The sequence below is a fragment of the Mizuhopecten yessoensis genome, unplaced genomic scaffold (assembly GCF_002113885.1).
Source record: "Mizuhopecten yessoensis strain PY_sf001 unplaced genomic scaffold, ASM211388v2 scaffold716269, whole genome shotgun sequence".
Lineage (NCBI taxonomy): Eukaryota > Metazoa > Mollusca > Bivalvia > Pectinida > Pectinidae > Mizuhopecten > Mizuhopecten yessoensis.
Window position 1 is genome coordinate 199255 of NW_018480032.1, and position 72089 is coordinate 271343.

General features: G+C 35.7%; 2 protein-coding genes across 8 annotated transcripts in view; one reads left to right on the forward strand and one right to left on the reverse strand.

The window, feature by feature from the left end:
- Positions 1 to 1362: 1362 nt before the first annotated feature.
- Positions 1363 to 29154, reverse strand: LOC110442462 (MFS-type efflux pump MSMEG_3705-like). Of its 2 annotated transcripts, XM_021486088.1 has the most exons (12): positions 29035 to 29154; positions 27223 to 27361; positions 26569 to 26664; positions 14225 to 14290; positions 12998 to 13220; positions 11796 to 12062; positions 11142 to 11304; positions 10364 to 10589; positions 7355 to 7551; positions 5668 to 5752; positions 3938 to 4123; positions 1363 to 2811 (listed from the first exon to the last, which is right to left on the reverse strand). In XM_021486088.1, the coding sequence occupies exons 3-12, from the start codon at positions 26630 to 26632 to the stop codon at positions 2669 to 2671; spliced, it is 1620 nt and encodes a 539-aa protein (XP_021341763.1). In that variant the 5' UTR covers positions 26633 to 26664; positions 27223 to 27361; positions 29035 to 29154; the 3' UTR covers positions 1363 to 2668. The 2 variants fall into 2 exon arrangements, with proteins under 2 accessions (XP_021341763.1, XP_021341761.1); XM_021486086.1 differs by lacking the exons at positions 26569 to 26664; positions 27223 to 27361; positions 29035 to 29154 and adding an exon at positions 22333 to 22475.
- Positions 29155 to 34404: 5250 nt separating this feature from the next.
- The window catches only part of LOC110442460 (pre-B-cell leukemia transcription factor 1-like), a 70586-nt gene continuing 32901 nt past the window's right edge, over positions 34405 to 72089 (forward strand). For 3 of the 6 annotated variants that reach the window (XM_021486080.1, XM_021486084.1, XM_021486085.1), the window contains exons 1-7: positions 34405 to 34838; positions 34994 to 35067; positions 42081 to 42325; positions 46244 to 46336; positions 50137 to 50327; positions 50592 to 50727; positions 66312 to 66438. In XM_021486080.1, coding sequence (XP_021341755.1) covers positions 34633 to 34838; positions 34994 to 35067; positions 42081 to 42325; positions 46244 to 46336; positions 50137 to 50327; positions 50592 to 50727; positions 66312 to 66438 — 1072 coding nt within the window. In that variant the 5' untranslated portion in view covers positions 34405 to 34632. The remainder of the gene's footprint in view (positions 34839 to 34993; positions 35068 to 42080; positions 42326 to 46243; positions 46337 to 50136; positions 50328 to 50591; positions 50728 to 66311; positions 66439 to 72089) is intronic. The other 3 variants (XM_021486081.1, XM_021486082.1, XM_021486083.1) reach the window with 3 other exon arrangements.

Consider the following 72089-nt stretch of genomic DNA (forward strand, 5'->3'; position numbering starts at 1 on the left):
CTCTATTCCCCTGGAGTAAACTTCGCCTTCACATGTACCCGGTACTTTATTTCTATGTGGAGTAAACTGTGTACAAATATTCGTTACAATAAATTTGCCCTTTATAGCAAAGGGCAAAAAATAAACTGCAGCGAAAATTTTCCGGTATACAGCTTACAAGTTTAACAACTAACATGATGTTCTCCAATCTAATTTATATATATGGGACATTCAATTCTAAAAACATTGAAATCTGATATAGAAATATAACAATAGACCAATATACTGTACTAATTTATTCACTATACACTAGGCAAAGCAGTGTCTGGTAAAACAAAATTATACTGGGTTGAAACAAAATATCACAGGCAAATATTTCTATAAGGCCTTTCACCACTGTAGACCATAATAGACTCATCTGGATCATTGCACGGTAGAGTCTACTAAAGTTACGTAGGGGTGAAAGGGTTAAAGTTTTAAATAAAGTGGAGGTAAAGGATTTACCATATCCTAAGGGTTGAGATTTCTAGCTCTGTATCATATGGAATTTATGTCAGTTGTCGATTTCAATCAAATTCCAAGGAAGAGGCTAGAGAAAATGAGTCAATCATTATATAGAGTGTAGCTACGGAGGATGGGAAAGTTCTATCCTCAGGTGTAGAGTTAGGACTCAATCTCAGCACAGCCTTGGCTCTGACCCAAACTCAATCTCAGCACAGCCTTGGCTCTGACCCTTATTCTACATCCTTGAGAGCAGAATTTCCCTATCCTTTATGCCAGCATAAACATGATAGATTTAATCAGGAATACAAAGGGTAAGGTTAAAACTCCTATATCTAGGCCTGTATTCAGAAAACCACATACATGCTTCAGCATGAATTTTGTTCTTCAGCCAACTTTCTTGTAACTCATTGAAATCATGTACATTTATATAGAAATTGATTCTGGTCTCGGTTCACGTAAATCATTGAAAAAGTGATAGTTTAATTAAGTATTCGGCTTGAGCATGATTTTCATGTACACAGCAGGCCCAGATATCTCCATCAATGACATAAGAAAATACCAGTTTCAGTGATTACACAGACTTTTTGATTTCAAAGCATTACACGAGTATCTCCCACACACCTTCAGGTTCTCCAACACGAGTACCTCCCACACACCTTCAGATTCTCCGACACGAGTATCTCCCACACACCTCAGGTTCTCCAACAAGAGTATCTCCCACACACCTTCAGATTCTCCAACACGAGTATCTCCAACACACCTTCAGATTCTCCAACACGAGTATCTCCCGCACACCTTCAGGTTCTCCAACACGATTATCTCCCACACACCTTCAGGTTCGCCAACACGAGTATCTCCCACACACCTCATGCTCCTCCAACACGAGTATCTCCCACACGCCTTCAGGTTCTCCAACAAGAGTATCGCCCACACACCTTCAGGTTCTCCAACACGAGAATCTCCCACACACCTTCAGATTCTCCAACACGAGTATCTCCCACACACCTTCAGATTCTCCAACATATTTACAGCTACAACTCTTACTTCAATGTATTAATTAACTCAGAAACATTCACTGCTACAATTCATACACTCCTTTCTATAAAACATTAACTGTTTAACAATTTTAAATTCCTTGTCATAAGAAAAACACAATTCACTCTAAAAAGTCTTGACTTTCCTGTCTAAAATTATGAAAAATTCACTCTTACAAATCTTACTTCCTTGTCTTAATCATAAAACAGTCACTCATTTATTAAAACAAGGTTGATTCACATGTATATTTTCAGGAATGTAATGAAATACCTTGCATGTATGACAGAAGCACATATTAGTTTTGATATGTTATTATTTATTTGTCATGAAATTAAAAACTGTGCAGGTTTTAGCTCAGTCCTGTATATGTTCAGCACAGACCTAGTCTAAGTGAGTTAGCTTACTGCAGATTATTTCTGTGCCACCTGAACTGTTTCAACCAGAATAAATGAAAGCAACCTTAATTATAACACAATCACTCTTACAATGTTTACTCCCATGTCTATAAAAAATTCACTCTTACAATTCCAATTTCCATGTCTTACCTATTACAAAATGGTACCCTTTTTTTCAGATTCTTGTACCTTTTAAACATTTTGAAATATAATGATATTTTCATAGATTTTGGAAACTACCACCAATATTTGGTAGGGAAACCACACATATTTGACAGTAGAATAGCAATTCTCTAAATACAATTTGCTGTCTGAATGTAAGATGTAACCCTGTCTAACTATATAAATGGCAGCCATCTAGACCCACCTTGTTTCACCAGACAACAGATTTTTAACTTGAGTACCGGGGTATGTACCATCTACAGTCTATGTATTTTGATACAGCCTATAACTGAGCCTCACTCTGGGACCAGATGTACTACTCAGATGTGTTTGTTGCCTCCCATCTGTCCAAAAGTCAGACCAAAATCCACAGGAAATACTGATCTTTATAAATTGACAGGGTTCTGCAGATAATTTATACAATAATAATTATTGTTCTAATTTTGTATAAACATTCTGCTGCCAAAGTCGACCATGAGACTTATGTAGAAGTATTCCTACATCATGTTGATAAGTCTACTTAGGAATGATATGGCATACTGAAATCTGTTGGAATGATTCCAGTTTGGACTCTATACAAAGACTATCGTGTCCTATTTGCCTTCTCCACTTGGTCCCATCTCATGATAGTTGCTGCTTTGTGCACGTTTCAGGTCACGCTTGATGACAAAGAAGACCAGGATGTAGACAAGAGCTCCGTAAATGTAAGGTCCAGGGTACAGGATGTAGAGTGTGGCTGGAATAGAATAGAGGGTCAAAGGTCACATAAACAATGGAAGAGGTTAATATCACAAACCATACCTCAAGGTCACCAAAACCATGAGGTCACATTGACAATTTACAATGAAAAGGTCATCTTTTTTTTACTGTTGTACCTACTATATTTATACCAACAACCCATAATGAAAAGAAGGTCATGGGCTGAAACAGTCAAATATGTTGTACTACAGTAATTTTATGTTGTTGAGATGTGAACTGAAATAGTGATGGAGGAAAAGCAAGAAAATTTGTTACCAATCTTGCAAACAACAAAAACACACTAATTCAAATAATTACACTGTTAATAAGAATAATAGTTTTTTTTATGGCATTTTTCTCTATATAGTTTTGTTTGTTTAGTAAATTAGGATTCATTCTGAAAGCCAAAATAAAGGTGAAATCAATGGGCAGGAGGTTCACAAGTTTTGTGATAGTTCATTACCTATAGACTTCAATAATCATGCTTCATATTTGTTTCCTATTCCTTTCCATATAGATACCCCAAAGCATTATTTCCATGTAAACCATCTGATCCATGGCCTCCACTGGGGCCCAGGAACCTTGGATCAAGGTTTCAAATTTGCAGCCATGTGAATATGGCTGCAACAGCTGTCATATTGGGTTTTTTTACGAACCAAAACGACACTAGCATTTTGTCAGGACCTTCATTAGATCATTCCATGCAAGTCTGGTTTGATCCACAATTTAATTTAAAAGTTGAGAAAAACTAGTTCAAAGTAGTTCTCCAAAATAGCAGCTTTGGCAGACATATTGGATTTCTGATTTTGACTGAAAAGTAAACAATTGTTGTAATTCTTGGTAGATCATTCCTACCAAGGTTAAGTTAAATTAGCCCATTAGAATTTGAGTTTAATTTTGAAATAGTTTGTTCAAAATGACAGCTGTTGCAGCCATATTGGATTTCTGATTGGCCCGAAAATAACATTTCCTCACGATGATGGCAGAAAATAAATAAGTAACCTTCTAAGTAAATATCAATAAAATCTCTTCTGTAGTAAATTGATTACAGCTATAATGTAAAACATTCACAGAGGAAAGACAAAGAATGACGAAGGACAAGAAAGGATTGCAATAGGGCTTACCTCTCCACGCCTCAGACTTGCTGTATTCGGCAGATTCAAATGCGTCCCGTATACTGGGTATGAGGAGCTGAACATTGCCGCCAATGTTTGTGATAATAAACAGGTAGAGGGCGATACCTGTCGTCCTGATATCAACAGGCATCAGCTCCACGATGACAGCTAACGTGATACCAATCCACATCTCACCTGTGAAGGTCAAAAGTCACATCTAGGTCAAAAATCGAAATCTAGTGGGAAAGATGATGGTACAGTAATATCATTGAAAAAGGTAGATAATCAGTAAGTATCATGCAAGATTAAACAAACATATCTAGAACAAAAGTATTTAAATAGGTAATCTTTAGTTAACTAACACAAGAGGCCTTAACAGCTCACCTGCTATAGTTTTTATATGAAACAGACAAATGGGGCCACAACCTTCATTTAAACACAAGAGGCCCAATGGGTCTGCATCGCTCACCTGGTATAAATCTTACACTTGTAACCTTAAAAGTGATCTAAAATAAAGCTACAGGCAAAATATCAGTATTTATGATTAAAAGTAATTCAAAAGAACCTGTTTAAAGATTAAAAAACATTTCACCCCTGTGACCTTGAAAGGTCATTATGTTGAACAAATTTTATAGCCCTTCATCTCAGGATGCAACTTGCAAAATAACACCACCCTATCCTTTTTGTTTATTGAAATTAGGTCATTTAAATGTTTATACATATTTGACCAAATGTGAACTTGAAAGTGGGTCAAGGTCATTCATTTGAAAAAGCTTGGTAGTCCTTCATCCTAGCATGCTACTGGCTAAATATCATTCTGGGCCTCATGGTTAATCAGAAGAAGTTGTTTAAAGATTTTAACATATTTGACCCCTGTGACCTAAAATATGGGTGAAGGTCATTTATTTGAACAAACTTGATAGCCTTTCATCCCAGCAATCTACTGAACAATGTCGCCATACTTGTCCTTTTGGTTATTCAGAAGAAGTTGCTTAAAGTTTTTAACATATTTGACCCCTGTGACTTTGAAAATAGGTGAAGGTCATTTATTTGAACAAATTTGGTAGCCCTTTATCCCAGTTTGCTTCTGGCTAAATATCAATACCCTAGGCCTTTTGGTTATTAAGAAGAAGAGGCCTTTTGGTTATTTAATAAGAAGAAGTTGTTTAAAGTAAAATATTGACAATGGACGTCGCACCACGGCATAAGCTCCCCGGCCGCAAAAATTGATTTCCCTAAGCCTAGCAATGCTCCCAGCCAAGTTTTGTTAAAATTCATTTAGCCATTCAGGACTAGTTAAGCATTTTAGTGAAATGTTGACAGATGGACGACAGTGAGCATCACAGCATAATCTCACTTGCCCTTTGGGCAGGTGAGCTAATAATATAATAGAGTCAAACCAGTATTAGCAGACCATCCTTGAGAAGTCTAAAAGGTGGCCTCTTATACAGGTTCAGAGCACAATTAAATTACTACAATGTGGGAAAATTTCAAGTGGTCTCTTTATCACAGGTGGTCTTTTAATAGAGGTGGTCTTGTGAGCAGGCTTGACTGTATAGTGACCTTAGTAGGTTTACAATGTACAGAGAGAACACACATACAGTATCTGATAGCATTCCTAATCCTTTGTGTCACAAATTCGACTGAAAGCCTTGTCTCACAATGTTAAGTAGTCAAGGCCAAAGTGATATTTATGATTAATGTATTTCTGAACTCTAACTAGATGAAGTGAGAGTTACCAAATAAGTAAGTAGGTATCTGGAAGGCAAAGGCAGCAGGTGGGTCAAAGTAGAGGGTGCCAGCTGCAAAAGGTGACGCTATGATCTACAATAAAACACAAAACTTTTACAGATTTACGAAAAGCTACGATTAGCCTCTCAGCACCACTACGATCCCCAATGGATTCAGAGCTCCTATAAATGTTGGATTAATACTCTACATGGGGAACATTTTGCCATTTACTGATAAAATCCATGTTCACCTTGTGTTAATTTTGCCCTTTACTGATAAAATCCACGTTTGTCTTGTGTTGATTTTGCCCTTTACTGATAAAATCCATGTTCGTCTTGTGTTGATTTTGCCCTTTACTGATAAAATCCATGTTCACCTTGTGTTAATTTTGCCCTTTACTGTTAAAATCCATATTGGCCTTGTGTTAATTTCGCCCTTTACTGATAAAATCCATGTTCACCTTGTGTTCATTTTGCCCTTTACTGATAAAATCCATGGTCGCCCTGTGTTAATTTTCCCCTTTACTGATAAAATCCATGTTTGCCTTGTGTTAATTTTGCCCTTTAATGATATAATCCATGTTCGCCTTGTGTTAATTTTGCCCTTTACTGATAAAATCCATGTTCGTCTTGTGTTGATTTTGCCCTTTACTGATAAAATCCATGTTCGCCTTGTGTTAATTTCGCTCTTTACTGATAAAATCCATGTTCGCCTTGTGTTAATTTCGCTCTTAACTGATAAAATCCATGGTCGCCCTGTGTTAATTTCGCTCTTTACTGATAAAATCCATGGTCGCCCTGTGTTAATTTCGCCCTTTACTGATAAAATCCATGTTCGCCCTGTGTTAATTTTGCCCTTTACTGATAAATTCCACATTCGCCTTGTGTTAATTTCGCCCTCTATGTTTCACTCCTATATATGGTATGTTTGTACTGATATTTCCTGTCATGGTAAATTCTAAACAGGTAAAACTTTAACCGCATTGAAAATTTCCCAGCAGAATTTTTCCTTGGTGTGAGTTATAAATAAAGCGATTCAATACGGAGGGATAGAAATAACGAACAAAAACCTGCTACTCACAAGTAACTAATGAGCTAAACCAAAATTTGAAGAACTACATTTATCACTTGAAGTAGAACTCAAGGAAAGATTTTCTATCAATATATTAACTGTCATTTTCTTTTGAGTCCAGGACAAGTCCTGTAAACGAAGCTGATTTTATATTTATAGTAACACTGACCTTATATATTTATAGAAACACTGACCTTTAACCCTTGGACTTTTCAACGAATTCCTATTATGTATATAGCAACGTATATACATTTGGCAAGGAAATTGTTTGTGAAGTTTCATTTTGGTTGACCTAGTATAACTTTAAATGTTGTCCTATGAAAACTGACAGATAGATGGACAGACGGACAGACTTCCTTACAAATTATCTCCAATCTTCTATACCAGGATCAGTAAGTGTATGGCATCTTTCAATATGTGATGAAAAGTTTGCATTTTATGTAAAAAAAAAAACAACTTTTTTTGCTATTTCACTATCTTACTAATAAAGCAAAGATTAAATACTCATGATATTAACTTATGTAAGCAATACATAAAACTCCAAGAATGTGAAAACTAGCCTCTGCTACTTCCGTATAAATCTACATAAACAATAATATCCTGTATTTCAAGAAAAACACCTACCAGGCTTATAAATATAATAGATATTCTGCCATACAATCCTCGTTTCTTGACGACTCGGTCGGCAATAAAACCTCCGACCAGTACGCTAAGACTACCGCCTACGAGCGGTATCCATGACATCCAGGTACCAATCTGTTCCTTCGTCTGACCAATCAGAGTGAAGTATGGCTGTGTACTGTAGGCAAACACATATCCCGCTGAAATATAATACAGGATTAATCATTACAGGAACATTATAAAGACATTTCATGTGATATTTTGGCAGTATGATTCAAACAGATTATATACAGTAAAACCTCGATTTAATGCCCCTTGTTTCATTTTTGCACCTTGCTTACTGTCAATATTTTTCACAGTCCATATTTCTTGTAAGTATAGTTTTCTTGAAATTCCTTAATATACTATAAAACTCCAATCAGATCAAGCAAATATAAATAAATATTGTCAATCCTGTTCGAAACATGAAATTAAAGCTGCTAAAATAAAGAGTAGTTCAACATAAGCAAAAATCTCGAGTATTGATGGAAGTATATGTTTCGCTCCTTAATACAGCCAAATTTGTTCTGGACAAATGGTAACAGTCATAATAATGAGGTTACACTGCATACAGTTGTGTATTACTAACTCAAGCTACTTATAATTGGATTGCTCTGCCCTCCATTTGGTGTGTTTTAGGATGAGTTATTCTTTCAGATTTCTCCATGATAATTCAGCTGTTTTACCATGTAGATTATTAACTAGGCACCATTGTGTGGTATTGTAGACTATAACATTACATACCTACATTATAACATCATATTACTGTGGTATTGTAGGCTATAACATTACATACCTACATTATAACATCATATTACTGTGGGATTGAAGACTATAACACTTCATATCTACAGTATAACATCATATTACTGTGGGATTGAAGACTATAACACTTCATATCTACAGTATAACATCATATTACCGTTGTATTGAAGACTATAACATTAATAACACTTCATACCTACAGTATAATATCATATTACCGTGGTATTGTAGACCATAACATTACATACCTACAGTGTAACATCATATTACTGTGGTATTGAAGACTATAACACTTCATACCTACAGTATAACATCATATTACTGTGGTATTGAAGAAAATAACATTACATACCTACAGTATAACATCATATAACTGTGGTGTTGAAGACTATAACATTACGTACCTACAGTATAACATCATCTTACTGTGGTATTGAAGACTATGACACTTCATACCTACAGTATAACATAATATTACTGTGGTATTGAAGACTATGACACTTCATACCTACAGTATAACATCGTATTACTGTGGTATTGAAGTCTATAACATTACATACCTACAGTTTAACATCATATTACTGTGGGATTGAAGACTATAACATTACGTACCTACAGTATAACATCATGTTACCGTGGTATTGAAGACCATAACATTACATACCTACATTATAACATCATATTACTGTGGGATTGAAGACTATAACATTAATAACACTTCATACCTACAGTATAACATCGTATTACTGTGGTATTGAAGGCTATAACATTTCAATTTACATACCTACAGTATAACATCACATTACCGTGGTATTGAAGACAATTACATTACATACCTACAGTATGACATCATATTACCGTGGTATCGAAGACTATAACATTACATCCCTACAGTATAACATCATATAAGCGTGGAATTGTAGGCTATAACATTAAATACCTTCAGCATAACATCATATTACTGAGGTATTGAAGACTATAACACTATATACCTACAGTATAACATCGTATTACTGTGGTATTGAAGACTATGACACTTCATACCTACAGTATAACATCGTATTACTGTGGTATTGAAGAAAATAACATTACATGCCTACAGTATAACATCATATAACTGTGGTGTTGAAGACTATAACATTACATCCCTACAGTATAACATCATATCACCGTGGTATTGTAGACTATTACACTACATACCTACAGTATAACACCATATTACTGTGGTATTGAAGTCTATAACATTACATACCTACAATATAACATCATATTACCGTGGCATTGAAGACTATAACATTAATAACACTTCATACCTACAGTATAACATCACATTACCGTGGTATTGAAGACTATTACACTACATACCTACAGTATAACACCATATTACTGTGGTATTGAAGTCTATAACAATACATACCTACAGTATAACACCATATTACTGTGGTATTGAAGAAAATAACATTACATTCCTACAGTATAACATCATAGTACCGTGGTATTGAAGACTATTACACTACATACCTACAGTATAACATCGTATTACTGTGGTATTGAAGGCTATAACATTTCAATTTACATACCTACAGTATACCATCATATTACCGTGGTATTGTGGACTATAACATTAAATACCTACAGTATAACATCGTATTACTGTGGTATTGAAGACAATACTTCATACCTACAGTATAACATCGTATTACTGTGGTATTGAAGTCTATAACATTACATACCTACAGCATAACATCATATTACTGTGTTATTGAAGACTATAACATTACATACCTGCAGTATAACATCATATTACCATAGAGCTACACAATACAGACTATTTCCTCCCACGCATTCCTGATAGATCCTGCCAGGCAGATCAGAAGCACTGCAGGTCTGATAAAATACCTGGCGAGTTTTTTAATTTTTTCCCCAGCTCTATAACATTACATACCTACTGTATAACATCATATTACCGTGGGATTGAAGACTATAACATTACATCCCTACAGTATAACATCATATAAGCGTGGAATTGTAGGCTATAACATTAAATACCTTCAGCATAACATCATATTACTGAGGTATTGAAGACAATAACATTACATCCCTACAGTATAACATCATAGTACCGTGGTATTGAAGACTATTACACTACATACCTACAGTATAACATCATATTACCATAGAGCTACACAATACAGACTATTTACTCACATGCATTCCTGATAGATCCTGCCAGGCAGATCAGAAGCACTGAAGGTCTGATAAAATACCTGGCGAGTTTTTTAATTTTTTCCCCAGCTGTTAACTCTATTACAGGAGTTTTATCATCTCCTTTGCTGGTGTCTCTTTGCCTTTCTGGCTCTTTCAGAGCTATGAATATAACAACTCCAAGGATAATTCCTGGAGCTCCAGACAGGAAAAAGGACCATCTCCATCCCTTTGAGGAAAAAATGAAAGACAAATATTAACTTACACTTTCCTCTGAGGAGGGGCATCCTCGATATCCAGGGGTTACGCTCACTTTCACTCTCTGCACCCCTGGAATATGTCATAGCAAAATTGAAGGCACGAAGATAGTTGTTTGATTGGTCTCAGGTAAAAAAAACTGACCAATCGCTAGACTGATACCTGTCCTTTGAAGATTACAAAGGAGAGACGCCCGACTTCAAAGCCTGTCAATTTTTACCATTACGTGACCGCGAGATTCTTTTGATGTACATCAAAGGATCGAACTAGTCTTCTCTTCTGGTCCATAAGGTGCTGCACATTTAGCCTTCAATTTTGCTACGACATATTGCAGGGGTGCAGAGAGCTAAAGTGAGCGTAACCCCTGGATATCGAGGATGTCTAGGGGGTGACAGAAATAACTTAAACAGGAAACCGGGAGACAACTCTTGAGACAATAAGGAGAGAATTTTTATTCCCAATCAATAAATGTGGTGACTTCTTTTGCATGTTTTGTTTTAGAAGTCGCACTTGTCACACTCACCTGGCCGTTGATGTTGGCCAGTGTAACAAAGTTACCAAAGGCGTAGGCTAGGCTGTACCCCATATAGATACCCCAGTTGTAGATTCCTATAGCCAGTCCTCGTGTCTCTGGCGTGAAGTAGTCGGCTATAATGGAGGCAGCAAACGGAGTACATCCAGCTTCCCTGAAAAAGTCACGACCAAATTTTTGTGGTTTCAACTTAATGAGTAATATTTTATACTTCTTTCTAAAACAGCAGCCGAAACTCTTTTCCTGTGTCTCATAAATGATTTTCAAAGTTTCGTGATTAGAATTTGAATGAACAATAATGAATTACCTATACAAATGCATTACATTTCCTAACAAATGTTAAGAAAAGGTCACCCCAAAAAAACTTCCTCAGTCCTTGTTCCATTTCAAAATCAAGGGCCAGGGTCTCAAGATCCATATTTTCTATACCCGCTTGGAATATTTAAATGGTGTGTTACTGCCCCATTCCTTTCATCTTCACCATAGACATCAGACTAGTGAACTCGTACCATCTGCAAGGTGGCGCACATGGAGCCTTCAGTTTTTTGTCATGACATATTTCAAGGGTGTAGAAAAGATATGTATATCAAGGCCGGAACCGTTGAATTTTGAAGATGTCCCTGTTCATCCCATTATACAACTCACCCCAGGCCCTGGCCGAAGCGGAGAAGTGCCAACTGCCAGTAGTCCTGGACAAATCCCATAAGTAGCGTCATCACCGACCAAAATATACAACAAACGGCCAGTAGATTCTTTCGGTTATACTTGTCAGCCATGAATCCGACAAATATTCCCGAGAATGTAAAGATGACGATGAACACGGGGCCAGCGATGATCTGGTACAGCAGGCCCTGGCCGTTGTAATCCCACTTACACACCAGACTGGTCTCGTTGTTCAAGGTTGATGTACAGCTACAACACAACAAACAACACAATATAAACAACACTACTTGTTGACTGTAGCCACTGGTTCCAAATTGTACAACACAACACAAGAAGCTACCTGTTATCAAATAACAAGTACGGGCAATATGGTAATTAGTCATTGGAATTTCGTAAATATTTGAAGGAATCTAGTTAATCAAATTACAGCCTAAAAAACAAAAAGTAAGCGTGGGCTAGCATAGATATAGTCCCACCTTCCCTACCTTACAATACCTCCCATCACCCGTCCCTCCTTCACCCACACCCACAACTTCGTTTCCACCCCCACCTCCTTGTACACAAGCATTTTATTTCAAAATTGGTCAAGTGTAACCTTTACCTAAATAATTTCTAATCCTTCATTACTATTCAGAAGACAAATTCATGGAGACATGCTAAACAAGAGGTCTAGAGGGCCTGTAAAATTCACCTGGATTTTTAAGCAATCATGGCAAAATATATCATTAACTCATTCACCCCTGAAATTTCATGATGAACTATTCCAACCATTGAATTGGAAGAGTTTAAATGTGTCTTCAGGGGTGAATGAGTTAATACTATCATGGTACAAACCTTTCCCATTTTAGGATCTGTCTTTCAGTACCAAGTGGCATAACACCCTTCCTTTGTATACTATTTTAAAATCTGCTTATCAAAAGGATACTTCCTAGCAAACAAGGTTAAAATACAATCAACTGGTCTTAGGGAGAAGCTTTTTAAAGATTTAACGACCAATTTTGATCTTTAACACACTGCCAATCAACCTCAAAGAAGCTACACTCTTCCTCAGTACAAGGTTTCAGGACCCAGGTGTGCTTCTAAAGCAATTTATACCCCATAAACCTCAACAAAACAGGATTCAATCCTTAAATGATTCTACCTGCAGTTTTGGTCTATAATAGAATTATCTCGCAAAAGCTTACTTGGACTGTGATATGATGTTCTCACATTTGATGCCTTCAAGTTCAGCTTTGGTAAAGGTGGTATTAGCCATGCAGCCCTTGTCACCATAATGGATTTCCTGAGCAATAGATCTGTTGGTGATGGCGAGCATGAAGCGGTCCAGCTGGTTTAACAGGAAGGCCAGCAACAGAAGTACCAGCACAAATACCTTATATGGTGTTATGGTCGTCCACCACCCCGCACCTACACAAACAATACAATGGCTTATTTACATGGTATTTACTGTAAACATATCACGAAAGCATCTCAATACAATATTATAAAATACATATGTGCAGGTTAGTCGAGTGGTTAACACTCCGGCCTTCCACGCAGGCGGCCAGGGTTCGATCCCTGAAGTCATCGTATGCATGGAATATTCAGAGAAAGTGTTTTTCTCCTGGAAGTATTTCTATTCAGGACAAAGTCATACATGAACTCAGTAAGATAGATATTTTACATAGAAATAAAAAGTTTCCTTCTGTTGTAAAAGTGGTACACACCACTGGCTTTTTAAGTTTGTTGAATCTCTTAATTTTTCATAATTTCTATAAAAAAAACGTGTGTCACTATCTTTAGAAGTATACACCCAAGTTGAGGATGGCTGAACTTAAATAATCTCTTGACGGCCTATTAATGCCATGATAAGAACTGCTTTCAGTTGGCATTCATATGCAATATGAATGCCAACTAGACAATGGTAAACCCTACATGAAGTACAGGTGCACTTAATTGAATTTGCAAGTTGACATTCATTGAATTTGCCACTTGTTATTCTAAAAACTTTGTCACAATCCATAGCAGTATCTAAATCCAAGCTGAGGATGAGTTTAACTTAAATCTACTCTTAACGGACTATTTGTGTTGGCTCTTCCTTTTCCTGGATATTATACAATAAGTAACTCATACACTAGCTATACCAACAGCAGGTGCGTATAAATATATCAGATGCACAAATCTTGGTTAGTTAAACCAGTGCTTAGGGAAAACTTTGAATATAAATATATGTACAACAGAATCAAGAACATCCAATATATTTTCACATCTACAGATTTGCCGAGACAGACCAGACTGATGAGTTTTAAGAATATATTTTCCTTTTTTCTTTTTGGCAACAATTGAAACTTTTCACTAACCACTGGTTAAAGTTTTCAGCAACCAGGGCCAGGTAAATAAATACTGACACTGATGTAAATATGGCTGCTTACCTTGCTCCTCGTCATTTTTAGTCACTGCAGCCATATCCCGGTTGCTCTGGTCCTCCGCCTCCTCGTCTGAAAAATTGACATATCCTTTTTTTTTCATCATCTCAAATGGCATTACTTTTCTTGGTGGAACAGCTAGTTATAAGTATCACTGGTTGTTGTAATAACAGACCTGTGAGTGACTAAGTACTGTCTGTCGTGGTAACAGTTCTGTCAGTGAGAACGTATGTACCGCCTGTCATAGTAACAGGCCATAAGTAACACTCCCAACACATGACCAGCTCTGACGGTAGGTCAGTATCACTGACGACACATGATCAGTGTCGATTGACCAGCAGTACAGCGACAAATGAAGATTTTATCAAGTACACACACTATGACATTGATATCTAAACCTTTGTGACCTAATTCTACTAGACACATATATCATCAGCAAATGTTTCAAACAATTATCTTGTGATAGTGATGAACTCTCTTTGTTGAAACTTGTAGAACAACACCTTATGTAACAACACTAAAGAGGCCATCTTTATTAGGAGACAAAATTAAATATAAGGTTCAAATTGATCAGTGCGTAATATTTAATATTTGTATGTGTGTATCTGTAATACAATTGTTTGGTGTTAGAAATCAGCTGCGATAAAAAGCAAACAAAACTGCGAGGGTAAGCTATAAGGAAACAGGTGTTTGGGATCACCCTAAAGTGAGAACCCTAAAGTGAGATATATGTATTTTGACCTAAATTCCGGCTAGACTATTAAATAAAATCATAAAATATTGAATGCTGATTTAATAACTTCTTTCGCGTTGTAAGAACACAGTGTCCCCAACAAGAGGCACTAGTAGTTAAAAAGACTGGCTCATTTGTCCCCTTATTTAGGGATGAGGAATACACTTGTTCCCTATTTCGATGTCCTGTTGTTTAGGGGCTAGAGACAGGAAAGATCTCCTAGTCCCTTTTCCTGCTATCTAGGACTTAGAAACTGAAAGGTTACCTAGTCACAAGTCCTATATTGTCACACACTGAGTACACCTGTTGCCATCACACTTATCGGAAAAAGATAAATTTTGTTTGCGATTTTTGTATCGTTGATGTACATAGATATGAGAACTGTAGGTATTATTCAGGTAACATGTGCAATATCAGGTGTACTTTCCATCTCATTGACTAGGGACACATAAATGGAGTGGCGTTAGGTATGTATTAAAACCTACACCAGCTGACGTGTTTTTTTACTGTAACTGTAATTGTGTATAAAGTATTTGTACTGTCATTGGCAATAATTCTTTATACAATATTTGTACTGTATTTTCAATTCTTAATACAATATATGTATTTATTATAGTCACGGTATACCTTAATGTATGTAGTGCAGGTAGTACAGGTGTACTAGTGTCTGGATATGAGACCAAGGTGACACAGGTAGCCGTGTGAGGCGGGACGGGTAACAGGTAACCGCACGTGTTACAGGTGTGACATGGGTGTCTATAGAGTCATAAATGTAGTTTGAGGGTAACAGTCATTCGAGTCTTGACGGTTCATCGATTCACTTCAAGAAATTATATTTCCTTTTGTTAAATCATAGAATTATGAAATTTCCCCGTTTTCCTTGAGACAGGCACGAACTCCAGGGATGATTCTGGAAAGGGAATCTGGATTCAGGACGAAGAGAAGGGAGAAGGGGAGAAGGATCGGGCAGGTGCCCTTGTATTTCATGTACCTGTTCCTTAAATAAAATGGTTGACCGTCGAAGGCCACTCCCATACATAGGTGTTGAGTTTTATATGATAAATGCTTTATGTTAGGTTGAACGTAGTGAATTAGAATCATGATTGTACTGTATTTGAATTATTTACACAATATTTGCAATGTATTTTCGATTCTTTATGCATAATTGGTACTGTACTTTTAATTCTTTGTACAATATTTTCATAATATAAATATAAACTTTATTTATTTTACAACAATTATGAAACAAGTTATTTCAACTTCTATTAATCCCTCTTGATGTTAGCGCACACAGAGATCTTAATGTGGGGGGAAACCGGAGTACCCGGAGAAAACCAACGGGTTAGGCAGGTGACCCCATACCTTTTCACGTCTGATAGGGGAATCGAACCCCGGTCACCTAGGTGAAAGGCATGTGGCTATCCACTACGCCACCCGACCACCACAATATTGTTACTGTTGTTGTACATTATTTTGTAAACTATCTTTACCATTGTATGGCATTGCCACTGTATAACCTTACCATCTTCAAATGGCATGCATAGCCTAATGAATGCCATGAGCAGAATATTAATGTCATTGTTATGATGTCATAATTGTTACGTTGGATACCACTGACCCTCCATGGACAGATGGCTGTTCTATTCATTTAACAGGCATAGGTATACATAAATGATAAATGCAATATTCAAACTAAATGCTGAATAATAACAAGGCATCACAAGTGTAACAAATCCCCTCGCATTCCCACATTGTGACATATGTGAGAGGAAATGAAGTAGGTAGAGCGATGACAAAGTTTATTTCTAAAAATAGTAACAGTGACCTTGACCTTCAGCGAAGAAACCCAAAAGGAGAAATTGTTCAAAGCATTGCCATACCAAACTCTTTTATGAAGTTCCATGAAACTCCATCGTCAGGAATGAAGTCAATAGAGCGATGACAAAGTTTTTTTGTAAAAATAGTGAGCTTGACCTTAAACGCAGTAACCTAAAATGCGAACTTGTTCAAGATATTGCCATTCCAAAAAAACGTAGAAACCCGAAATACAAACTTGTTCAAAGCTTTGTCATAATTACCTTGAGGAATGAAGTTGGTAGAGCGATGACAATGTTTATTCTACAAATAGTAACAGTGACCTTGACCTTCAATATAGAAACCTGAAATGTGAACCTTTTCAAGGTATTGTCATACTAAACACTTGTATGAAGTTTCATGAAATTCTGGGCAGAATCCTATATCCCCTCAACTTTCTTTGCGAGAGGATAATAAGTGTTACATAATTGTTACGGAGATTCAAAAACTCGTAAATTACAGTACTGAACTGCTTTCAGTCGGCATTCAAAGGCAATATGAATTCCAACTGGACAAAGGTAAACCCAAATTAAAGAGGGGGGGTCAGCCCCTTCTTGAGCAGAAATTCTGATCCTTATCATCTAAGGATCATTTTATAGAACATTTGAGATAATCCACTCGTATGATTCAGAGAAGGTGTTATTTAAAGGTTTTGTGCTCTGTGATCTCTTACATCCACGCCTGTCAGCCCCTGCAGCGGTCATCCCCTTTATATGTACAGAATCTGATCTTCATCCTCTAAGGGCCATTTTATAAAATGTTGGTGAAATTCACTAGTAAAGTTCAGAGATGCCAGAGATATAAAAAAAATACCGATGACCAACAATGCACGCCAACACCTACAGGTAACAACTATCAGAAGACAATCACAATAGATCACCTCAACGCCTCAGCTGACTTGACGAGGGTAAACAGGGGAATGTTTACAAGGAAACCTTTTTTGACCATCACTTTTGTTAATTTTCATTAACGGAGTTCCAACTTCCAAAATGTTGCCCACTTTAAACAGTTTATATATTTGACATATAACAATGAAATAAACGTTGTAGATTTACATAATGTTATTAATAAGTTGTAGGTGTTCAATGATTTTACCTTACCTTGGTATGGTTTTAAGTCCCTTCGCCTCTTACTGACCACTTGCTATCTCTGTGGGTAACAAAGTACTGTCCAAAGGTTGGGTGCTTCTACCCTTATCTCCTACCCACCTCAGGCATTTACACTATCGTAAGGTCAATTCAAGTAGATATACCCCTCCACTGTAGCACATATACATGTAATAACTATATACACACTTCTTAACAGTGCATCTCGTGCTTTGGGGTCATTTCGTCCAAGTGTCATTATTTGGACATTTTGATTGTTACGTTATGAGAGAAGAGTAATAGAATCTATCACTCCTGTGTGATGTAGACAGAGATAAGCCGAGTGCTAAACCTAACAAATATCTCATCCCACATTTTCATACCGTAAAAAATGCCTTCACTGCAAAGTTGTATTTTTGACCCCAATGCACTGAACTATCATCAACAATTCTTCCCTTTTCACCATTTTTTCCTACAGCAACACATTCGCCTATTTTGAACTATTGGAATGCTGAGCTTGCCATGTATTGCTTACATGTGTATTATACATGTGTGTTAAAAGTGATGATATAATCGGTTTACTGAAAAAAGTGCACAGGGTCACAGATCATGTTGAAAGAAGTGCGCTGTCTGTGACGTAATAGCGCGTGTCAGCTGTCTTGATCGTGGTAGATCAAGACAGGTTTAACATTTCCCTACCAAAAGCGGGAATGTACCTGTGAAGTGTGGGAGAAATATTTGTCTGCTACCTTAGACAGGTATATCCACACTTTTCCACGAGCGAGATATCTAATGTTAAGACGAGTTTATTCACAAGTGGTTACAATATTGTATGATGCTATGTCAACAATACAATGACATAACGTCAACAATTCACCCATGTAATGTCAACTTTACCAATATAGAACAGAGTCAATAGGGTAAGAGAAAAAGAAAAGAAAGTTTTACACTGCGATGTATTCATTCACACATTGACGGCTTGAAATTGACATCCTGCATCATTAATATTCTGTTTTGTCGTTATATATATTGTTTTGATCTTGTTAGATATTTGATGTAGATGAAATATAATCTACACTGTGTTATACCAACAGAAAATTCTTTCAAAAACAGATTAGATAAGTATTGGGAAAATCAAGTATTTTTATATAATTTTAAGTCGGAAATTCTATAGAAATTGCATGGAACTGTTAACATAATTTATTAATTTAATGTATTGTAATTATTGTATATTTGAGTCTGGTGTAGAGGATCTTAAATGATAAACCGGTAATAAGCTTAACTTAACTTAACTTATATGTTGTCTTTCTGGTAAGGTCGGACTACATTTTTACGCGGAAGCATTCAAATGTAGATTTAGTAGTAAAGAGGCCATTTTGTTAGGCCCCAGACGGGATACTTGTAGTCTTAAGCAAAATCAAATAGTTTTTTGTAAACTAAAAAGTGTGAGAAAATCAATTAACTGTAAGTGAGCGAGATCGAGTTATCTCAGTCGAGGGCTAAGATTCTGTAACATAATCCCAACCGAGGTGTAAGCCGAGGTTGGGATGTTACAGAATCTTAGCCCTCTACTGAGATAACCCGATGTCGCTCACTTACATGTAATAGATTTCATTAGTCTTTCCCTAGGTATGTAAATACGTAACGTTAACAATGCATCAACGTCACATCAACCAGGCATTTAGCCTGTAACTTTAACAATGCATCAACGTCACATCAACCAGGTATTTAGCCTGTAACGTTAACAATGCATCAACGTCACATCAACCAGGCATTTAGCCTGTAACGTTAACAATGCATCAATGTCACATCAACCAGGCATTGAGCCTGTAACGTTAACAATGCATCAACGTCACATCAACCAGGCATTTAGCCTGTAATGTTAACAATGCATCAACGTCACATCATCAAGGCATTTAGCCTGTAACGTTAACAATGCATCATCGTCACATCAACCAGGCTTTTAGCCTGTAACGTTAACAATGCATCAACGTCACATCAACCAAGCATTTAGCCTGTAACGTTAACAATGCATCAACGTCACATCAACCAGGCATTTAGCCTGTAACGTTAACAATGCATCAACGTCACATCAACCAGGCATTTAGCCTGTAACGTTAACAATGCATCAACGTCACATCAACCAGGCATTTAGCCTGTAACGTTAACAATGCATCAACGTCACATCAACCAGGCATTTAGCCTGTAACGTTAACAATGCATCAACGTCACATCAACCAGGCATTTAGCCTGTAACGTTAACAATGCATCAACGTCACATCAACCAGGCATTTAGCCTGTAACGTTAACAATGCATCAACGTCACATCAACCAGGCATTTAGCCTGTAACGTTAACAATGCATCAACGTCACATCAACCAGGCATTTAGCCTGTAACGTTAACAATGCATCAACGTCACATCAACCAGGCATTTAGCCTGTAACGTTAACAATGCATCAACGTCACATCAACCAGGCATTTAGCCTGTAACGTTAACAATGCATCAACGTCACATCAACCAGGCATTTAGCCTGTAACGTTAACAATGCATCAACGTCACATCAACCAGGCATTTAGCCTGTAACGTTAACAATGCATCAACGTCACATCAACCAGGCATTTAGCCTGTAACGTTAACAATGCATCAACGTCACATCAACCAGGCATTTAGCCTGTAACGTTAACAATGCATCAACGTCACATCAACCAGGCATTTAGCCTGTAACGTTAACAATGCATCAACGTCACATCAACCAGGCATTTAGCCTGTAACGTTAACAATGCATCAACGTCACATCAACCAGGCATTTAGCCTGTAACGTTAACAATGCATCAACGTCACATCAACCAGGCATTTAGCCTGTAACGTTAACAATGCATCAACGTCACATCAACCAGGCATTTAGCCTGTAACGTTAACAATGCATCAACGTCACATCAACCAGGCATTTAGCCTGTAACGTTAACAATGCATCAACGTCACATCAACCAGGCATTTAGCCTGTAACGTTAACAATGCATCAACGTCACATCAACCAGGCATTTAGCCTGTAACGTTAACAATGCATCAACGTCACATCAACCAGGCATTTAGCCTGTAACGTAAATGCTACATTATGCATATATTATGCAATGGGTGGACATGGTAAGAGAAAAAGATTCATTCAAAGCCTCCTGTTTGGCAACCTAAGAATCTTCTCCCTCAGGTTGATATTCCCCTATCTCTACCCCTCGGGTTGATGTTCCCCTATATTCCCCTATCTCTACCCCTCGGGTTGATGTTCCCCTATATTCCCCTATCTCTACCCCTCGGGTTGATGTTCCCCTATCTCTACCCCTCAGGTTGATGTTTCCCTATCTCTACCCCTCGGGCTGATGTTCCCCTATATTCCCCTATCTCTACCCCTCGGGTTGATATTCCCCTATCTCTACCCCTCGGTTTGATATTCACCTATATCTACACCTCGGGTTGATATTCACCTATCTCTACCCCTCGGGGGCGAGAGATTCTATTCATCTTTCCCTGGGCAAAACTGGGAATGCAGCTATAAAGTGTGGCTGAAATGCAAAGTCACATCCATCTTCTGGTGTTCAAAGTAATACACAATTACAGGGACATGATGTACAATATATTAACCTATATGTACATTGTATACAAAAAAACAACACATCCTTCGTTGTAGTACCTATACTCTGTTATCAAATGGACCATTGTGTAACTGCGAATAATACTTGGATCTTGGCCAATTTTGGAGGAATTACACCTCTTTTCTTTTATTCTCATGTGAACTATGACCAAAGTAATGCTTCTTCCCTTCTTGACTGATATTTAAGAAAACTATTGTACATATAATCAATACCCAAGGAATAGCTATCTGTATGTGCTTGATATTATTTTTTTAATCTTGAACTATCCCTAAATGAAAATGTATACTTGTATAACAGTTTTTCTTAACAGGGTACAGGGGGAATAATTTATACAGCGTTACAAGTGGTTACAATTCTAGTCAAAATAAATCTTACTGAATTATACGTGTAACAATCAAATCAGTCACATCCTCCCCCTCTCCCCCCCTTAAAAACAAATAAATAAACATTTTGGTAATAATCATATTTTACAATATCAAGTTACATGGACATCAGTATGATTGAGTAGTTAAATGTGAAATTCAATAAAACTAATTGGCATAATACTGAACTACACAGAAGCTAATCTAACTTAAGGTAGAAAGACCTCAGTGTTGTATCTCCTATAAGAGTTCCAATTATAGTTCAGCATAGAGACATATAAGTTAAAGATAGAGTTATTTTGTTATTTCCTTTTTAACAAAAACACGGAAATATTGCTGCAAGAACTATCTAACTTAAGAAGTAAGAAACTTTTAAAAGATAAGTGATGACTTGATTTCAGTAAGAAAACAGAAGTTGGGACCTGCCCTACCTGGACATGGCGCAATGTAAGTATTGAAGTGCAGTTCATGGTTCTTCTTAGGTGTGTCAACAACAGTTGTCATAGCAAATTTAGCTGCTGAAATGTCTGATCGTACTCGAAACATGAACCGGCAGGTCCACCAAAACTTTATATGGGACAGATCAACTGCTTGATTATGTAAACATCTTTCTCATTGGTCAACTCATTGTTTATTACCTGCACATCAATCCTAAATGTAGTGTTAAAATTCAGTGTTTGCTTCATAACTTTATAATGCTTTTAAATAATAATACAGAAATAGAAAGCCTTGTTCATGTTAATAGGTAAATAACCATAATGGATTTCCTACTAGTTATAGGACACTGCTTTTAATTTGTAAGTAACACATTCAAGCTGACAACTCCGTCTGGACCTTTGTAAACAGGATATGTGTCGGAATAATCTAACTTCAAATTAGTACACTGTAGGATCGCTATTCACCATCATACATTGCACTGTTTGATAAAACCAACACGAATCTTGTGAAGCTTCCGTAAAAATTGGAAGTTATATATCTATTAATGCTCAACCAGATGTACAAAAACACTATATTTTATAAATCCTGTGCTGCCAATACCACAGAAACTCTTTATTTTATAAATCCCATACTGCAAACACCACAGAAACTCGTTATTTTATAAATCCCATACTGCAAATACCACAGAAACTCTATATTTTATAAATCCCATACTGCCAATACCACAGAAACTCTTTATTTTATAAATCCCATACTGCCAACACCACAAAAACACTATATTTTACAAATCCCATACTACCAACACCACAGAAACTCTATATTTTATAAATCCCATACTGCAAATACCACAGAAACTCCATATTTTATAAATCCCATACTGCAAATACCACAGAAACTTCATATTTTATAAATCCCATACTGCAAATACCACAGAAACTCAATATTTTTTAAATCCCATACTACCAATACCACAGAAACTCCATATTTTTTAAATCCCATACTACCAATACCACAAAAACTCTTTATTTTACAAATCCCATACTATCAATACCACAAAAACTCTATTTTTTACAAATCCCATACTACCAACACCACAGAACCTCTTTATTTTATAAATCCCATACTGCCAACACCACAGAAACTCTATATTTTATAAATCCCATACTGCCAACACCACAAAAACTCTTTATTTTACAAATCCCATACTACCAACACCACAAAAACTCTATATTTTATAAATCCCATACTGCCAACACCACAAAAACTCTATATTTTATAAATCCTGTACTGCCAACACCACAGAAACTCTTTATTTTATAGATCCTGTACTGCCAACACCACAGAAACTCTATATTTTACAAATCCCATACTACCAACACCACAGAAACTCTATATTTTATAGATCCTGTACTACCAACACCACAGAAACTCTATATTTTATAAATCCCACACTACCAACACCACAGTAACTCTATATTTTACAAATCCCACACTGCCAACACCACAAAAACTCTATATTTTACAAATCCCATACTACCAACACCACAGAAACTCTTTATTTTATAAATCCTATACTGCCAACACCACAGAAACTCTATATTTTATAAATCCTGTACCGCCAACACCACAGAAACTCTTTATTTTATAGATCCTATACTGCCAACACCACAGAAACTCTTTATTTTATAGATCCTGTACTGCCAACACCACAGAAACTCTATATTTTATAAATCCTGTACCGCCAACACCACAGAAACTCTTTATTTTATAGATCCTATACNGCCAACACCACGGAAACTCTTTATTTTATAAATCCCATACTGCCAACACCACAGAAACTCTTTATTTTATAAATCCCATACCCCAATACCACAGAAAATTTATATTTTATAAATCTCATACTGCCATTACCACAGAAACTCTTTATTTTATAAATCCTGTACTGCCAACACCACAGAAACTCTATATTTTATATATCCATTATAACTGATGCCACAGAAACTGTTAATTATACAAATGTTTGATTGGATAGTATGATTGCAAGAGCATGAAATAGAGGTTGGGTGGTGCAGTGGATAGCCCATTTGCCTTTCACCAAGGTGGCCGGGGTATGATCAGACGTATGGGGTCACCTGCCCGACGACGTGGGTTTTCTCCGGGTTCTAAGGTATCCTCCTACAATAAGACCCCCTCGCGTGCCCTAACATCCGGGCCAAAAAGAGTGATTAATTTAAGTTGAAGTAACTTGTTTCATAATTGTTGTAAAATAAATAGAGTTTATTTTAAATAGATATGTTTTCTACATGATGTTGTGGTGTATCAATGTAAGGCATGTGGAAATAAAATATGTCTTGAAACACTGTTTAATATAATTATCCAAAATAAGACACTGAAATGTTCAACATTCACCTATCAAACACATGTAGATTTGGAGCAGGAACGTTTATGTAACTATATATTTTTAGAGATTTCCTTGCTTTACAGAGAGTCATTCAATTTTGGAGGCAAAAATAAGTCCCCACTGGCATTATTTGGCTAATATCATCTGTTATTTAATAGGATTTAATAGGATATTAGAGGATGTAGGCATTGCTGCCTCTATTCCGTCTTTGCGTATTGCAGAGTTATCTTCTCTTGTGAGCAGGTATTGATTGTTACGTCATTGGTTTGTGCGAGAAAGTTACGTCGTTTTCTCAAAAATTGATGACGTTATTCTCACAAACCAATGACGTAACAATCAATACCTGCTCACAAGAGAAGATAACTCTGCAATACGCAAAGACGGAATAGAGGCNAATAAAGTTTGAAATTCATTGTGGTAAAAATAAAATTCATCGTGGTAAAAATAAAATTCATTGTGGTAAAAATAAAATAAGCCTATATATAAGGCGCTGTATGATCGTACTCCAACTCAAGATCTTACCAGAATTCGTCCAAGTTTTTCTCAACATCAAATACGTTATATGGTGTATCCGAATATTTCAATGGTATTTAGGTAACTACCTGCTATCAGAATTTTACAAATGTCAACATTACCCAAGTTCCTAATATTACCTTATATTCAACATACATTAATGTTAAAAGAAAAAGATGTTAGATTCATGCAATAATAACGTTAGAATTTACTTTTTAATTAACAAAGCTGAATTCTGGTTGTGTTTGAATTGTTAATCTGATATGTTTTCAATAAAGACTACCTTAATTCAAGTCTGATAATGATTATCTGACCTAAAGTTTGATAAAGATTATTTGAACTCTCATTTGATAGAAATTATTTGAACTCTCATTTGATAGAATTATTTGAACTCTAATTTGATAGAGATTATTTGAACTCTATTTTGATAGATATTATTTGAACTCTCATTTGATAGATATTATTTGAACTTTAATTTGATAGAAATTATTTGAACTCTAATTTGATAAGAGATTATTTGAACTCTAATTTGATAGATATTATTTGAACTCTAATTTGATAGATATTAATTGAACTCTAATTTGATAGAAATTATTTAAACTCCAGTTTGATTTAGATTATTCGATTCCATTCTGGTAAAGATGAAATGTAAACTTCATGCAAAGCATGCAGAAAAGCAGCGGTGAACTGAATATAAATAGATATTCCCAATTCTTAAGCAATGGTAATATAAAAGGCATGCACAGCAAAACCAACAAGAGGTTTTGGAAAAATTGTCGAAGCAAAATTCTTTTTCAAGGAAACACAACAACATATCATGATTATTTAGCCTACTAAGTTTCAAAGAGATCGGTTGAAAAATATAGGAGGAGATTGCCGGACAAAAATCAAATACTAAAATGAACAAAATGCAATAAAATTTGGAAAAATTGTCGAATCAAAATTCTTTTAAGGGAGACACAACTTCATATCATGATTATAATGTATACCAAGTTTCAAAGAGATCGTTCGAAAAATGTAGGAGGAGATTGCTGGACAAACAAAAGTTTACATCGGACGGATGGACGGACGGACAATGCCATACCATAATACTCCCGTCAATTTGACAGGCGTATAAAAACAGAATAAGGAAAAAAACAGTCAACAGGAAAATAACAGGTTTTATTTCTATTACAAAGAAACATGAGCAATGTTAGTACAGAAATATTGCTAAACAAATAGAAAGAAAGGTTGCACAACAAAAAGCTATCGGTTTTAGGTAATGTTAGGTGTTAGTCATATCGGGTGTTAGCTAAGCACGACATCAATGACAAACCTTGGTGGAGGATTTCATATTTAATATGACTTCCATCTCCATCTCTGCGTGCCGATGATGTCATGGTTTTAGTTGACGGTTCCTTCCTTCTGCCAACTGTGATAATAATGATGTTATACTTCATCATTATAAATCATTAAACATTCTCAGTAAGTTCTGTTCATACATAAAACACCAGATCACATCTAAAATGTTCTAAATGATCAGAATACACATACTGTCGCCATTCTTTACGCCACTCATCTAAAATTCAAACACAGATTAAAACATGGACTTGTTCATAATATAAATAGCTAATGAAACTAATTGTGTAATACTTAATACAAATGAATATTTCCAAAACTGCAACAGACGTACATTGGCAGCAAAATGATTCTTATCCAAATTCATCTAATGAAAACAACACAAAGGGGATACATCCCTAGATAAACAGTTTTCATAAGTTTATTCAATGGTAAATTGGGTCAGTTTCTGTTCAGAGAACTACCGATCAATCAGTGTGGAGGGCAGATTACACGGAAACAAAAAATCAGGGGAGACAACCAAACTAGTGATTAACAAATACTGATGTCTTTAACAAAATATACATATAAAAGCATTTATTGGTAAATTAGTTTAAAAGCTAATGAGATGTACTACTTCCGTGACCCTTACAATTTTCTCTCTGTACTCGTTATCTCATTAAACACCTAAAGCGTGAATACAGCAGATGAAACCACGTCAGTGGAGCATGGTAAGATACAATGTTTCAGCCTTTTTTCCTCCTCTGTTGAATAGGTCACAACTCCTGTTCCTGCAAAAGAAACGTAATTCGGTCAGTTCATATTTGTTTTAAATGTATGTTTTGCCACAAATTCTTACAATCCTTTATTTGTATTTTTTTTTAAATCTTAACACCCCAAGTTATACTGGTACACAGTAACTTCATTATAATGGTACATAGTACATTTTAACTTATATTTATACATCCTAACACTTACAGTGTGCTCTACAAGAACCTGACTCAGGGCTAACCAGTCTGAACTGCCAAAAGACACAAATGCAAGACCAAGGGGGACAACTCAAAATGGAATCCACCCAACTCTGTCTTGGAATGTTTAGTGGCAAAATATTTACTGGACTTGACTATGGGAGGTGAGGAAACCATAGCGGTAGCCTGCAGCTTTAACACAACTATAGTCCCCGGAAATGAGTCACAATGGGGACTCCAGTCCAAAAAGGGCAATTTAACTAGATGTAAGGTGACATCAGCTATAACTAGTCAAATGGGAGGCCTGTTCGGGTTAGTGATTCCATGGAGGAAATGCATATGGGCCTAAACTAAACTCAAAGAGTAGGTTGAAAGTGCTAGGTGTTTGGAGTGACGCCAGTCTGAAATAACTGACTATATCTCCTTTCAAAATTTTTGATGAAAATCTCCGTCCAATGGAAAAAATTTGAAAGGAGATAATTATTTTGGACTAGTGTGACCATTATTAAAGCAAGATCAGACAGATTCTTGGAGAACTTTCAAGCTGTTTAGAAATTGGACTTGAGGTTCTGTCAATTATCCTTAGCTGGTCTGTCTTTAGCTGCGATAGCGTAGCTTTCTGATGACGAGAGATTTTTTTTTATATATGCAGAGGAGGCCGGGTATTAATATTAGTATTAGGCTGTCTTATCCAAGAACAGACCCTTACAGACAACCCTGAACAGTCAGGTTGAGCAGAGATGTCTATACTACGGGATTATCTGGCTTTACATGTCTCTGCATTGGGTATATATAAGCCCAAGTTTCCTCTGGCCCTAACACCAGACTTAGACATTTTGACAGATATAGATGTCTGGTGTGGGGCCAGAACGCACTGCTATATGAAAACGTGGAATTCTCTTCTGACACTGTTTGGTATCAGAGAGTTTTGAGGTGCTGACAACAAAAATCAACTATGACACAACACATACCGGACATCTATCTGTCAAAATGTCTAAGTCTGGTGTCAGGGCTAGAGGAAACTCGGGCTAGTCTCTGGGTTGAGCAGTATTTTTTGCATTTCTCAGAATAATATGTAAGACTCGATGTACTTTACCCTAAAGTCTTTAGACCAAAAAAGCTGACCATTTCCTTTAATAAAAATGATGGTACGTAGATAGTAATATTCTTTTTTTTTTAAAGGAGATAGTCTGTGGTCAGACAAATTGATGTCAATTAAAAACATCTTCCATTGGGTGTTTGAGAACATATCAAGTGAAACGTTATGTAGAACTCTAATCTCTAACAGTAGGAGATTCGAATAGATTCTGTTATGCATATATGTCAGCCTATCAGTAGCATATACCCTCGCATGAACACGGAAGTCATGTGATCTAAGTCCGTGGTTCTAGGCTAGTACCACGGACTTAGATAATCTAACTACACAACACATATACATTTCTTACATGGCAAAACGTGATCTAGACATTCATGTGTCTCATACATAAAATATTTACCTTTACTGTATACAACTTGCTCTCATATCGGCTGACATAAATATGCACTTAATGTAACTAAACTCACGTGACAGATTATCTACAGTTACGTAAACAAAAACACGTGAGTCCGTTGAATTGCGTTTGGAATACATTGTGGTTTTACTTTGACATGTCAGATGTATTGGAACACCTCTAACTTTATCCATTTCAACACACAGTTTGCTGGCGGAGGTGCCCGACATGACAGCTGAGATCACTGGGACCGGGGCTGGAGGCACACGATACAAGTATATGTGAAAGTCTCAAACTACTTACTAGGGCTATCAACAACTAAACTGTTTCGTCTATTTTTTTCTTATAAGAACCCTCTCAATACATTGTCTACCACGGAATACTATATATGATTAGAAAGTCCATGATTTTTATTATTGAATAAAAGATTATACATCGCTGACAAAACCATAGTCCGCTAAAACATGGTCAGTTTTAGCGGACTAACTAAACCAGAGACGTATATATTACAATTGTTATATATACGTCTCTGACTAAACTAAGTCCCGAAATAGTCCCAATTGTCAGCGAGGGAATAAGATGGAGTTAGATATATTCTTTCTGTATTTTTTGTTAAATCTTTTATTTTAAGTTATCTCAAGTGTATCTGAAATGTTGGGTCACTTAAAATTGCGCTCCCTATCATATAGACGTAGAGATGCTCTTCTTCTAACGTTGCTGTTGCAAATCTTACAGACTTTTTCCCCGGTCAGAAAATCCAGGTATGGTAACAAACTCTCTTTCCAAATTCCTTTCTCTAAAACTCTGTCTAGAAAAGAAACTTTCTTCCCTCGAACTATATCCGAGTGGAATAAACTCCCTCCTGATACTGTATCTAGCTTGACAACAAACTCTTTTTCAAATCAAGCCTCTACCGTCACTTTGCAAAAAGAAACTAAAATTCTTTCAGTCGAAAAATACAGGTAAATCCATCCAAAAAAAATAGACTCTATACCTTTGAAATAACAACATCGGTGTCTAAAATTACGTTATCAGAATTTAGGTACAATGATACAGTCCACTCTCTAGTAACAGGGGTGACCACTACACTGTGACATTAGAACAATAAGATTATATAAGGTCAGGTAACATCAGAGAAAGACAGAGACTATGTTACGTCTTTAGACCAGGTAAGTCTTGAACCTTGACCTGAGGTCACGAGCTCCCACGAGAGACATAAAAAGCCAGCAGTATAAACGTCTCTGCTCTTCCCTGTCTGCCTTTTCTATTCCTTCACTCCATACTTTATCCCTTCTACTCATTTTCCCGTCTTTTCTCCGTCTGCTGGATAACCGAACTACTCGGTAGTGAAGCGGACAACAATCAATCAATCGCCTCTGCTCGCACTGATATTTCTACACTGATGCTGGAGGATGTGTTCCCTATTGTTCAGGAGTAGTGTTTTCATTGGAGTTTGATCGTTAGGTCTATATATCAATTCAAACTGACGACTTTGAAAAGCTATTCATCATATTAAAAAAGAAAGATTATGTCCTTTCCCTTCCTTTATTCAATTCAAATTTTGAAAAATATTAATACAATAAAGTAAGCAAGTTAATTCCTTTGATCCCTTTGACATAATTCTGACTATAGAATGGCAAACAAATTGACAAAACATCGCCGTGTTCTTAGATAATGTTTTCAACAATGTAAAACAACATACCGACGAAAGCTCTCACGGTCATTGAGATATAAGAAAAGGGGATACTTCTTCTCCCACCTCGATTCCGATACTGGATGTAAACTATTAGTGAGTCCGACATTGGAAAAGAACAACTAGATAATTTTCACGGTTTCTTACATATGTCTTTGTATTTTGAGAAGGTTTTATATATCAATCATCCTAAATATTCTGCTATCGGCAGAGCAACTTTAACATCAGGAGTGTAACCTAAAGGACGTTTATATACTAGTTTTATCAAGATAATCAGCGGGACGACATACCGATTGCTTTAGTCGCAAATACATACTAATTTTGAGCAAAATCAGACTTAGAGAGGGGGACAAATGGCATCACCTTGGCATACACCCATAAATGTATTAATCAGATATCTAGAGGCCATGTTTCATGAAGTAGAAGAAGAAGAAGAAGAAGAGGAAGAAATGCAGCAAAAACCGTAGGTCCCTCACTCCGTTCAGGTGACTTTTTAGCGGGGCAACATATTAAATAAATAGCGGACGAGATAACGAAAATTATCGTTATTTCGCATTGAAATAGCAATAATTTACAGGACAACATACCAAGGAATGAGATCATTTCGTCACATAATTAGACATGATTTACCATTGTCAACCATGAATGTGAAAATCCCATAATATGTAGCTTGGTTATGGTTTGATGAGTTTGCTTCGTGTGGTTATTAACTAATAGTTGAAACAGCATTGTGTCAGGCCGAGCAGCTTGATAATCCTGAATGGTTTTAGAGATAAGCACTAGAAACAGCAAATTTGGGGTATTTGTTTGGATGGTAACAAGAAAATATCGAAAACGAAAACTCACTCATAGCTAAAGGCACGATTTGACTGCTTGATTTAATTACATATCTTGAAGTGTCTTTGAGATATGCTCCACAAAAAAGTTTGAATTTCTTTTTTTTTGTCATTTGAAACCTGGTAACAGAGAAAATATTCAAAATGCAATCATATGAATTGTAAAAGGCACTTCTATACATCTAGACTGATATAAATAGAAAGTTTGGTGAATTAATTTTTACCGATTTTGAGATACGCAGTTTGCTTTTTGACCATTTGTTTCCATGGTAACAGGATGTCGGAGTAAAAGGCTCTAAATCACTACTGGAATGATGTGCATTCAATGACTCACAAAGATATTTTGAATGATATTTTGATTAAATACCTGAAACCCCAATTGACAGACTAACATAATCCGTTTGAATTTTCCCCGACCAACTTCGTTGGGGAGGGGGCTGTTGTAACAAGCATCGAATATAATCGATCTCTCGCCCCGAAATAACAACAATCAAGTAAGCGTGACGACAAAAAGAGATAACGATTATCACATTAATTCTCCATAACAATTAGCAGGGCATCATGAAGAAGTTTATTGTTCTTTTCGGGCGAAATAACGATATAAGCGGGACAAAATATATATGTTAGTCCGCGCTAAACTACAGTCAGTGATATGAGCATTTTTGTTATTTTGCAGATATTTATCCTCTTTTTGTCCTGCTTATCATTGTCATTTTCGTAGGAATAAACGCAACAACGTAAAATCTTATGCGAAATAACAAAAACAAGAAATGTTGCTTTATAATATCCCTATATATTTTGCCCGCGAATTATTGTAATGTCGCCCGCTATCTATTATTTCCAGGCTGAGCGATAATATAAGCGGGGCGAAGTTTCGTTATTTACCCGCGAAAAGACAATTTAAGGAGCGAAAGACGGTACGATGAATATTCGCTGCAAAATAACTAAATCGCACATATCAGCCACAATAGTTTAGCGACTGAACATATTTAACTCCGCTAATATCGTTACTTCGCCTCAGAAGAACATGTATCTTCTTTATGAAATAACGTTACGAAGTAATGAAAATTCGCGGGCGACATAACGAAGATTATCATAACTTAGCACACACAAAAAAACAATAATTAGGTGGGCGAGTTGTGTCTGGTCGCTAAACAGCTACTTGATATTTTCGTTATTTCGAGTATTTATTTTCGTAGTTTCGCTGTCAAAAAATAGTTAGCAAAATTGCACATAACAGCAACGTTTTTGACATCGCAATCAACTACTGTGAAGCCACACTGACCGCATTTGAACATTACGATGAAAAAATAGAATGGCCCCCGGTCTCCCCAATAACATTTTGGTATAGCACGGACTTAGATAACACAACACAAAATGCTTACAATGCGGAACATGAATCACTGAAGGGGAATAACTGCGTTATGCTTATCAAACTAGAGCGTATTATTGAATGGATTATAATTTCAATTAATGTGAAGCATGCTAATTTAAAATATCTTCATACTGTAAAGTCTAATTGTTACACACGCGTGTCCACATAGTAACACAGCGTTTTCCAATTACATTAGTAGAATCATTTCGATTCCCCTAACGGGTTTTTTCAATATTCCTAGTAATATTTCTTATCCAACTATAAATAATTTCACATTTGTATGAATATTTTTGTTTATTAACTGCAAACTTTATATATATTTTTTTTACCAGTTTTACATTCCTACCAATCACTAACCTTGCTTAAATAAGTATTAACTGGCTTATCTACATAATGTATAATGCCAGTTAAAATGTGTTTGGTTTAATTCCGTATCTGAAATGAATCGCTATGTAAATGAGTATTCATAAGAAGTCATGTACGTAAAAATAAATATTCAAGCAGGATACAAAAATAATATTCATATTCCATGGCCAGTGCTCAAGTTCGGATGGTAAGCAAGTGAGGAAATGCACGAGATTTGCATACGCTGGGTGGTTACACCAGTGTTTGTTTAAACACTAGAGCTGTGCGGCATTATAGCCCAAACATCATTTACAGACATTAAATTTAAATGATCGTATTTAACTTTTTAATGCAATTTAATAACAAGGTTAGGACTTTCGAAGGTGATTTGGACGCATTCGGAGTTTTGTGACTGATGAAGTTTTATCTCTGATTTTTGAATTAACCTATTAGTTTTATGTCTTTAATTCTATTTAAATGCCTCGATTATAAAACTTGAGCTGAGTATTTTTTGGATAATGAAGAAAATCAAACACTGCAATTATTTCAAACCCAGGACATGTATAAATTTCTAACAGAAAAATTAAAGCACCTTCTCCTAAACCTAAAATGAATGTCAAGGAATTAATATCATCTATTTCCTTTATGGTCTTTCACTGAATTACATCCTAAAGTGTTTTAATGCCCCATTAGTGAAATATAGATATTACATAATCAGAAACCTTTATTCAGTTCCAGAGGGTTTTAAAGTATCTCCAATATTGTAGACGTACTTGACCTCCGGTTATATTCTTTATTGCTCTTAATCGTTTCAATCTTTCAATTATATCGAATATGCCTTTCATAATGTCTTCGGGTTAGATATAAGTCCGTCTTTTATACCTGTTAATTGGAGTTAATTTGCCCCGTGGGGTGCTCTGAGTGGAATGCCAGGACCCCCAAGGTGCCTCACAATTATTGTGTCTACCTAATCAACATCTCTCCGAGCTGTCAATCTTCGTCAAGGGCGTGAAGAGTCGGTCACTAAATCCCACTTATTCATTGGTCAGTATTTATATCCGGATCGCAATCACCCACCGGAGATTGCCGAGTAGATACTTTGAGACATTTCATTGGTTCATGGCCCATAGACGGGAAAGAATCAAGTTAGTTTCACGCTTGTCGAGCCGCCATTTCTGTTTTGAGGGAATTTGACTGGCAGAGTGTCGAAGCCCTCCCAACTTTACGGAACTGTTTAGGAATTTGTGCTTTATGGAAACTGTGACATACAATCGGATTATGTGTTTGGATTAACATCGTAATTAATTTCCATGTTTAAACTTCAGTGGAAGGAATAATTCCGTTGTGTCATCATCATGGACGATACACAAAGGCTCGGCGTAATGCATCCGCAACAAGGAGCTGTTAGTATGTCAGCACCCGAAAATATGATTCAACAGTATAATCTACAACCTACGGGACAAGAACCTTCAGAACAACGAAAACAGGAAATCGGTGACATTTTGCAACAAATAATGACGATAACTGACCAAAGTTTAGATGAAGCGCAAGCAAGGTGCCGGTACATGAATTACAGATATATCCCTTCTGTGAATTTCTCAATTTTACCCCCCATTTAACCATTACAGAAAGATATGCATGTATTTTTCTCGTAATTCTCAATGCCCAATTGGAATATGCAAATTAATGATGTGTCCAATCTTTATAATTTTTCAGAAAACACACGTTGAACTGTCATCGAATGAAACCTGCATTATTCAGTGTGTTATGCGAAATCAAAGAAAAAACGGGTGAGCTTCCGAAGTTGTCTTTCCTTCATCTTGTAATACACAAGTCCTTTGCGTTGTGACGTTTTACTTTCTCTTTATCGTGGAGCGTTATCATGAATCAATATTGTTGAATATTGGGTCCATGAAAAAGTATAAGTTGCCATTTGTGTTTATAATTCAACATTGTTGTTAATAACAACACAAAGTTGCAACATTGTTTTTTATACATTATATAAAACGGAGTTGCGATTGTGCAACATTGTTCTTTGGTAAACAGTATTATTTGATTGAAGTTATACCATTTAACAAAACCAATACCATATTTGGTATGTTTCATTAATTATATGAATTTTAAATAAGCTGCTCAAAAGGGAAACATATCTGAGGCAATACACATTCTTGTTCTCCCTTTGTGTCTCATACGCTCTTATAAAAATATATATTAATGGTTTGTATGAAATTATAATTTACATTCAGAGACAGTAATATTTAATATCAGTAATTAAAAATTCATAATTGTTACATACCTTTACTTTGTAACGTTTTTGGCCATAATTGTCAGACACTAAAATATAATAAAATATCTATTATTAGACCCCTTCTTCCTCGAAGGATAAAGCTTTAAGGTGAATGTACTGATTAAAATGATAATAATATAGTTTATGTACATCTATATGCATAATTTTGTGCATGTAAATTTGCATATATATGTATAATATGAATGATGGCACTGTATAAAATAACCTTTACTTTCTATGAGTCCAAACAAAATAATTATTGTATTTCTGCTTTAGCTTTTAAAAATTATAAAAATATAAATAGGATAGGCAGATAGAAGAAACATAAAGGGATTTTATTTATATTGAACAGTCCTCTGACCATTACAGTGCTGGTTAAGAACTGGCCAAACAAGATAAGGATATACGTGTAGAGGAAAAAACAAAAACTGATTTTTTTTGGGTCACTTATAGTGATGTTTAAACAAATGCAGAATAAATTTCAATGTATCTTTATTTGTAATTCAAATTGAAGAGCGTTGATAAAAAGAACTTGAGTATGTTGAAATGCTGTTATTATTGAATGTTTATAAGCAATTAAATACAGCCTGCTGTTGATAGTTTTCATTCTTTACAGATTTCTTGCGAATCTGACATGTATGCATGTGTTGAATTTTTAGAGAAAAACTGTCTTTGTTTGCATACATGAATTGTTAAGGAAAATTGTATATTTTACATCTTAGCATCATACAGGCGGTATATATGCGGAAAATATGATTAAATTTCATCATACTGTTATAGTTCAAATATAATTGTTCCGTGTAAACTTATCCTAGAGTGCATTTAATAAATGCATGATTTATAATTGTGTTCAGTTACTGGTCTAGATCTATAAACTTATAACTATTGTTTACTTTATCATCAAGTATCTGCGACAGATTGACAGGACATTGAACACACGTTTGACTGACAGCGTATAGACCGATATATATATATTCTGGGTTGATTATGACAAATATATCTTTTTCAATTTTTAATTAATAGAAAGAGTGCTATTGTTATTTTGCTCTATAGTATATAAACAATATGCATAAAATCTTTTGCAGAATTTGTGTCAAGTATTTCTTTCCAAAGTTATATTATGATATATATTTGATATATACTGAATAACCTGGCCATGGTCTGTTGGTAGGCGTTGGTGCCACTAAATATATATATATATAGCTATAGTACATATACTTCTGCCATTGATCAGGACAACTTGGGTTCTGGTTTTAAACTAATTAGGTGTAGATATTGTATATTTCGCAGCAGACTGTGCCTCTTGATGAAGGTATTAAATGTCCATGTCAAATTTATTGTCATATATTTGCGGTTTGTATGTAAAATAAAATAAAAATCTGTAGTTGGACAGCTACCATTGTTACTTAAAAAAATTAAAAATTAATGGATATTTAAATAGATTTAAATTAGGAAAAGACTGGCATAGGAAAAAAGATTATAGATGTAGTTATCACGCCATAAGAAATATGGGCATTTTGATTGGTTTTGGTAATGAAAGTAATAGAAAATGAACTGTTGTTTACAATGAAAAAGCAGTCAATATATCAATAATAAGTATAAATGCTCAAATTTATTTTTAAAATAAAAATGTATTAAAGCAAAGGTATTGGTAAGAATAATATGGAGAAGCAAAGTCCAGTTGTTAAACTACAGTAAACTGACTGAAGCGAGTTTAGTTTTGCCTTTATTTACTGAGCAATATTTCGATTTGATGTATGACTATATATTGCCCATAGATTCCAATTTCAAACTGACAACGCCATCCATTGCTTGTCTTCAAATTTTCTTGTTTGGTAATCTGCCTTGGTTCCCGCCAAACTTTAATTATGCAGTTAGGGATGGAGGAGGAATAAATATTGATTTTACACGGGCGCTGTTTTCTTCACTTCCTGTTTTCAGCACGAGATTTTAGGTCATCTGTCAAGAAATTGATTTACGAACACTTTGATAAGGGTTTCAGTGTAGTTTTTTTTTTAAACAAATATTTATGAGAAAGCAACGCTAAAGCTTTCTTATACTACATGCAGCATGTATAAAGACGCCATGGTGATATGCTTTACTGTACAGGGGAAACGCAATTACGACATGATCCGGTTTTATCTTATTAAAAATATATATACAGAATAGCTTTAGTATATATAGGATCTTATATTACAGGAGTTTCCATTTCATATATATGAGAGTCTTAAGAATTTTTCAGTTCAGGCGAGTTAAAATGAAAAATTAGTGAGTGTAAGGTCCTTTTATCACATAATCAAGATTTGTGGCATTTATTCGTGTAAAACGAGAATCTTCATGCAACCTTGAAATGTAAAAAGCCGCCATTTTGACTCCAGTGCGTAAGACTGACGTCATGTACTAACTTACAACCGATTGCAGGGTTGATAGGTCATCATAGTACATGGGTTAATACGCAAACAAATATGACATGGATATATTCACTGGATAACGCAGTACATTATGTGATAAAGAATTGTATTGAACTTTCGTAATCTCTGTAGCATAAAACTGTGTTTGACATAGCTTGTTTAAATTTGGACAATTGTATATCTAGGTTAGGTATTAACTGACAGTCCTTGTGGAAATCTTTGTGATGCTTGCTATTTGGAAGTTCTTTTTATCTTGATCACTTATTTCGATACTGGTACTGGATCTGAAGTACTTTGTCACAAATGTTTTGTCAATTTAAAAAAATCCTGGTTTTTCAAAATGCATTGTATATATATGTCAGCTGGGAATTTTACTGAACAATGTAATCAGGCCATGGCCAGTGGTCCGTGTATGGAACAGGAAAAGTATAATTTGTACTGTAAATGGGTGAAATATCACACACAAAATGGAATCTTCATGATTTAGTGTGTTGTCTTTTGGGTCGGTAATATATTAGACTAAGATTTTGAAAAAATATAAAATCACATTTTATTATGTGGAATGATGCGAAATTTTGGGAATTTCAACTGATAAGATAAGAAATTCATCTTAAATTTTAAGGGGAATAGGTCCATGTTTCTTGGAGGCAAAAAAGGGGTGCAGGAAAACCCATACATGTCAAGTACATATATACTGATATTTACTGCCTTCGGCTGTCTTTAGCAGAGGGGACTATTGGTTTTATATAATAGCTATATGTATATTTTCAATTATAGTACATGTATATCAATTCTATTTTCTTGTAATATGATGTATATGTACATGTTACTGTTCTGTTTCATGACTGTGTCTTGAAAAAGGAGCGGATCGCTCCGAAAATTTGACAACCTAAACTTGTCCACACTGTTGGAATTACTTCTTTGCCCCATATACTGATATATATTTATACATGTAAAAGAAGAGGGATGGAACCAATTCGTTTCTTTGGATCAAATATAATACACTTTCATGAATGGGCCTTAAAGCTTCTGACTCGAACTGTTAAAAATAAAAAAATAGAACATCATAATATTTAGATGTATTATTTAATTAAAAGTACGGAAAAATTGTTGACCTGTAACTTAATTTCTGAGAGTATGAGAGTGACCTCAAATTAAAATATGTATGTCGACTATTTGACAGGTCGCTTTTATTTTGAATTAATATTCGCGTTGTAGATGAAACAGGTTTGAGATCTAGATGGCCTGCAGGTTTAATTATTGATTGGGGAGTTTTGTGGATTTGTATCCCGTAGATGTATGTATGCAATTGTAGAAGGCGTGCTCCAAATCTCCGGCGCTCTGACGAGTCGTTCGCATCTAAATTGAGACCCTGTTAACTGGGACATGGGTTTTCACAGCAAACCAGTCTGTAGAGATGCTATTTCTTATTGATTAAATTTGGAAGGACGGGGAGTCTAATACGCAATAAAAGTCTCGATCTGGATCCAAGGAGCGTTTGACGAGAAGATGTGACAGTGATTGATGGCAACTGCGCTACACTTGTATCGATTTTGGGTGAACAGGGTTCTGAAACGAAGATTGAATTAAATTCATTTAATGTGAGTTACGAGTCTTATGTGTGCTGCTGATCTAGTAGCTGGTGGTTTGATATGGTTGGCATACAGTGCACGTGTTGGAGAATAAATCTGTTTCATATGTAGAGGCTTTGTTGATTTGAGAAAAGTACACAGATTTATTGGGAAAATAAAAACAATTCTATGTGCAGTTGCATTTAATTTGGTCTTGTTATAAATAAATCTATTAGAAAATGTAAATACATTAGATAAAATTGATTATTTTGATTTCTTTATATTAAGCTGTTTTTTCAATACAAGAAATATTTTATTGTTATATATTTAGAGGAAATTGATATAAAATGTTTCTTACAATACACTTTGACAGTTGTATATTTTCGACCAGTTCTAGTGATATGGAGTTCTTTATTTCAGTATACAGATGATATGTTGTAGAGTACGATGTGTAGACAATTATGCCAATCTTTCAAATTTTTCATTGGAGGGAAAAACCATGTGATAAAATCCAACAAATAATTAAAATCAATCCCCTGTTTTATAATAAAAGCATTTGATGCCATAGTTTAAGATGTTCTGCATTTAATTCAATTTGAGCAAAGTGAAGATGTTTAGACTAATCCTTCTGATTTCAAGTACCGGGGAGCTCGAGGGGTAATGTTAAAAATGAGGATGAAAATTTGAGTTTTTGCGCCACAGTAGCGCCGCTTATATTGTCGAGTATTTCGGTACTGTTTTGTATTGGTTAAGAAGCAAGCGTTTTGATATACATGGATGTATTAATATGGTTTAAGGTAGCTGCATGTTTTCTGTAAGTTTTAGTTGTAAGGTTCATGGTTGTATAATATTACTGGTTCGTATGTGATGTGTGCTGAATTGTTTTAAGACATATTCTATTTTACATGTGCACAGACTCACCGAGGCAGGGTCTGTATACGATACATCACTCCATAATCACAATGTGTTATGACTCGTGCACGGTGATAAATTTCACTAATTAAACGTTTCACTTAAAGCGGAAAAAAAGATATCAAAGAAGAAAATAACAATAAAAAGGAAAACAAGGTTATGAAATTCCAGGTGATAATATACTAGCGAAGCGTTTTCTTATCTCCGTGTTATTTGTTGGGAATTTGATGTATCAGGATGTCAAAATTAATGTCTCCCAATAGCTTTGGTTGAGCTGTCAAAATAGGTTTCTGTCAAATCCATGGTCATGGCTGGCTGGCTGGCTGGCTGGCTGGCTTGTCATGGTGTCGTTAAAAGTAGGAGCTTGCACCTGTATGAGGAGCCAGACAAGGTCTTTGGTTAGCAATTGTGGAAAAATCAACATTTTAATAGTACTTAACATGAATATATTTGAAGTCCAGGACCATGAGATATTCACGATTATTAAATACACTTTAAATACACACCTTTTTTTTGTAAACATAAAAAAGTCTTCGGATGTATACCGTGTTTATTACTTAAGTAAACTCCATAAAACTATTTAAATGTTTCGAATGGTAAACTTCAGGTAATGTGAATATTTAATGGTTTGGTTTCATAGGGTTTAACATCCCATTAACAGCTTACGATAAACTTAATATGTCAACGTAAATGTTACGAAGAATAAGACAAGATATTTGTGATTATCAACTCAATAAGTGAAGTAAAAATTTGAAATGGTCGACTTGACAACGTGATATAAATGTGTATAATATTAATGATCAACTTAAAAAGGTGATGTAAAAGTTTGGAATGATTTAACTCAATAAGGTGATGTAAATGTGACAATGGTGTTTATGTGCTGTGTCACCCTGTTATAAGCTGGTGGTGATAGAATCACACAACCGTTACCTGTAAAGTCGTCTCCCACCCAGGTGTGAACACATTAACTCCTCACATTATCATACCTCTCAAAAACGTTTATAGTGCCTGATAATGCTACTTCTGCCCCAGAATGACGTGTAGGGTATTTTGTGTAAAAGAAATCCTCCAATATGAAAACATTGAAGCGTTTACAATCATTAGGATATGACAAGTGAACCTGAATACTTGTTATAATATAAAAGAGGGGTTGTGGCCAACTCAATGCTCCCAGACTGGGGATGCTGATAAATGATTAAAGAAGCTTTTAAACAATGCTATCATGCTAACCTTGTGTTTGAATTTTATTGTTTTCTTAAGCTTTGAAAATATTTTGGTAAGGCCTTCAAACATAAATGCATTATTATGATATATTTGTTATATGTACCTGACCTTCAAATCTTTTGACCTTGACCTCTTGTGATTATTTTGACCTTGACCTCTTGCGACTATTCTGACCTTAATGTTCTGTGACTTATCTGACCTTGACCTCCTATGAATATTCTGACCATGACCTGTACTGCATTTTACCGTTCTGTTTATCTTGTCCAACTTTTGCAAAGCAATGACCAGTTAACTAACCTTACAACTGGCAATGCATGTTTTCTCAATAAAGTATACATGTACATGCCTTTCCCCTTTTTGACAACCAGAATGACCTTGATGTGTATTGTGTGTTTCAGTACTGAGTATAAGGAATTCCCAGGAGGAGGAACCCCCAGACCCCCAGCTCATGCGACTGGACAACATGTTAATAGCAGAGGGTGTGGCCGGGCCAGAGAAAGGGGGTGGGTCATCCGCAGCAGCTAATGCCACGGCTGCAGCGTCCGGTGGCCAACCCGACAGTGCCATAGAGCATTCAGACTACCGTGCCAAACTGGCACAAATTAGACAGATATACCACACAGAGCTGGAGAAATACGAACAGGTGAACGTCACAAACTTGTTTGTCTCTGCACCCAGGGAAATGGTGGCAGTGATTATCCGTCTAAACATGGCTGCATTAGAAATTCAATGGTCATTTTAAAGAAATTTTTAAGTATTTGTTCATTAATACACCTTTTTTCTGTATTCTTTGAATCCAAGAGAGAAGTGGAAAAAAAGGAGAGAAGTTTTTGCACATCAATTTAGTACTCACTGACATGATTTCGACTATTATTATAATATTGGAAATGGTTCTGATGATGCATGCATGTTTAATCGGTCTTCACACTGAGGTAAAATAGCATTATATCACAAAATGATTTATGGATTGTAATCTGTATATTTACTTCCAAAAGACTTGATTGATGTAAAAGGATATCAACTTCAAAATTACTTTTCCGTGTTGCAAAACATCTATTTCGAAAAATTATTATAATGGCTTTAAAATTTGGACAAAGAAAATGTATTTTACCTCCGCACTGTCTTGTTGAAATAGTGTGTCCTAAATACATGTATCTGTATCTATATAAATGCATATTGTACCAATTTGTGTTACCATCTTTTCCCTTAAAAGCAATTTTATCCTGCATATCTCATTGATGCATTTGAAAGTTTCATCTGCTGGAAATTATTCACGAGTGAATGTTTTTTAATTTTTCTTTTCTTTACTTTTCAAATTCCATAAGCACAAACATGGTTTAAGAGTTAAAATAGTGATAATTTATTTAGTATTTAGTTTTGTTTTTATGAACTTTTTGTAACTGTTTATAAGACAATTGTAGAATTTATATAATGAAGGCAATTTGTTGAAAGTTTCAAATAAACGGTAAGTGAAGATTTGCACAGTAAGTAAATGTAGCTATTCATTAGCTATAGATTGATCTTCGAGATTTGATGATAAAGGTTGAAATTTTATTTTGTTCAAATGATAATTAATACATGTAGTATGTAAAAAAAAAATGTGCCTGAAAATTGCTTACAATTTTATTTCCTGTGCTATATATGTTGGAAATATTTATTGACAAAATACAAATTGCAATGGTACAATAAAATGAAGAAAGAATTTTATCATGAATACATTTACTTTTTCTGGTAACAGGTTATATTTAAAGACTTGTATACAGTATTTAAATCATAAAAGCAGAAAAATTGAAGATCATGATTCACTTTAATATATTAGTCCTTATGAAATCAACATAAAGCTATTAATAGTATTTTACTTAATTTGCTTAATTTGCTGTAAGTTTTCTTGTTACCCTGAAGTTGGCAAATTTGTATTGTTTTGACATTTTCTGTTTGAGTTTCAGACTTTGACCAAGGTGATGATGATGTCCTATTTTTGTGTTTATATGTGGTTACAAATGTGTTACATATTCTGCATTAAATAATGTTTTTAATTTCCAGATAACAGGTAATCTGAAATGTTATGATAAAATTAATGAGATTTGTTTTCTTTCTCGAATGCATGTCATACTTTATTTTGTGGAGAAAAAAACCCACTAAAATTGATACACTGTACTGTATTTCCATTTCACAAATCTGGAATATCCTGATAAGAAAGCATAAATAGAAGTAACTACATGCATATTCAAAATCATTTTTCAACAATTATCATGACATATCAGGTTGTCTATTGCAAGACTTTGTCGTCATAGATTTCAAGTTGAGCTGTGAGCTGGGTGTGTCTACCGAAGATTAGTTATCAGTTCACGATCTCACGAAAACCAGGATCCCCTGATAATATGCTTCTTGTTTTCTTCTGTTACTGTTTATTCCTGTTTACAAATATCTCATGTTACTCGGGATAGTAGATGTAATTTGTTTGTTTATTAACGGTTAATGAGGTATTTCTATTCATTTTCAAATTTCTGGAATTATATCGATCCGAAATTCTGCATGAACAGATCAATGGTTTGCCACCCGATTATTTAAGAATAATTCTAATTTCTTTCTAGATCCCTCATTTTGTTTCTAGACTTGTGTGCTTGTTATCATAAAGCATGCATTAAACTCTAGTTTAGTCTCTTTCTGTTAGAACCCAGTGATTTGATGTATATATTAACACACAGATCTGTTAATTGACCTACAAAATGTTTGCAAATTACAATTGCTGTCGACTTTTTGCAAAAGGACCCTGTGTTAGATAGACCTTTGAAAAATATCTCAAAATTATTGGATATGTTTAATGATCTAAACAGTATGAAACGAGGCGTACTCTGTAATGTTTGAGGCATTGTTTCAAGACGGGCTTAAACTTAAAAGCAAACTGGCATAGTGCGTGCTCCACAAGAAAACCCCTAAAAGCTCAGCATGCTGAGGGATTAAACCTACAAAAACAGATTCTTGATCAATAATTTAGGTTAGCTGGCATTTCATGCCCGGCCTTGTCCCCAGGGGTCCCTGCCAACATTCTCCATACGTTTACATGGTCTCCAGATTCACTTTCCCCAATTTGATAGAATTCTTAAAAAAAAAATTCCATTGTGAGTTTTGGTCTGAGAAAGCTGATGGTGCTGGTACCATAATGTTAAATTGTTGTGCCTGTGAAAAACCCAGGAGTTTCACTGAAGTTTCTCACAAAATGTAATTCACTTGTGAAAAAAAAAATACAAATGATTTGTCATAGGGGCTCTGTAAATTGTGAGTCTAATTTCTTTTTCTGCCATTTCTAAATTAGAAACTATTGATATTTTTTTCTCACCATTTCATAAGTTAAAGTATGTGATGATGATTAAAAACACTTGGTCATGCTCGCCAGCATTCTCCAAAAATCCCAATTGAAGGGAAGGTTTTCTGCCCGTTGCAGTGTAAGTAATTTGTAAAAGGTATGAAATGCAAATTTAAAATGCAGTTTTGTAACACTATAAGGAGAGATAATTATAATCATAAATGAAAATAGAGTTGGTAGCTATCAAAATAAACAAACAAAAAACAGTGACACTAATTAATTAATTACATTTCCTGTTGTACAGTGTATATATTAAGCTCAAAATGTAATTAAATCAACCAGTTGTATGATGTTTTAAATTGAAGAAAATATTAAATAACATTCTTCAACAATTTCATGACAGTGTAAACGTATGGCAGCTATAATGTAATGAGTGTACCACATGCTTAACTCATGCACCCCTGAAATTTCACAATAAACTATTCCAACCTTTGAATTGGAAGGGTTCAAATGTGTCTTCAGGGGTGAATGAGTCGATGTTAGTGGTAATTGTTAAATGGCTGCAGAGCTTCTCTCTGACAATGATTTTGAATACTCTAAGTGATAACTGTAAATGTCTACAAGATCCTCTGGGTCTATAACTTGAAAATATTCCACCTCGTGTTATGTATTTGTTGTCTATTGTCCTATTATCATTTTCAGCCTTCTTTCCCTATTATTATTATGTTATATATTTTATAGCTGTTATCATTCATCAGACAAATATTATTTACAGACCCACCTCATCTGCTACAACCCAAGACAAGCAAATCAAGTATTCTTTTGAATAAAGGACTGACTATAGCTATCTTTTATGAAATGTAACATTTTGAAAAGGTGTAACAGCAAATAAGAACAGTTTTCAATCACTTGGTCATATATGCAGTATATGATAATCAAAATTTTCTTTCTAACACAATCTTGTGTGCAGCAGAAAATCTAGGTCAATAAAACTCTTGCATTATGATGCCCAAAAGAACTTTGGTTATAGATTCACAGATGAGGTGTGTGTGTCTTACTGCTCGTGTACCTAACTCCCGACCGGACGGACATTAGTCATGCATGAGTTGTCCACCTTGACGACTTGGTCATTGTTTGGAGACTATATATACTCCAACACTCTGATGTGTCCTTCGCCTTTAGGTGCTCTTCTTGGCACTTTGATGTTTACCACCTTTATTTGAACATGCCACCTTGCTTATTGTATAATTATAGAACGATGGGTCAGAAATCAAAAACTCAGACTACGAGGCAAAACTCGCCCAGATTCGCCAGGTCTACCAAACCGAGTACGGAAAATATGAACAGGTTAGCGGCATTATGTCTTCTGGCAAAACTATAATACATTAATACCACTACTCCACACTGTGACTGACTCCAGTTTATTTTTTTTGCCATGTTCTGTTTGTCTTTCTACCTTTTACCTGTGTTGTCATAATTCACCTACATAGTTTTTGGTCCTGGTCACTTATTCATAATCATTCTTTCCTTTTTACGTTTTTTTTTTTTTTTTTTTCATTTTTTTTCACCTTTCACTCTTTCCAACAATTAAAATTAACAACTTGGGTGTTTCTCAAGGGAATTTTTTGAATGTATGTAATGTTATCATATATGTAACCATTTACTTATCTCATGTACTAACCAGTAGACTAGTTAGTGAATTAACTGTTCTGGATGTTAACATGTATCTCAACAAAGTCGTCAACATGTCTCTGAACAAATGAAAACATTCGGAAATTCGTCAATTTGTCTCTTAACAAACGAAAACATTCGGAAATTCGTCAATTTGTCTCTTAACAAATGAAAACATTCAGAAATTCATCAATTTGTCTCTGAACAAACTGAAAAATTTGGGAATTTGATGGAACAGTTTGAGTTTTTTTTTATATAAGGCAACTATCTTGGGGGAAATTATTATGATTTCATCATGAAATCGTAGTAAGAACATTACACTTAAAAACTTTTTTAAATTGAAGTAAAATGTGAAAGGATTGATTTCCGAGACATGTACATGATTTTGTGAGTGATGTTTGTGTGTTAGAGAAATAACAATCACCATTAACACGGACTACTGGGGTTTGGAAGAAGGAGAGATTTTTCGCATGAGTGGTATGCAGGAAGTTGTGCCAATTTTGATTGGTCAGCTTTTGTAAATGGAGGCGTCTGATTGGTTAGTTGATGGTACGTAAGCATCCTGTCCAAGTAGATATTTTAGTCGGTGTTTAGGGTGTTTCAAATATTGGTATACAGGTTTTAGTAGATTAGATCTGTTCTGGGAAATTGCTTTTGTCAATTTGAAATAACTTAAAATCTTGGTAACTGTAAATTCTTGGTTCTTTATTTTGCTTAAAGCATAATAATATCATATTTCATATGTATTGATATTGTAAGTACAGTAATTATGTTTTATTCAGTAAAGATAATTAAAAAGAAAGAAAATGTATTGATGTCCAAACAATTATATTCAATGGTAAATATTTCTTTTGTATCCTTTTCTCTGTTTGTCGGAACATACAATAGAACATTAATTTGTCTAAATTGATTAATTCTCATCAATAAGATCAATTTGTTGTTCATTATGTTGGTGAATCCACCAAATTCAGGGATTGATAATTTTCCTGTTGGTACATGTAACACACATATGTATTGATATTGTGTGCTATAATTGCATATAACATTGAGCTGTCATCTTTATCGATATCCTATAAGCAGTGTCCAGAAGAAGACAGGTTTTGAGCTAGTTTTTACCTGGTTAGAGATTATGAAGTAAAATAAGGATATCCGTGATCAATATTTAATACAGAGTGTTTAAGATTCTCGTGTTTCTCAGTTGTGGCAATGAAATCAATATAAAACTTATCTTGGGGCCAGGCTGATAACCGGAGCTGAATTGCTAGCAGAGATCTACACACATTTCATGAATATCTGCAGAAAATGTTTGCTAACGTAACCGCGCAAGATTGAACAAGGATTTAAATTATTGAGGCAGAAAGATTTGGCTTTGTGTATGTGTAACTTTAAAATCTGACATGATGGCAGAAAATGTTTGTTGACCTTGCAATGTTTAATAGAGATTTGAATTGAATCTGCAAGTTAAGCTTTTATTTGTAAGCTTTTTGAGATTTGACTTTTAATTAATATCTGCAGAAAGAAATGTTTGCTGATGTCCATGTTCAAGATAAACGGAAGCCTTTCAATAAGAGTGGTCCCGGCTTTTGCAAATTTGCTTGATGTTACCAAACTTTGCTATATCTTAACTGTAGGACCTTATCCCAGTTGTTATTGGGTAAACCTTTTATTGTGAAGAAGGTTGGAAACCATAAACATGTATTGGGGATTTAGGGAATATATTAAGATAAAAAATACCTTGTAAGTTTTAATAGTAAGAGCAAAACAAATATAAATTTAGAGGAAAAGAATATATTTGCAGGAAAGGGAATTATTCGTAACAGAAAAGTATATTTACATTTGTATGTAAGAATGACTGATAAAAGGAAGGTTATTAAGGGTTGAATATTGTCGGTGGAGAGATGGTAAGCGTTGGATATTGTAGGTGTGCGAGATTGTTAGGGTTGAATATTGTAGGTGTGCGAGATTGTTAGGGTTGAATATTGTAGGTGTGCGAGATTGTTAGGGTTGAATATTGTAGGTGTGCGAGATTGTTAGGGTTGAATATTGTAGGTGTGCGAGATTGTTAGGGTTGAATATTGTAGGTGTGCGAGATTGTTAGGGTTGAATATTGTAGGTGTGCGAGATTGTTAGGGTTGAATATTGTAGGTGTGCGAGATTGTTAGGGTTGAATATTGTAGGTGTGCGAGATTGTTAGGGTTGAATATTGTAGGTGTGCGAGATTGTTAGGGTTGAATATTGTAGGTGTGCGAGATTGTTAGGGTTGAATATTGTAGGTGTGCGAGATTGTTAGGGTTGAATATTGTAGGTGTGCGAGATTGTTAGGGTTGAATATTGTAGGTGTGCGAGATTGTTAGGGTTGAATATTGTAGGTGTGCGAGATTGTTAGGGTTGAATATTGTAGGTGTGCGAGATTGTTAGGGTTGAATATTGTAGGTGTGCGAGATTGTTAGGGTTGAATATTGTAGGTGTGCGAGATTGTTAGGGTTGAATATTGTAGGTGCAAGAGATTGCTAGGGTTGAATATTGTAGGTGCAAGAGATTGTTAGGGTTGAATATTGTAGGTGCAAGAGATTGTTAGGGTTGAATATTGTAGGTGTAAGAGATTGTTGGGGTTGAATATTGTAGGTGCAAGAGATGATTAGTGTTGAATATTGTAGGTGGGAGATATGATTAGTGTTGAATATTGTAGGTGGGAGAGATGGTTAGATTTGAATATTGTAGGTGTAAGAGATTATTAGGGTTGAATATTGAAGGTGCGAGAGATGGTTAGTGTTGAATATTGTAGGTGGGAGACATGGTTAGGGTTGAATACCGTAGGTAGACAGGTGTTGGTTTAGGAATAACGGTAGATGTTGTAAGTAATACTATAAGTGTGGCATCGTGGATGGGAGAGAATGTGTAAATGTTCATTGGAGAGGTTTTAAGATTAAGTGTGTAGATGAGAAACTCTGTATATGGGTAAATAGAGGGGTTTTACAGGTCAATGTAGGAGGATTAGGAAGGTTTGGGATAAAAAGAGATTAAATAAGTCTTTCTAAAATTGTGCATGAATCCAGAAAAAGGTCCCATAAACATAATGAAGGTCCAAAACTAGGCTAAAATATTTCGAGGCAATTCAACAACTTTTGAAATGGAAGATTAAATTTGAGAAAAGTGTTTTTTGGTTCAAACTTCTATTATAATTTATGCCTGTTTTTACTGCATGTTGGTTATCAACTATAGCTGTTCTTAAGGATTGATCCAATATTTCAACACATGGTTAAATTTTCTTTCCTTTAACTTTTATCATGATGACAATATATCTTCTTTCCAAATGGCCAGACAGAATGTTGTCCAAACGATGATTGAACGCTAAGGGACAGATGTGCTGTTTTTTTGCATTGCGGCAATCGGCCTGTACCATGCAATTGTTTTAACTTTGTACCCTATACCTTGTCATAACGGGGAATCCCCAATTTCTTCTCTAATACTTTCAGGCGTGTAATGAGTTTACAACACATGTTGTCAACCTCCTACGAGAACAGAGTCGTACACGCCCCATTGCACCCAAAGAAATTGAGCGTATGGTTGGAATCATACGTAAAAAGTTTGCTGCCATTGAGATGCAGCTGAAGCAGAGCACGTGTGAGGCTGTCATGATCTTAAGGTCAAGATTCCTGGATGCAAGGTAGAGTCTCATTATCAGACAGGGTTGCTTATAAGGAGGTCAAAAAGTTTGGGCTGGGTCAAAGGTCTAAAAAAAAAAGAGAGTAGAAATTTGATGCTGAAATCCATGATTTACATATTGAAATTTTTCAAGTTATGAAAAAAAAATCTGGTGGAACACATCTCAACTGTATAGTTAGAGTATGGAGGAATTGAAAATGGTTGAAGTAAAATTTTTCCAGAGAAAATTTCACAGCTCAAAACTGATAATGGTTTGGTTTTGTAGGAGGAAGAGAAGAAACTTCAGTAAGCAAGCTACAGAGGTCCTAAATGAATACTTCTACTCACACCTAAGTAACCCCTATCCCAGTGAGGAAGCTAAAGAGGAGCTAGCACGCAAATGTGGCATAACTGTATCACAGGTAAGTTACTTTTCCTGGCATAAATCCTTCTACCCTTCACAACCAATAGTCACACAGCAAAAACATCCGCAAAACTGGTCTGTAACATGTGTAACAGTCGTCCTCAACATCATCCTGATATGTCTCGCTTCTAAGAGTCTTCCTTAACATCGCGGGAATCTGTTACACATCTAACATTCGTCCTCAACATCAACGCAGTCTCTTACACTTCTAACAGTCATACTGATATGTCTCGCTTCTAAGAGTCTTCCTTAACATCGCGGTAATCTGTTAGACATCTAACATTCGTCCTCAACATCAACGCAGTCTCTTACACTTCTAACAGTCATACTGATATGTCTCGCTTCTAAGAGTCTTCCTTAACATCGCGGTAATCTGTTACACATCTAACATTCGTCCTCAACATCAACGCAGTCTCTTACACTTCTAACAGTCATCCTGATATGTCTCGCTTCTAAGAGTCTTCCTTAACATCGCGGTAATCTGTTACACATCTAACAGTCATCCTCAACATCATCCTGATATGTCTCGCATCTAAGAGTCTTCCTTAGCATCGCGGTAATCTGTTACACATCTAACAGTCATTCTCAACATCAGCACAATCTCTTACACTTCCAAGATTCGTCCTCAACATCAGCGCAATCTCTTACACTTCCAAGAGTCGTCCTCAACATCAGCGCAATCTCTTACACTCCCAAGAGTCGTCCTCAACATCAGCGCAATCTCTTACACTCCCAAGAGTCGTCCTCAACATCAGCGCAATCTCTTACACTTCCAATAGTCGTCCTCAACATCAGCGCAATCTCTTACACTTCCAATAGTCATCCTTAACGTCATCGCGATCCTTAACATGTCTAAATATTACAGTTATCTGCATCATCTTAATTCTTTCACTAAATAGCACATCTGACAGCACTGTTACCTAATTGGGCTCGAAATGAGTTATCTGTATATATATATTTGCTTACAGAATTCTTGCTATTTAAGAGTTCATGTATCACTGCCAAAAACTTAACTAGGTATGTATTGGAAACTGTTCTGGTATGACTAGCTATCGCTCTTACCGACTGAGTTACCAAGTGAACGGAAGTGTCGTGGCAAAACTGTATGAAAAACTACAGTGCAGTGGGACGGGGATCCTTAATCTAGGATGTACAAACCCCCTTTTTGGACATGTTTTGATTGGCTATAGTATAAAGAAAAACACAGCAAACGAAATCAATAATACCTAGGCGTTTTATACAATATCTTGTTCATTGCATTTTGGTCCTTGACGGATCATCATGTGATTACAAAAAAAGTATAATATTCTAATCAGATATGGACTTAATATTTCAGTTTAAATTGTATTTTATGGAATTTGTTGAGAAACTGGAACCTAAAAAATTACCACACTAATCCCGTAATTGATACTTAAAGTCCTGAAAATGAGAGTTGGCCAGGAAAACTGGGTGCATTAAATTCAAAGTGTCGCACATCCGTGGCATTCCCAACCATCTTTGTTGTTACAGCTTTCCCATCTCTTGCATTTCTGAGCACAGATATTAGAGATGCATCAAGTCTAAGGTGTGATATGTCGGAGATTTGACAAGGAAAACCATGAGCATCATCTTTATTTAGCAGGAGAGGTCATAAGGGTGCACGATAAACAAAATGATATATCTTGTAATTGTGGTAGATATTTTTAATTCTTAAAGAAATGTTAAGATCATTTTATGTTTCGTTCAAAAGTTTTCTGCAATTTGCTGAGAGGTGAATTTCATGCATGTAGCTGGCTTCATCTGCATGAAATTTATATAAAAATGAACAGCAGAACAGTTCATAAACTCATGGAAATCCCCCAACCATGTCAGGAGAATTGTGTAGGAAGAAGGTCGTAGGTCAAACCTGGGATGTTGTCAGATTGTAAAGTCGTGGAAGTGCTGAGGGTTTATGATGTGTGTGTGATAATCTGTCAGGTAACCACGTTTTTTACTTGATGCAGGAAAAAATATCACTCAGTGGGATTCATACAACCATAAACCTGGTCTGGTGTGATTCATATGACTAATGGGTTGGAAAGGACATTGGTCGTTGAGAAAATCGAGATGAAATCAAGGTCCGATAAACTTTCGAGCAGTCTATGGGAAAAATATTCTTGTTATGTACTGTAAAAACTGTCTTCCAACTGTTGCAAAGACATGAAGGTTTCTTGATTTGATTCTTCGGTTGAATTCTCCATTGATAAAAGTGTTTGATCACTCTGGCTTCATTGATCATCACTTTATTGGTAGATAATGTTCCATGACAGCTTTGTTTTCATTCAGTACACTAGTTCAGTCACTGTTTTAGTAGCAGAGGTTGTCTTAGGAAAAAACAACCGGGCGATTCTATAAAATCCAGGACAGCAAATCATCCAGAAGTTTTCGAAAAGTATTTATGATTCTAAAATCCCAGTTGGTGCCCTTATTATGTTAAATATTGACCACCCTACTCTTAATATCTGAGAGATAAGTATTGAACCAATGGCAGGTTGTGTCAAGTATATGAATATAGTTTGTAGATTCATCAATGAAAGCAAATCAGGTTTAGATTTTAAGTTCACAAAGAATGTCCTCAAGCTCGTTCTTCTTTTTAGGAAAGGATTTTTTTGTGTCCACTTGTTTGGGTTTAATAAGCCTCTGATTAATTTCCCCTTGCTGACGAAGTGGTACTGACATCTAGGTAGATGAACTACAGTTTCTAAATGGTCCAGTTCTAAGACAAAGGTTTACAAGATAGGTTGTTGGTGTGTAGCCATGTTGTGTACAAGGTCCTGTGATGTTGTAAACGTGAAGCCTGGGAGTACTATGTCCCTGTGGTGTAGATATATATAACCTGTTGTTTAGTCTGGTTGTGAGAACTATGTCCCTGTGGTGTAGATATATATAACCTGTTGTTTAGTCTGTCTGTGTGTACCATGTCCCTGTGGTGTAGATATATATAACTTGTTGTTTAGTCTGTCTGCGAGTACTATGTCCCTGTGGTGTATATATATATAACCTGTTGTTTAGTCTGTCTGTGTGTACTATGTCCCTATGGTGTAGATATATATAACCTGTTTTTTAGTCTGTCTGTGAGTACTATGTCCCTGTGGTGTAGATATATATAACGTGTTGTTTAGTCTGTCTGTGAGTACTATGTCCCTGTGGTGCAGATATATATAACCTGTTGTTTAGTCTGTCTGTGTGTACCATGTCCCTGTGGTGTAGATATATATAACTTGTTATTTAGTCTGTCTGTGAGTACTATGTCCCTGTGGCGTAGATATATATAACCTGTTGTTAAGTCTGTCTGGGTGTACTATGTCCCTGTGGTGTAGATATATATAACGTGTTGTTTAGTCTGTCTGTGAGTACTATGTCCCTGTGGTGTAGATATATATAACCTGGTGTTAAGTCTGTCTGTGTGTACTATGTCCCTGTGGTGTAGATATATGTAACCTGTTGTTTAGTCTGTCTGTGTGTACTATGTCCCTGTGGTGTAGATGTATATAACCTGTTTTTTAGTCTGTCTGTGAGTACTATGTCCCTGTGGTGCAGATATATATAACCTGTTGTTTAGTCTGTCTGTGAGTACTATGTCCCTGTGGTGTAGATATATATAACCTGTTGTTGAGTCTATGTTGTTCAGTCTATGGGGGTGTAGTCTGCAGCGTGCACTCTTTAGAGGTTTACCAGAGATAGGTTCCCGTGGAGTGGCAGTTGTCTAGATAACAGAGATATATGATCCCTGCCTTCAGTGCTCTGATAACAATACAAACTGGGTGCTGGCTTATCCACACACCAACCCTATAACCTGGGCTGGAGGAGTGAAATATGTCCCTGATAAAAATTCAATCATCTTAAAACATTTAAGTAGGACAAGCTTGAAATATACTATTGACTGGTACTGGTGTGCAGTTTTGTCTCCAGGTTAAATGGGGGAGGGGGGGATTTGTAGCTTTTTCTAGGCAGAATTTCAAGATATGGGGGGGGGGGGGGGGGGGGGGTAGAGGATCCCCCTCCTCTCCTTCGAGAAAACACAGGGTGTGATGTCGGTACAAAATGCATATCTTAACCTGGAAGAATAGTGAACCTTTCCTGTTACTGATCTAACTGAACATTCATATTACATTTTATAACCTAAGTAGTACAGATGTAATTATACAATAGATCAAAACTGGAATAGCTAATGACCTAATGCAGAATAACTAACATGGATGAATCATTATATTAAACACACAAATGCACATAAATTAATGTAGTTTTACCACAGCTGTTTTCTTATAATGATGTGTATACAATAATTAGTCATCTAGCAACGCATAAACAGCATTGCACTTCATAGAAACTCATTACCACAAACTTACAACATAGAAACTCATTACCACAAACTTACAACATAGAAACTCATTACAACACTGTTCAACTATGTGTATTCCAGTCACAACATTGTACAACTGTGTGTATACAGGTCACAACAAAGTGTATATAAGTCACAACATTGTACAACTATGTGTATACCAGTCACAACATTGTACAACTATGTGTATACACGTCACAACATTGTACAACTATGTGTATACCAGTCACAACATTGTACAACTGTGTGTATACAGGTCACAACAAAGTGTATATAAGTCACAACATTGTACAACTATGTGTATATAAATCACAACATTGTACAACTATGTGTGTATAAATCACAACATTGTACAACTATGTGTATAGAAATCACAACATTGTGTTTATAAGTAACAATATTGTACAACTGTGTGTTACACCAGTCACAACATTGCGTAAGTATGTATTGTTGACACAATGTTGTAAGTATCTTGTACCAGGAAGGAGAACATCAACCAGAACAAGTTGGTGATAGTCTGTAGTTTATAATGGTGATGGTATATATGTTTAAGCTGTTATAGGGTCCCCCTGTGTCTGCTAGCACTGTACCCAGCAGAAACAAGATTTACCAGAAACACTACTATCCAAGCATTCCCTCAGATACAGTATTGATTTAAACTTGAATGAAATATTCAGAACATAAAGGAAAGTAAAACCCCCAAAAAAACACATCTTGGCTTTCTGTACACAAGACATTGGCCAGCTAGGAATGTAGGCTACATGTGGAAGGGGAGGAGGAAGAGTGTAAAGTTACTTCCTCCTCAGTCTGGACATAGTTTATCTATGTGTCACTCCTTCTATAGCCCTGTACACCTGTGTTACCCCTATTGGTGGTACCAGCCTCTCCACTACACTGTAGCTGTTATTTATGGACGAAATTGCTCTACTTGAATCTTTTCACCACAATTTTTTTTTAGTGAAAAGGTGGAATTTTTTTCATGTGCGTCATGCATTTGCTTATCTGTTTGATGTGATTTAAGTGACAGGTGAGCCAGAGAAAACTTTTAATTCTCCCCCAATCCACTTCAACAGTCGCAAGTATTGATTTTACCCAAAATCTCCTGTGCGACGTTTTAAACCAGGATTACAAACCTGAAAAAATAGAGAGATAAAGAGAGTTTGCGATACTCCGATGCAGAGGGTGTTTTACCGTAAAAGTGTGTTTGCCTGGGTGCTGTTTTAAAATTCTGTGTACATTTAGAAGTCATCAAGGTGGTTGTTTTGATTTATAATTTTTGTACTTTGTAGGCACACTTCGTACAAAAATAAAAATGCAACATAGCCAGCATTTAAATGTGTTGTTTATAGATACATTGATATGTTGTATATTTCTGTTATAACATTGCATATAAGTACATTGTATATTTCAGTTATAACTAAGTCCGGATATAAATTACATATAATATATACTATGGATATACATATCTCGGTTGTTACGTTATGAAAAAAGAAGAGCGGATTTGAAATGGCTGCGATGTATATCATCGGTTAATTCAATATTGAAAGAGGAATCCTTGCATGGGTATAACTGTTATAGGGTTGTATTGAGTTACGGGAAGGCAGTTTGTATAAACCATTGTATTATCACAGTTGGTACTGGGGCGGAATTAATATTTCATGCATGGCAAAATTGAGTTTTTATCTTGAATACACCCATGTGATTCCAAATGTATGGTGACACGCATTTTACACATGAGCGATTATCGTAAAGAGGTCTGGCGGAACCATCAAAAGGCTATAAACTTATCATTGCATGGCTCATTAGGCACGAAATGAGACAAAAAGTATTGCTTTTCGAGTGTTGTCCTCAGGCTAGTGTAGGTTAATGGCCCTCCCTATCCACAAAGGCTCGATCTGTGTAACCCTCCCTGTAACATTGGCACCGGGGCAGGGGTCATCTCCAAACCTTATTGCCACACTCTCCCCCTCAATCTATTAGGAAGCCATTAGTGTCATGATCCCAAATGTGTTTGGATTTAAAGGTTTGACATTGGTAATGATTTGTTAATGACTTCTGTAACTTAAATGGAAACCCAAGTCAGTGGTTAACAGGTTTGTTTTCATTCTAAAGCTAGACACTAGGGAGGTTTTAGTAATTTTGTTCTGACCGAAAAAAAGTTGTATTTTTGAAGATCGTGCCATTATTTCAAAATAGCTTCAGTGTTTATTTTTTGTTAAAAGAATTGAATCGCTTTTGATTCAAATTTGATCTGTAAGGCTTCTGGCTTCTTACAAAATTTAGATTTCAGCTGTACCAAGATTTAAAATTTATTTAAACTGATTCCATCGATGTAAAACTATAAAAAAAAAAAAAAGTTAAGAGATCATTCTATTTTCAAAATGTATTGAAAAATGTGTCAATACTTTCTGTAGGCTGCATATATTACAAAGGGTAGTCCAGCGAGTGTGGACATGCTGTTTGAAATGCTCCACTGATGAGGTGTCTTTGTTGAGTGGGAGGGAGTTGAGGAACCCTGTAAATGTCATACTTCTGTTACTATCAATGGCCTGTTTTCTTCGTTTTCTTCAGGACTTCAAAGCCTAGTTGTCTTGTTGTAGCCTCTGTAAAGATTTAATGTACTTTTGATAGAGATTAGCCTTGTCAGTTATGATACTGGAAATCTCTTGCTGCCAAATTGCAATGCAATCACTGCATCAAAACCTGCTTTCCATCACACACTATTTGGATAGTAGGCAAGGTTTCTTGTTTTTATATTGGCATATTTCACTGGAAGTTCTAAAAAAAAATCATTGGGATATAAATTTTCAACCCAAACTATTTTCAAATTTAGCCCTGTATACAAAGAATGACTCAAGGTGCAGCTGAAAAGTTATTTTTAGAAAATGTGCAAAACTTGTTTCGGGCTCAAATGTTGTATGTGTGGCCATAAGGCTGCAACACTGACTTGGTCATTTAGTCAATCAGATTCTCTGTCTTTTGTAAACTTTGTTTGTGTGAAACCAAATTTATACTGGTTGAATATGAACTGTAGGTTGGTACAAGAAAGCCAAGACAAAACGAAAGAAACACATTTTAGTTTGTGTTAAAGCTAGCAGATGGCAGATATATGTTGCATTTAGTTGAAATCTTGATTCATATATATCTGATATTTTCTGTCTTAAATCTGTGTTCATAGTGTAAGCTTCTTTTAAGATTGTTTTGTCAGACAGAAAAATAATTCTTTTCCGACATGTTGTATGGTAAAGGTCAGCTTGATAACAGTGGACAATTTCACAGGGTCAGATCTAGTGTTTAATCAGATTGAAACTGGGAGCTATTTGTCAGATTGGGTTGACCAATACTGGCCTGAGGCTAGATGATGCTATAGAGCTATGGTCACCCCCTGGGGCGTTGTAAATTGACCCTGACTGTGAAGGAACTTGGGCTTTGTATGAGCCAGGTCTTGGCTTTGTGACTTAATGACTATTTGAACTCCCATACAAAATGGAGATGACCCAGCAAATGGCCATCAGGATACTGACCACTGTGCTTAAGAAAATATACCCAGAAGAAAATAACCGGGTATGAGAGGTGTATTGTGACGAGGGTATCAGAAAGACCCCATATTTAGATGGGGCCAGGCCTGTTCTTTTGATGATAATGACATGTTTGTGGATGGTTTACAAACGAGAAGTGTCCATCAGTGTGTTAGGAATGTGTCTAAGGTAGTGAATTTTCAGGCTAGTTAATTTGTTTGTTGAAAAAAAAAAATTGGAACTTGAACTGAATTTCCATTGTATAAGGAGTGGTGATCTAGATATTTGTAGTACTGTAGTGGGTAACAGGGTGTAGGTTTTGGTAGCTGGAGTACTAGTGAAGAGTCTGAAACTGGCACACATATGTTACGTTGGACAGGGAAGCAGGATGTACATTCTGGAGAAAGGATATTATCAGTAAATCTATCTGCCCTCCCCCCAAACACACATACTAATATCTAACCCCCCTCCCCCACCCAAATTGTCAGAAGAATGGAAGAGAAGGGTGGGCTTGGCAGACATAATGGACAGATGAGGAGTAGGAGACGAAACAATGATGGATGAATTAGGCCGGCAGATAAAGACAAAAGGAAAAAAATAAAAGGTGGTGGTGGCAGGGCTTTGGTGTCAGAAAAATAGAATGTTGAAAGAAGTGGTTACAAGACAAGGACAGGTGGGAAGTTATCTGGACTCCTGTCCAGGGACGGAAAGATGGAGGGGGAAGGGAGAGAGGAACACAATGTTTAGATAAAAACCCTGGACAGAGAAGCAGATTGTTGGGAGATAGAGGAAACTGAGGGTGATAATCTGTTTAGACCCCCCTTCCTCTACCAGAGAGGTAAAAGGAAAGGAGGGGGGGGGGGGGGGGGGGGGGGGGACAGGCTGTCTAGACTTCATCCTACCCCTACCAGAGAGATGAGGGAAGAGAAGGGACAACATTAAGTCAACAATATGAACCTACACTTTATGCAGCCATTGACATGCCCCTCACTGGTAAAATTGGTTCAGCAGTATTATAGACACAGACATTAGCTCTCTTGTTCATATGTAGACCCCTACACTTCTCTGTCAAATGTAGATATACAATAATCTACCTTTGTATAGGTTTATTTGTCTCAGTTTTCCTCACAGGAACCTGATGTAGAACACCGCTCTAAAGTGCTGTGTTGATATACTTGATAGACAGATCAACATCAATCAAACATGAACAATTTTCCTTGAAACATGAAGAGTTTCCTTAATGTAATTGCTACATAGTGAAATGTTTTCCATTGTTTTAAAACAGGTTTTTAAAAATTGAAAGATTAAACAAAAAAATTAATGTTGAGGGAACAGAATACAGAATGAAATATCAACTAACGTTATTGTATAGACTTGTAAGTGTGATGAAATACGGTACGAGGCTTTTTGTAAACAAGATGGATGGGCATAATAGTTATAAGCAAATTATCACTCATATTTGATGTGTGTTCATGTAATACCCATCTCGGCTGGCCATGCGAAAAACAGGACTTTTATAGTTTCGCAAAAAAATGTACGTATTCCAGCATTTAAATGTTTGTTTATACGCTTTATGAATAATTCATGAGGGCAATGAGGCCTTACAAACTGCTAGGAGGCATATAACAAAATGTCCATGTTTTGCCACACATGTACAAAGAACTGGCCCTGTGGGATTTTTTTTCCGATTCTTGAATATTTTAATACAAGTTCTGTTATTCAATTTCCAACACATTATCGCTGGTGATTATCTCTATTAATACCGGCTTTGTTAGAGAGAATCGGGGTCGGAGAGGAGGAGAGAGATTACGATAATGACGGGGAGGTGTAAGGTTTCTGTACAATGCCCAACATCTGAAATGTACAATTATTTACGCTTTCACAACGCTTTCTCCCAGTATCAAATTACGCTCAATGGAAAAAAGTTGTATGCTGATAAGGCAAATTAAAAACGATTATAGCCAGACTCTTTAGAAAATTGAACGAGATAGCACACAATAGGGGCTGTGTGGCGATAGGAGTAGGGAAAAACGGCAATTCACTGTCGCACAATGGTGCAGAGGTGCCAAGAAATATACCGTGAAAAAAAGATAGTATTCCGAGATAAGACACATACTTTTCCTTCTGGGAGAATGATCACCTTTTGTTAGATTGTGTCCTTCTCCGCAAGAAAATATTTTCATGAATCATTTCAAGCCCAAGAAATTATAATTAGGGACATTTTTTAACTACTGAGGTAATTCATACAGCTTATTAATTTATAAAAAAAATCAGTGTATTGACGAGTATTAGTGCGAAGATCAGTGAAGATTAGCTGGTGAGAGGTTATCACAGTGCATTCCCATAGGCCACCTACTTGGTAAAAGAGGAGCCCCAGAGCGTGTAGGTCCTATAGTATTGCTTGGATTTATACTTGTATATACAATCATTTGTCTACACATAATTCACAAGATAAAATAGATCTTGATCAGGGTTCTACAAGATTGGCAGGTACATAAATCAAGTTATAAATAAATTAATTTCCTGTTTGGAAATACATATGTATGTGTATTTCGATAAAAAAATCATCATTTCAGTGACAGTTAAAAGAATTTTGAAGAAAAAAAATATGTTTAGTATTTCTGAAAATTGTTTTTGGAAACTATCATCCTAAAGACATGACAGAAAATTAGGTAACTTTTCCAGACATGGACAGTAACACCCATGTGAAACTAACCTGGTAGAATTGTCACAGAAATGGCTTTTTTTTGACCAGGTTAGGATAAAAGGCCTATAATTAGGGGCCCAAGGGTGTGGAGATAGATTCCTTGGGGCACATCATGTCAGCTCTGATAGTGGATTAGAACATTTGGACTGACAGCACTATCCATCATATACTGACAGCCAGATCATGTGACTCAAGCTCAAGTTGCTGGGAAATATTCAAAATGGGGCCCACAAAAAGGGATTTATATTTCATTTATTGCAACAGGAAAATGTCCACATGTTTGTTACTTAGAGAAATAGTATTGTATCTAAAATTTGTAGAAGGACATTTTTAGTTTGATGATATAAATGAATTTTAGCTATGAAATAAAACAAAAGTTTACAACTGCAATCAGAATTTATGAAAGCAAAAATCAGGTATATGTATATAACTAATACGTAGACTTCAGGACTATTTTAAAACTGATTTATGCGCTTTGTAATGCTTATATGTTGTTAAAATTTTCATTTTGTTTGCATCCATAAATTTTGTTTTGAAAAATAAAAAACAACAGAATTGTTTCCGTAATGATGGAGAGATATATATAAGCAGTGTTACTCATAAGTAATGCTACCCAAAATTGTTTCGGGAATACGACTACCAAAGTTTGTGCCTGCTGTGTGCTTCATCATTATCATGGAGAGAAAAAATACAGGTGAACAGTCGTGTTAATGATACAAGATACGCTGGAGGAAAAAGGAAAAAAAGAAAGAAACGACTTCAAGAAGCATTAAATAATAATGATGAATTGAGCGATGAGTTTTGAAGTTGAGTTAATTGGGGTGCTTTGCCAGCTGCTCCTGCGTATTGCAACATTTTACGGTAATTTCAGATTCTAAAATCACGTCAGCAATTCTGTTTGCCATTGACCAGCAATCCTATAAATATTTCTATTTCATAATTGGTATGCCTCCTGCAGAGATGCTGGTGATTTAAATAATTGACTACTTTGTAAATATTAGAATAGGAAGGTTATAGGCAACAGACTTGCGAAATGATCTGAATCGGAGTAAAAAGAACCTCGGTATTCTTAGAGGGCTTATTGCAAAGTGTTTGATGTGATGTTATTAAAAATGTTCCAATTAAGTAGGGATTCCAACTTATTGTTTATGATACTGTTAGAAAAAAAAGGTTGATATTGATAAGAATTACAATCGTACGAATTAGAAATTGACTGGTTTATGTGAAAAATTGACTGATTTATGTGTAATGAAATTAAGAATTCTTTAAGACTGAAAACGTTTGAGATTAAGCTGTGTGCAGTAAAGACACGGCAGTTTGTATCGTTAATTGGTATCACTGGTGAATCTGTGTTAGATTTTATCTGCGATTCAAATGGGTTGTTAACAGTGGATTTAATCAACGTTACATTCCTCAAGCTGGTGGCTGTTACTTTGATACGACTCACGGAAATGCTTGGAGTTCAATTCCTCTAAGGGTTGGGTTGATATTTTATTAAACCTAATGAGCTATTGAAATATATGTCTTGATTAATGCAAGGCTGTATTGTTACTGATCATGTCCTCGTTGAATCCCTTCACGATCTTCCGGGATCTTCCTTGGTAAGAAAGGAGAATGCATATAACCTTGAAATCGGAACTTAAGCTTAAAACTGGAGAACATTGAAATTGCATACTGTGTATAGTTGTGAATCTTGTCCCCCTGGGGCCTGGTACAAACACAATCTCACTGTACAATAAAATACTGCTAAGTTATTGGGATCCACAGGGAATAGTCATTCCTCGTTGATGTGAAATTGCATGGAAGCATTTTGTGAATGTGGGAAATTTTGAGTTTTTTTGAAAACTGGAATGTCTATTATTTGTGCTTATGGCTATGTTATATTGTGTTGTTATTGGATGGTTTCCTAAATAATTCCACGCTGGTTATTGGTTTCGATGAATTTATTTTCGAATCTTTCACATAGAATGTCTGTGATAGTTTCCAATGTGATGTCAGTTCAGCTAACATATTGATAACATTCACATACATTTGCACTACTTGCATTCAAGGACGTGCGGTCATATATTTAATGCCAGTTACTTATGATGGACATTTCACATGCTGCGAAGATTGTTTTGTCTTTGAAAAGTTTGTCTAAAATAATGTTTAAAGAAGAAAGTATATACATGTTAATGTAAATGAGACATGAATTGTCCAACCTTTCTGCGGTTTGAAATAGTGTTCTCTCAAGCCAAATTTGTGAAAATTAAATTTGTGAAAATTAAATTTGTGAAATTGTTAGTGTTCTACTGTAAGGCCAGTTAGGAGGATGATGGAGTGTTAACTAAAATCAGGTACGATGTCTGTCTATATACATAGTTATGGCCCTTTGTTCACTGTGTTCACTGATTGGGGAGGGGGGGTGTACAATTTTCACCTACGACTGCCAAGACTTGCATGTGATTACATTTTAAGTGTCACTTACTGAAGCTGGGTCCCGTTATAAACAGAGTTATGGCCCCTTGTTAGTGTATGATACCAATGTTTGGTTGGAGATGGGGACTTTTAGATTGCTTGCAATACATTGCCTTGTTTTTAATAGGTAGAAATTGTTATTTTATGATAATACTCTCAGTAGATCACCTTCAGTGTGGGTCGTGTCCTGTGGTGGTAGATAAATTTCCCTGTGGTGAGCCCCGCTGCTATTTAATTGCCTTAGTCTCACATCACCTGTGCTGGTATACACAAAGTAACAGTGAGAAGGCTTAAATTACACACACAAATATCACACCAGTAAACCACAATACACTTCTCTCCACATATTTCAAATGTTCCACTTTCTGCAAATGTCAACATCCAAATTTTTGAATGTCACAGAAGGTAAAATAACAAAGTCTTTGTAGACAAAGTTTTTCAGAACGTCTGCTACTGATGGGTTAAATATTGAAATTATTCTTTTTAAAAACTTATGAAATATTGACTTTATTTTGTAATTCATTCATTACAAAGAGATAGGCCAGGGGATAGCTTTTTTTTAGAATAAATTCAAATATTGCCCAGAAACATATTCGTCATAGTAGCTTAGCTATAATGTGCAAGATATGTATCTATTATAAATGTTGTCGTAGGTAGATAAGGTAAAGGCCAGAGGGTAAGATACTGTGCAAGAGCTGTTAAGGTGTTAGACTTAGCATCTAATTAGGTACGGTTTAAGATGTTAATTTTATTGAGGCCTTCGATAAGATCCTCCTCCGATAGGGGTTTTCAGTGAAGGCAGATCGTGATAAGACTTGAGAGTTTTTTTACGGTAAACAAAGCGGAGATATTATCAGGTGTGAGGTGTGTGTATTGTAGAGGTGATCTGGTGGTGAAATTTGTATGTTAAGGTGGTGCACATGTTTTCTGTCAAGCAGGCCTAATGGGTACTTATCCAGGCACAAACCATTCATTACACAGGCCAATTAACTAGCAAAGCTACAGCCTGCATTTCACACGAATCACTTGCATGAAAATTTAATTCCCACCAGAGAAACATAAAAAGTGTATTTTCTCCGGTAGAGCCACATGGCCAGTAGTGAGGATGTGTTTTTGTGTGTGTTGCGTACTTTGGTATAATAACAGAACTCAGCAGACACTTTTTGCTGATGCATTGTTAGCTTAAATTTTAAAGCGGAAATGAATGAAATAATTCATAAATTATTGGAAAATGTGTTAAATTTCAATATTTTTGTATCAAACTTGAAGTGTAAAATTGGTAAAAGACTGACTATCTTCGAGTTGAAAGCAGTGCAAGTGAAACAGTGGTAATTTGTGTGAATCGTCTATGATGTCTGCGTGTAAAGCCCCGGGCAGCCTTGTTAGCGTTAAACAGGGCCAAAATCTTGTCAAATATGATTTATTTTTCCATGCTACATTGCAGAATGGATGTTTGGAGTTGCTAGTTATTCCTTCTCATTAAAATTTATACACCATTGTGTGCAAATGGAGAGGGACTTACTCCTAGGTATTCAAGCCGTTCAGCGAGCTAATTCAATGGATTTGATGCACATCATACAGTTATAAATAATTTCAGCTATACACATAACGAAGTATTTGTTGCCAAGTGATTTGGTACGAGTATTCACTTGTAGATGAAAGGCGGTGAATGTAGTTCTAATGTAGGGCTTGTTGGCAGGCAATTAAAAACACATCTCTGCAATTCTATTAATTAAAGATTGAAAGTGACAATTTCAATTAGGATAATGGCGCTACCCATGATGCTGCTCTAAACACATTAATCTCTGTCTCCTCGGTGCTTAGGTATATAGACCATCGTCTGAATGCTGATAATTGTTCACGATCATGGCCTCTGTGTACAAATATTTATTTTTCCAGTTCAGTTTTCCAGTCAATGTGTCGTTTAAAACAAATTTTGTAAATTTCTTTTCACCATTTATACTGAATCGGTTCAGGGATCATTAAAATACATTTAAAAAGAAATCGTTCTTGCCATTACAACTAATGACATAGAATAATCGACTTAAAATGACTTATTACCCCAGAAAGTGATATTTACGCGAGTATGTGAACTCGATGACTTTTGCCTACATCAGGCATTTTCACATGCTCTCGTCGTCTCCTCACAGTAAATGTAACGAAATAAATATGTGGTACATTGTAACACATGACTAAAGTCACAATACATTTTATGTGAAAATATAATATATTATTTAGTGATTGCTATAAGCCATATTAAGCCTGATTTTGTTAACCTTTTCACCACTGTAGACCATAATGGACTCATCAAGATAAATGCATGGTAGAGTCTACTAAAGTTACATAGGGGTGAAAGGGTTTGTGATTTTGGCTATATTGTGTTGACATGATGTTACATGCTGATCTTTTATTCCATTTCAAATCTTACGTAGAAATCTTGTGGATGCTTTCTTTATATGATGGATAGTTTACTGTAACTCCTTAAACCTTGATGATAATACTTTGATATTAAAGTTGCTCTTCTCTTTCTGTACTTGCAGGTTTCCAATTGGTTTGGCAACAAGAGGATCCGCTACAAGAAAAATATAGGTAAAGCACAAGAGGAAGCCAACCTGTACGCTGCCAAAACAGCTGCTGCGGCCGCAGCCGTGGGTCACGACGGGCAAGGTAGTGATGGCTTGTACCAGGATTACGATGATGATGTGTTGTAGGGTTGTAATACCCTAAACCACTGTTGTACAAATCGTAATAGGGGGGAATATAACTCTACACAAATCATTTATCTTCTACCAAATAACGGGGGGGGGGATGTTTTTCATGAACGAGTAATGTTTTGTTTGTCACTTGTGGTCATCAGTTTATGATAGCAAAGATAACAAGGGGAGGTAACTGGCTTATTAAATCATCACTAGAAATGTGATGTAATTATATGCCGGTGTTTTAGGATTAAATATCTCGTCACAAGACACCTAAGTAACATATTTAATATAGTATACATATGACAATATACATTTAGGTGTTTGACAAAAACAAAGCTGGAAAAAAAGGAAATGGCTCTAAAATCGAAGTTTGATTAGAGTAATGAGACGTGTCTTTTAAAAAAATAAAAATAGTCCAATTGGTGAGATTTCCTTTTGGTAGCAGCTGTACCTTTTGGGGAAGGGGCAGGTAGATATTTAGTCAATGAAATATGCTGAGGGACGGAATAAATGCTGCTCCAGTTTGGTCACTGACATCCAGAAGGTTTTGGCATCAATATAGAAATGCTGATAACGTTGATGTGTGTCAAGCTGTTTTAAATTTACGTAGTGGTTCTTGTGCTTTGCAAATGGTTAACTCTACGCATGTAAAATTTTGCATTATTTTCCATTGCAAAGTGTTGTGATCTGTTAGGGGGAAGAAAGTGCGTAGTTGGTTCTAGTCTACTGTTCTTGTGTCGTGCTGTTCTTTGTGTTTATGGAATGGACGGAGGAGTTAAAGGTCAAGGTCATCTAGCCATTCAGTTCAAGGTCAACGTTCACGTAGTTTCGATGATTTATGTAGCTTCGGCATCTATAGAGGTTGAAGTGCTTTGTCAGAGGGTAAGATATTGGCATTCAAAGATTGTGGCATCATTAAGCTCATATATTTATATATATATGTGTGTGTATGCTGCTTGACACATATGCTTTTCTATTATCATTATCTCTCTCCGATTCTTAACAATTTTTCTAAACATAACATTAAGTTCAGTTATCTTCTTTTCCTTAAGTTTACGTACTCTGGATTAAGTTATCTCTTGACTTTGAGAAAACATTTATAGAAGATGATTTGATTGAGAGAATTTGAAAGGAACACATATTTTAAATTAAACAAACAATTAACATCTTACTTTTAATTGCTTCATCGATATTTTACTTTTTTTTTCTTTCTCTTTAATATTTTGGTTTACAGTAAATGGAAATGTTTTTGTTATGATTTGTATGTAAAGTGGATTTTACTTTGATTTGATACTGACTTTATTACGCTTGCGTGTTTTCTGCTGCTTTTGGAATACTTGTTGATAGCAATATTAATAATTTGTGTTGTTCGCTCTCAGCTTCCATCTATACGTATACTCTGAAAAACTATACATGAAATATTTGATTTATGTTATATTTTCTCTCCTGTTGGGATACCTATGAAACTCGAATTTGATTTTGAAAGTAGGGATTCTATATACAGAATCAGATTCACTTGTGAACATGGTTGATATCTTACAAACTTCTAGATACTTTTTTGTTGTACAGAAAATGGGTGAAAAAAAGAGAGAAAAATGTAGTTTCATATTCATTAATGATCATGGGAATGCTAGAATACGGTGAAATATTTAATTGACAAATTTATATAATATTATTGTATGTATAAAGGAAAAAAGACATGTATTTAATATGTATATCACATTTTTTCTTGCCAAAAAAACACATATTGTGTATTTTGAAAACTGCATTGGTGCATTGGATGTATTGTGAAAGCTGTTTTTTTTTTTTTTGAGATGGTCATTTACAAATTAATTATAAATATCATATTTGACCAGGTAAACCCATGACTTTACCTCAGGTGTGAGTTTCCATAATTAGTGGTCCCCGTTTTTTTTAATCAATCTGAACTGGACACTGTCCAAACTGGGTTTTGTGAAAATTGGCAAAATGTTTATACTTCTATTAATACCTTGAAACATGTTCAACCTACACATTTCGGATACATTTCTAATCAAAGTATAAGGCCTTTAAAAAATTTCCAATTTAAATCTCAGTGTCCATTTAAATCTTTTGTCTTCTTGTTGTTGATTATATGTGTAAATGTGAAAGAAATTAAGTCCTGCATTAAGAAAGTATGTCGTACTAAGTGCCAACACTATCGAAGAGCAGAGGTATGAGGTTTTCCTGGTCAAATACGGTATGTTTTGTGTATCATCTGTGTACCTGTAGATGGTGTGATTCAGACAGCTTGTTATTTGTGTATTATTTGTAGTCATATGATAACAACAAATCGTATGTATTTTTTTTCTTTTGAAAACAAAAGTAATTCAGTTGTGTCATTTGTAAACGTTTGAGAAAAAAAGATTGTGTTTTTTGTAATGTAACGTTTGCATGGAAAGATATACCTCATTTTACTGAAAATTTATGAAAATAAAATCTCCTGAAGATTGAAAGTCCATCTTAGTGTGATCTTTTGACTTTTAGCTATTAACACTACTTAATGACAAGCTGTCTATCAAGACGCAGAGTTACTTCCCTTTATCCATGAGTTATGTCCCCTGCAAATGAATTTGCTTCTATACTACTATGTTTTCTCTCATCAAATATGTGTTTTAAAAAATGGTTTCATCCTAAACCAAACTTAAAGACAGGTGTCAATAATTGATGTCTTTCCACTTTGTTATCTAATAACTAGAAAAGGTGGAAAGACTGGAGTTGTTCATAAGACAAAGAAATAATATTTAGTCATTCATCAGACAGACAAATTCATTCATTAGAAAGAAGAAACCTTAGTCATACAGAGAAAGGATACAAGTCATACATTGAGAGAGACTAGTCTTTCATAATGGACTGGGGATTGACACAAGTCATTCTATGACAGAGAAATATAATAACTTGTTCATTTGAACAGAGGAATGATACAAGTCATTTTTTTATAAGTAAGACAAGTCAGTTGTGGAGAGAAAGAAGAGAGACCTTCATACTGGAGAGTCAAGTCAAGTCATTCGATAGAAGTGAGATGAGTCCTTCATTGGGATAGATGAATGAGATGAATCATTCATTAGACAGAAAAAAGAGGTTTGTTAGAGAAAAGAGACCTGAGACGTTTGTTAGAAAAAAGATTTAAGTATAAGGTATGGAATCTCAATTCTCAAATCTTCAGACACACGCAAGTAAGGTGTTGACTGCATGAATAAGATTGACCAAGCATAGCCTGGACAAATTTGTTTTACTAAGGGGACATAACCACATGTGATCAAATGGAATAGTGCCATAATAATGTAATTTGACTTTGAAATATGCAATAATAAACAAGAATATTTTTTACTGCAACATTATTTTGAAATTGTGTAACCAAGAAACGTGTTGAAGTTTTTTGAATCAACAATTTGGATAATGTGTAATAGAAGTGAAAGAGCTATATCTTCATAAATCCAATGCACCATTGCCTATTTCATGTATACTATATGTGATGCAAAAGCAAGGATTTGTCTGCAACTGATGATTTTCTACAATGCAACAAACATTTTTTGTTTCTGTACATCAAATCTTCTCCTTGGTAATCCTAATAGGTAACTCCAATACCAAAATGATGTTTGATGGTGAGCATCCAAACTCTTCTGGCTAAATATCGTGTTGAATTGATTGTGTTCAACATCACATTTCTTTCTATTTCATTTTGATTTATTGGTTGTCTGGCAAATGATGCTAAAAACTTTATTTTGATCAATAAGGCACATATTCCTTTACAAATGGAAGGATTAGACTTCATGCTGTATTTGTACAAGGAAATTTCACCCAATAAGATATCAGACAAACTAAATATATCAAGCTGATAACCATATCAAACTCTCAGGAGATGCCATACATAGCACACTCTAGCAAAGAATGACCAATCACAGCATACTCTAGCAAAGAATGACCAATCATAACATACTCTAGCAAAGAATGACCAATCATAGCATACTCGAGCAAAGAAATGACTGTCAAAGCACACTCTAGCAAAAGGATGACAACCAAAGCACACCCTAGCAAAACGATGACAACCAAAGCACACCCTAGCAAAACGATGACAACCAAAGCACACCCTAGCATAGAGATGACAAACCAAAACACACCCTAGCAAAACAATGACAACCAAAGCACACCCTAGCAAAACGATGACAACCAAAGCACACTCTAGCAAAGAGATGACTACCACTAACACAGATAAAAACCATAGCACACTCTAGAAAAGGGATGAATACCAAAGCACACTCTAGCAAAGAGGTGACAACCAAAGCCACTCTAGCAAAGATATGACAACCAAAAAACACTCTAGCAAAGATATGACAACCGAAGCACAATCAGCAAAGAGATGACAACCAAAGCCACTCTAGCAAAGAGATGACAACCAAAGCCACTCTAGCAAAGAGATGACAACCAAAAAACACTCTAGCAAAGATATGACAACCAAAGCACAATCAGCAAAGAGATGACAACCAAAGCCACTCTAGCAAAGAGATGACAACCAAAGCCACTCTAGCAAAGATATGACAACCAAAAAACACTCTAGCAAAGATATGACAACCAAAGCCACTCCAGCAAAGAGATGACAACCAAAAGACACTCTAGCAAAGAGATGACAACCAAAAAACACTCTAGCAAAGATATGACAACCAAAACACAATCAGCAAAGAGATGACAACCAAAGCACACTCTGGCAAAGAGATGACAACGAAAGCACACTCTAGCAAGAGATGACAACCAAAGCACATTCTAAGAAAGAATGACAACCAAAGCACAATCAGCAAAGAGATAACAACCAAAGCACACTCTAGCAAATTAGTACAATCTAGCAAAAAAGATGACAACCATAGCACACTCTAGCAAAAGATGACAACCAAAGAACACTCTAGCAAAACGATGACAACCAAAGCACACTCTAGCAAAGAGGTAACAACCATTGCAGAATCTAGCAAAGAGATTACAACCAAAGCACAATCTAGTAAAGAGATGACAACCATAGCACATCCTAGCAAAGCGATCACTCTCAAACAAAGAGATGACAACCATACCACACTGTAGAAAAGCGATGACAACCATTGCGCACTCTAGAAAAGAGATGACAACCAATGCACAATATAACAAAGAGATGCTAACCATCTTACAGTTTCGCAAAGTCATGACAACATAACATTCTATAACACATGTAAAAACCATAGCATTCTCAAAAATAAATGACAAACATAGCACACTCTAATAACAGGATTATAACCAAAGCACAATCTAACAAAAAGATTACAACCATAGCATACTCATGGGAGATAGCAACACTACTTGCATACTCCCACAAACTATTCATGATCATAAAACATACTCTAACAAAGGGATTGTCAGGTGTATAGTGACCAAAACAACCTACAGGGGTCAGTTTAACCTTGTCTTGTATATGGTGACCTAAACAATCTACTGGGGTCAGTGTGACCTTGTCTGGTGTATGGTTACTTAAACAACCTACTGGGGTCAGCGTGACCTTGTCTGGTTTATGGTTACCTTAACAACCTACTGGAGTCAGTGTGACCTTGTCTGGTGCATGATTACCTAGACAACCTACTG

Bases quoted from the DNA above. Each gene is read 5' to 3' on its own strand.
- LOC110442462 (XM_021486086.1), bottom strand. From the start codon at position 22,447: ATGTTTCGAGTACGATCAGACATTTCAGCAGCTAAATTTGCTATGACA. The intron at 4,124-5,667 runs GTAACTCTCACT...TGACCTTCACAG, and splicing joins GATACCTACTTACTTATTTG to GTGAGATGTGGATTGGTATC. The intron at 2,812-3,937 runs GTAAGCCCTATT...ATTCTATTCCAG, and splicing joins CAAGTCTGAGGCGTGGAGAG to CCACACTCTACATCCTGTAC.